At 47.9% G+C, this 70,892-nt stretch overlaps 2 protein-coding genes and 1 long non-coding RNA gene across 3 annotated transcripts in view; 1 reads left to right on the top strand and 2 right to left on the bottom strand.

The window, feature by feature from the left end:
* Positions 1-15,473, bottom strand: part of LOC129047130 (uncharacterized) — a 16,921-nt gene extending 1,448 nt beyond the window's left edge. Inside the window, 11 exon segments of the mRNA XM_054518443.1 lie at positions 1-135; positions 3,062-3,258; positions 3,660-3,759; positions 4,437-4,554; positions 5,100-5,212; positions 9,095-9,427; positions 9,705-9,839; positions 13,269-13,400; positions 13,858-13,895; positions 14,820-15,041; positions 15,446-15,473. The exon segment at positions 1-135 is cut by the window's left edge and continues 3 nt beyond it. Of these exon segments, the coding sequence (XP_054374418.1) occupies positions 1-135; positions 3,062-3,258; positions 3,660-3,759; positions 4,437-4,554; positions 5,100-5,212; positions 9,095-9,427; positions 9,705-9,839; positions 13,269-13,400; positions 13,858-13,895; positions 14,820-15,041; positions 15,446-15,473 (1,551 nt within the window).
* A 13,629-nt stretch (positions 15,474-29,102) lies between these two features.
* LOC118701303 (uncharacterized) lies at positions 29,103-34,271 on the bottom strand. The gene is made up of 4 exons (XR_004982461.2): positions 33,862-34,271; positions 31,364-32,401; positions 31,170-31,249; positions 29,103-30,729 (listed from the first exon to the last, which is right to left on the bottom strand). It is a non-coding gene; the product is annotated as an uncharacterized LOC118701303 (long non-coding RNA).
* A 24,270-nt stretch (positions 34,272-58,541) lies between these two features.
* LOC118701300 (serine/threonine-protein kinase PAK 3-like) lies at positions 58,542-70,572 on the top strand (the record flags this gene model as incomplete). The annotated part of the gene is given in 9 exon segments (XM_054518442.1): positions 58,542-58,569; positions 58,974-59,195; positions 60,120-60,157; positions 60,615-60,746; positions 64,170-64,304; positions 64,583-64,918; positions 68,762-68,874; positions 69,538-69,655; positions 70,473-70,572. Coding segments are annotated over 9 exon segments (1,222 nt in total), but the record flags the coding sequence as incomplete, so codon positions are not given.
* Between the last annotated feature and the right edge of the window lie 320 nt (positions 70,573-70,892).

Raw genomic sequence — 70,892 nt, 5'->3', positions numbered from 1 at the left:
CAGGAGTTCCTTGGCAGACCAGCGCTGCTCCTCGTCTCTCTGCAGGCAGCAGCCCAGGAAGTGACGCAGGCAAGGCGAGAATCGGTTGGGCTGCCGCAGCCGTGGGGTTCTTTTTATGGCTATCATGAGTTTAGCCTGGGGAAAAAGGAAACACCAGGTTCCACCAGGTCCTTTCACATCTCTAAGTGCTCTCCCACATCCCTTTGTTTAACCTCTGTTCTTCAGTGGTAGTTTCTGCCCTGGCAGAGACCCAGAGATGATTTTCCTTTTCCAACCAAAAACCCAAACCCTGATGCAGCCACAGCTTTTCCACCATCCCGCAGCTCTTGCCTTGGCAGCTGATTTGATTGACTGACCTAGTTAGTGGGAGCTACATCAGCAAAGGCACATTTGCTTCTCTGAGGATTCACACCAGCTTGAGAGGCTTTTTGGAAGAGGGTCTTTGCTATACTAACCAATTCTAAGGATTAGTACATGAAAGGCATCTCTGCAGTGCTTGTTGGTCCCTTGAGCATAGGTGCCTGTGGCGGTTTCAGTTCAAAACTGGGCAGAAACACTAATTTTGTCTAGTGGTTTTGTTCCCCAATTTAAGATTTCCCCAGTTCTTAGTTTTTCCCTGCTAATGTATTCAAGAGTGTGGTGGGTTTGGTGTTGGTCAATTATTAATATACTTACTTCCTGTTGTGAGCTAGGAAGATAGGATTAGGAGAAAGTAAAACAGGCTTAAAACTTTCAAAGAGTAAAAAGAAAATGTTATTAATAGCAACTAAAAGAAAGAGTAATAAGGATGAGAATAAAGCCTTCAGAACATTTCTCCTCTTCCCAGAACCTTTTCTTTCTCACTGATAATGTAAAGAAACAAAACCTAAACTTTCCAGTCCATTGACTACTTTGAAAATAGTCTTTCTTCAGTTTACTTAGGGAGAGAAGTCCCTCTTGTTACCTCTTGTTAATCTTATGGGGACTTCTCTACAAGAGGAAAAAACAGTTTTCTTGTGGTTCTTAATTTCTTCATCAATAACAGCTGCCTGGGGAACCCTGTTATCATAAAGTTTCTCTCATTTTCTAAAAGCTTTCCCCCAACTTGTTTATGGGCCATGTTGATCTATGGGGTATTGTTTTAAAGATGAGTTGTTCAAAAGTAAAAGTTTTCATTATCTATTTTTAAAATCATCTTTATCCCTAGGAAGAGAAAATCTTCTCCCGGCAGTACAGGACGATTCTTCTCTCTTTCTCTTGTTTCAACTTCTCATACAATTATAGTTACTTTAATAGCTGCTTACTTTAACGTGGAGGCCTTTGTTCACTATCAATTTGAACTCTTCATCTCCCCATAGTTTCATGTGTTATAAGAAAAAAACCTTTTTCTTCATCGTTTCTAAGAGAATTTTAGCTCTAAAATTAAAATATTTCCTCATCCCTCCCATCTGGGACTTAACTTCTCGCTCACTGATGATAATGTTTTCATATTTATTCCTTCACATACTTATATCTTGTTCTTTTCTCTCATTCGAGGGAGGATAAAAGCACTAAAAGGATTCATATTTTACCTCGAGCCTATAAATGGTCAGCCTAACACCAGTCGGACTAGGGGTTGCAAACAGGAGAAACTGGGGCTAGGGGTGCAGCTCAGATCTAATCAACCAGCCCAGGACTCAACAGTGTCACCCAGGATAATAGAGAGGAAGTTCCTCCTTCCTTCTGCCCGATGGTTGTGAGTAACTTCTGCGGAGGTCAAATCCCAGCCTGGAGCCGGGGCTACTCCCGGGGCCGGCGAGCACAGCTGGGCCCCGGGCTGGGTGCAGTGTAACAAGTAACCAAATATTACCAAGGCCGGCTCCATCTGGCTGCGCAGCACCCCCCTCTCCCTGCCCAGAAATCGATGTTAGGGGGCCGGCAGGCAGCCTGGGAGAAGCGGGGGCCTAACCCCGCGACAAGACCCGCCGGCCTGGCCCCGTAGCAGGGGCCACCTGGCCGTGTTACCTCCCTCCCAGCCAGAAGGGAAAGAAAAAGTTTCTTTCCTCTTTTAACATCTGTTTTTCACAGAGGTGTGTCCAGCTTTCCAGTGGTTAAAAGCTTTATGTCACTTCCCTAAATGTCCCTCATGTAAAACTGTAACAATGCCATAGAACAAAACTCATTAAGCTTTTTGTGCTGTTCTTGAAAACAATGGCAATTGGAAGAAAAGAAAGGAAATCCATCAGTTAATCCCCAGGGAAGGAAACAAACATTTACAATCTCATCTTCAACACAGACACATTAAGATGCCTGCACAAATGTACTGGGATGAAAATGCCTGCTTGGCCACACAGGAGCCACCTGCAGCTCTGTCTCTCAGCAGTCTGAAAATTTCAGCTTCCCATTTTTCAGCAAAAGAAAATTGTCATGGTCAGAAGAAGGAGAGGTGGCATCCCTGTGGTCACCCTCTGCTCATTTGACTACTCAAGTCAATGCATGAATGGTAGGCCCCTCCCCAAAAGTGCCAGGTTTTGGCAGGCTCTCCACATCACCAGGCTCTGGCTTGGTGACGTGGACAACGTGGCTTGGGCTATGAAAGAAACACGGTCACTAAATGTTTCAGCAGCACTGCACAAGAAGCAGAAGAGACTCTGTGGCCCTTACACCCTCATGCCCAGGTTTCAGGAGTGTTTCCCAATGAGAAGAAACTGCACGGGGGATGCAGTTCCTCTCTAGAATCCACTGTTTTAGAAACTTTGTTGGATTTGGGTTTCTTTCCTTCATTTTTGGAAAGGTAACACCACTTCTTAGATACTTGTTTCCTGTTACTGGGGCCATCTCCACAGAGAAAAGAACTGGAACCACTTATAACCCAAAGGAAAGTGTTGCCTGAGAATGGAGTTTGTTTGCATGTGGTGAGGCTTGAGTTCCCCCACTGATGCAACCAGAACTAGAGCAGATGCTGATGTGTTGCAGGGACATTTTGAGGAGGGGACCTTGGTGGAAGTAGTTCCAGCAGATGGCAATGGGATTTTGTCCAATGGCATGCAGGACATGGGACAGGTGAGAAAGACAGTGGGATCAGTGAGTATTTGCTCCTTACCGTGCCAGAACTTTCGCTCCAGTAAGGAGGTTCTTGTTCTACCATTTCAATCCCCACAATTCCAAAAGACCATACATCCACTTTGGGGCCATATGGTTGATGCATCACCACTTCAGGTGCCATCCACCAAGTAGTCCCGACTACTGAGCACCGTCTGTTCTGCTCAGGGGTGAGCTGAGCAGAGAGGCCAAAATCAGCTGAGGAGAAAGCAAAATACTGGTTTTATTTCAATTCTGTGCAATTAGGAAAGCCAGCAAAAGAATTCCCCAGTAGAAGTTGGAAAATGTGCTGTTGAATCTCCTGGCATTGGCAACTTAAAAAATCCCCCCATTTTTTACACTGCCTCCAGCAGTGGCTTTTGTTCCTTGGAAACTTTAGACTTGTAACTCCCTCCCTCTACAAGGCACACACACAGAACAAGGCCACCCTTGACTGCTTGTTCCTTGTCCTACCTCTGTGCACGTTGCAACTGTGCCCTCAGCTCACAGCGGGTGTCCCTGCGCTGCCAGCAGCACCATTTTTGGGGAGCTGGCAGTCACTCAAAGCAGCCCCACAGCCACCTCCCTGGAATGCTGCACCTGACCAAGAATATACTGACCCAGCTTGACAGAACCGTCGGTTCTGAGAAGGATGTTTCTGCTCTTCACATCTCGATGGATCACATCGTTTGAATGAAGAAAATAAAGTCCTTGCAGGCACTGAGAAAGAAAACAGAAACAGGAGGGCAAAAATGAGTGATGGGATTTCATCACACAAGAAAGGAAACAAAGAATCTAAAAGATTCCCTCTCCAGGGGAATGGGGAGTAATGGCAGAACACAGTGCCACTGAGAGGAAGAGCTTGCTGCTCCAACACTTGCAGAGCAGGTCCTTTCTGAGGAAAGGCACGTCAGCTTTTGAAAGAGCAACAGCACCTGCTGTTGTAGGCTGTCCCCTGCAAACCAGCCAGAATGACTGCTGCTGCAGTGCATGTGCTCAGAAGCAAAGAGCATTTGGGCTGCACTCCTGTCCTTTTTAGCTGAGGACTGAGAGAAATGAGTCTCTCTTTTTTCTTTGCTGCTTGTTTCAAATCCTGCCACCAGCACCTTTGCTCTCACAGGCAAGGAATGCAGTGAAGACAGGCAAAAGTTTAGCGAGGCAAGATGGAGAACAGCAAATACAAGAGGCAGAGCGAGAGTACAACAGCAGGAGATAAGAGTACTGGCACTGAGTACAGGGAGTGCAGGGGCACTGGCAGGCCTTTCACTTGAGGTCCTTTTACTTGCCCATAGCATAGCAGCCACACAGAAACAAAGCCTGGCACAGGAAATCCCTCCTGATCTGAACCCCCGTTTCCCAGACAATCTTGCCCAAGCCCTCGGAAGCACATCTCTGACCTCCCGACTGATGGCTGCAATGTGGCCTTCAAAGATGTTAGACTCATTGATGACATCTCTCAGAGTGCCTCCGTCCATGTACTCCATAACCAGCCAGAGTTCCTCGCCCAGAAGGTAGCTGAAAGAAGGAAACAAGGGCATGGAGATAAACATGCATGGCTACCTTGATTTTTTGCTTCCAGGTTTCTTGTTTCAGGTCCCTTTGTGACAAGGGCAGAATAAAAGGAATAGAGATCCCCTCTTGGCTGTGCATTGTGCATTTGCAATCTGTGCAGTCCCAAGGAGAAAGGCACAGCTGTGAAAAAGAAGATGTCTTAGATGGCCAGCAAGTGAAAAGTGCAGTTTAGTAACAGCCCAGATAAAAAACCTGTCAGGCATGGTGTTTCTGGAAATAAGCACCTCGTCTTCCTGGCATGTACAGCAATGGCAAAGGGGCGACCATCCAAGGGAAATCATCTTTGGAATAATATTCAAATTTGGTGTGCCAGAGAAGACTCATGCAGAAAAAATGCAATCTCTTCTCATCCATTGGAGATGAGTAGAGAAATATGAATAAATAATAATTTACAGCTCTACTTTCTGCCAGTGACCAAGTGGGTTTTTAACCTCTCACGTTTGCTGTATATAAATGCACATTCATGGGATAAAACCATGACCACTCACCTGTCTAAATAATTCACAACATTGGGACTCCTGTAGCACTTCATGGCCTTGATTTCATTGACAGTTACTTGCTTCCTCTTCAGTCCTTGAAGATTTATTTTCTTTATGGCCACCTAAAATGACATTGAAAATCAGTAACTCGAGAAGTTGGTGGCACGAGACCACAACGCACATGGAGCGAGTGATTTTGCAATGACACAGCTGAGCTGTGCCAAACTGCCTTGTGATGAGGCACTGCAGTAATGAGGAACTGACATTCCAACAGCCCATTTCTCTGCTCCCTTGGGAGCCAGTTACAGGACACGTGGGGCCACTGACATTTTGCCTTGACCACTTGGTAACAGTGGTGTCTCACCTATCACCGGCAAACCTCTGACCACACTCTCTGCTGCTTTGGATGGGATTCAGAAGAAGTAATCCATGCCTTAATACTCTGTGGGTACATCTTGGCCTATGGGCAGGGCTTTTAGGGACACCTTGCAGATCTCTCCCTACGTGCAGTTCCCAAGGGCAGTACTGCAGGTGGCTAAGGAACTACCAGGAACTTTCAGATGTATTTGCTGGCAGCCAGAAATGAGAATTCAGGACTCTGAAGCTGTAGCCCCAAAGAGCAGTGAGGTGCTCGAAGGCACCACCTTTGTTTTAGCAATGGAGAGCGAGTGAGCGCGTCCTTCTCGGAAAGGAACCGCTGCGCTCCGTGCCTTCCTTCCGAGGAAGGCTGAGGAGGACAAAGTCCCAAATGTATTTTGCAGGCTGGCACCAGTCTGTGCTTCTTGTGCCTTTTCAGCACAGCTCTGCCCAAAGCTCCAGCCCCAGCTCACACCAGAGGGGAAAGCCCCTCAAGAGCAGCAGAGTTTGCAGGGCCTGTTGACATCTACCTCTCTCCCTGTGGCATTGTTGAGTGCTCGGCAAACATCTCCAAAACTCCTAGAAACAAAACAGAAGCAGAGAAAGGAGAAGCCATTTAGATCTTGCAGTGAAAGCCAGCCCACACAGGAGATCTGTGCTGTAAATGTCTAAAACCTGCAGGATGCAGGAGGGCTCTGCCAGAAGGCAGATGATGCATTTTCCTCCCAAGTGCATGGGCACTGGGCCTGTCCCTGAAGTGTTGGGCTTTACTGTCTCAGCTCCTAAAGACAGCTTCTTCTTTCCTCTTGGGTTTCAGTTTCTAAACTGTGCAGTTTCTATCCTGACCACAGAGTATTTCCTTCAGCAAATTCTTGGAAAGAAATGTTCCTGAGAACTGTTAGCTCACAGCTTTGATAGGGGGTATGCTGCTCTTTCAGGCAAGCAAGACTACTTTTTCATTAGTGGGCCAGTATGATTTTGAGACATCCAAAAATGATAAATTGACACAGAACTGTTCCATACTTGTGTGACAAGGAGACCTTCAAGGTCCTGTTCCTTGATGCAGGCAAGACCTTGGCAGCATGGAGATGTCACTGACAATGCCTTCTGAGCCTACTCACAAATTCTGAGCAGCACTGAGAGATGGGACAATCTATCCCCAGTGTGTGAACATCTTTGCAGCTGGCCTGACTTCACGCTGGATAGACATTCCACCAGAAAAACACCTGGCCCATGGTTGTGCAGGAGTAACTGCGGTTGGACTCACCCGCTGCCAATATATTCCAGCTCAGTGTATTTCTTCACAGGATTTTCAATGGGGTTCACCATTCTCCCTGAGGGAAACAAAATGCGGGATGCTGACTTGAAAGCACAGATCCCAGCTTCCAGGAGGTACAAAAGGCAGCCCCACTCTCTGGAGCTCTGAGCCCTTTGGAGTTTGCTGGGTAACAACAACAATCACAACAGCAACAGGACAGGCAGCCCTGCAGTACAGATGGCTGGCACAGAGACTGATTTTGTACAGTCCTTTGAAGAGTTCTCTTTGACAAGAAACAAAGCACAGGGAGATGCATTTCCAGGAGAGGAGGACATCTTCTCCACCTTTCAGCAATTTGCCAAAAGAATGCCTTCCCATTTGTAAACCAGAGCAGCTCATGCTAGAGCTAATCCCAACGGGCCTTTCAGCATCAGGACCCTCACCTGTTTATGAGCAGGCTGAGCTCAAAGATGCCCCTCTCCCAGCTAAGGAAGGCTCCAGCCTCTGCAGTCCCAGCAACCCTCAGGGACAGGGCAGCTAGCACAACAAGGCTGGCAAAGCCCAAGCATGAGCACTGACAGGCACTGATGGGAAGAAGCCAGAGTGAGCCTGAGCCCCTTACAAGCTGTTGCTCCCATTCAGAACACAACAGGATGGGCTTTGAGATCAGCCCCACCGAGGCACAGATCAATGCCCTTTTTGTCCCAGCAGGTGATGGTAGACACAGAATCCACCGGGCTCTGGTCTCAGCCCCACCAGGTCTTATCTGAGAGCACAGCACTGTCAGATGTTCCAGGCAAGATGCAGATTCATTGGGTGGTGCTGCAGAATCACGAAGGACTTGATGTGTTTTCCTAGGGACTGATCTGAGCAGGGCTTGGGCCAATGGCTAGGATTCTAACAGTCATGGGAAAGAGTGGGAATTGGGTATGGAAAAGTGCCATTGATCTTGATCTGAGGAATAGACCATAGCTGGGCTGGAGGCTTCTCCTGAGAAATGCCTGCATTACACTTTTATCTGATCACACCACTTGGATGTGTCTCTTGGACACATCTTAATAAGCGTAAAACTAGAAGATTAAATAAAAGTTGTTCTAAAAGTATTGCTTTTTTCTTTGGGGGCACATGGAAAACACCTTGTGCTCTCTATTTGTCCTGTAACCTGATGTTCTTTCAAAGTAGTTCTCTTTGACAAAAAGATAGCATTCTCATGAAAATAAACTGCAGATGTAGTAATAGTAACATTAACAGTCATAAAAATGACATCAGCAGGACATGTGAGGCAGATGGGCTCCTTCAGGATAGAGAAAAACAAAGTCCACCAAAAAAACCCCACAAACAAAATAAACAAATAAAACCCCACAAAAAAAAAAAACAAAACCCACAAATAAAAAAAAAAGCAACAAGAAAACTGAAAACAAACACCCACAAAAACAAAACCAAACCAAAACAAAAAAAAGCCCAATAAAAAATCCCCAGCCAAAAAGATAATACTCCAAAGCCAGTCCAATTCACCCAGAGCGCTCTCCCGCTGCCTCAGAGCCAGCACTTCCTCTGGGGAGTCCTAAATGGCCCTGTGACACCAAACGCAGGAGGAGCATTTGGTACAGCTCTGCTGACACCTGCACACAACACACTGTCCCTCAGACAAGAAACACCCCAGACGTACCCAGCATCTCCAGGTACTTCTCCTCAGTCTCCTGGTTTGGAGCAGCCATGCTGCTCTCAGCACTGGAGATGAACAAACTGCCCGAGATCGAGATCCCAGGTTTGACAACAGAGGTTCCTCGAGGTGATGCTGCTGCGGCAGCAGCTTTAGTGCCAGAGCCCGTGTAGATGTGCTCAACCTCGTGCACTTCTGGTGGGCATTGTTCCTGTGCCTCATGCCGACCTTGGGGCTCTTCATTGCCAGACATTCGCTGTAAGTCTTCGCAGGCTGCCCGGTGAGATGTCAACACTTGCACCTCAAGTCAAACAGAACAAAGCAGTCAGACACTACAGCTTGTCCCTGTCAGCCAGGAGTCATCCACTGTGAGAAAAGGGAAAGAACAGATTGACAGAGGATACAGACAGCTTGTTCCAATCCTCCATCTGGGTCACCACATTCCACTGTAAAAACACCTCAAGAAACAAGGAGAGCAGGAACAGGCCAGCAGGAATCAATTTGGATGACTACTGGCCAAAAGGCCAAAGGACGAGTTTCACTGTCAAGGGCAGCAGTGGAGATTCAGCACACCAGGAAATGTCCTTCAGAGTGACTGTGATACATACTACAGCAGGACAGCACTCAGAGGCATGGCCCCACTCCCTGCTGCTCTGAGTGGAAAGGCAAGAAGGGCAGAAACCACCAGCTTGGTGACTGCAGTGACTGCATCCCTCTTTCACTCACTTGCTTTTGCAGAGCCTGAGGGAGGGGATTAGCTTTCTCTCTGATGATTTTCATGTCTTCCTCAAGCCTCTTCTCCAATGCCCTGATCCTAGCATCAGTTTTCTGCAGCTCTGCCTGCAGGTATTCCTTGATGTTCTGTAAACAAGGAGGGAGAGGACGCCTTATGACTGGAGTGGCTGCCACTCTTTCACTCACCTGGTTTTGTTGATCGCCCCTCTGTTGATGGAGATTCTCCTCTTGAATTCTTCCTATGTCTTCCTTGTTCCTCCTCTTCACTGCCATGATGGCACTCTGAGCTTCGGGCAGCTCTGCTTGTGGCTCTGCCTTCATCTTCTGTACACACAAATGCAGAGCAAGTGACTGGGAGCTGCCATCAGGCTCAGCTTTTTCCTCTTGCAGCCTTAAAATCACATCTATTCAGCCACTTCTTTCTGCTTCCCTCCCCACATCTGCTTCCAGTGTAAGCCTCCTGTCCCAGGGCTGATCTCTGCAGATTCCAAGGCTCTGTGCTTCCAGTGCCTGTGGGACTCCTGGCCTCCTCAGTCCCAAGAGCTCTGGTTTATGCCCCTCTTCCTGCCCTTCCCTCTGTCCCCTGGCCAGTCAGGCTTACCTGGCCATTCTCCTGTGGCTCTTCCACCTGCTGCCTGAGCTGCTCTTCCTGCTCTCGCGCTGGGAACAGCTCTCCCTGAGTCTGCCATGGCATCTCTGATGAAGCAATCTGCTCCTGCTCTCTCTCTAGAAGCACCTGCACAGAAAGCAAGAGAAGATGGGTTTCAACTTCCCACAGGACCTTTGTGGGCCAAGACTCAAAGACTGCTGGGCTCACACGTTCCCAAAGCACTGTGCTGCTGCTCTGCTGGGTCATTCTCTGTTCGAGGGGAGGCACAGATTCCAAAGTGACCCTGGCCCTACAGTCAGGGGCCATCTGGGTCTGAAGCTCCAACAGCCTCTCAGGCAGCTGACAGGGAAGGTGTGGCATTTCTCAAGGGTCTGCTGAGGGCCTCCCTCTGCTTCTGCCATGTCCTGTTTGTCTTTCAGTAGTGACTGACACCCCACCCTGTCCCACAGCTCCATCCTGGCTCTGCAGGTGGCTTCCTGGGTGAGCTTACTCCTTTGTGAGAGACACTTCTGGAGTTCATGTTCTCTTCAGGCCTGCACCAGCATTCCTCCTTCCTGACATCTACACTCTTGTTAGAAAACCTGGTCATTCAAGAGATGAGGATGCATGCAAAGATCTCTGATGGAAGTCAGAGAACCTCTGTGGCCATCTCAGTATATGGAGGAGGACCAAGAATTCTCAGTCTCTGTCAACTGAGAATTCTGACCAGCCCTAACATAGTTTCTCCTAAGGCCCCATCAACGAATGCACTTACACAGCCCTGGGGATGCCAGTGAAGGAAACCATGTGTCATGTATGGCACGTATGAGCAAAGTTGCTAGACCCCAACTACAGCATGGGATACTTCCACTCCCTTAGGACATGCAAAATTTTAAAGGATAAAAAGAAGGCTTCAGGTCAGAAAAGGCTGGAGTAGGAAAACATGAGGGGAAAAAATAACCATCTCTGGAGGGGGAAACATCTCTGCCTGCTCAGAATCAGTCAATGGAACTTGTCTCTACTCCTCTCCTGAAGGGATGCCTTTAGCTGAGCTTTGCATCTTCCACTGCTTTGGACAGAACCAGGAAGATTCAAATAGATGGACAGATTGACAGATCTCACTTTCATAATCTCTCTTTACTGTACTGTGGTATTTACATTTTCTTAACAGAGAGAGATATAATTCTCTCTCCTAGGTTTTTTTAAGGGAAGGTAGTGAGAAACTTAGAGAAAACAATTATTATCTCTACTTGCTGTTCTTGTTGTTTAGTACATGTAGAATGTGTTATAGTGATTTTTTACTGAAAGCAATTTGTTAAGTGGATTTTAGTGATAGTTGTTTAGCTTGATTAGCTAATTAGATAAAAGCTGTGTCGTGACTGTCTCCAGACAGTCACGAGTTTTTCTTTAGTATCTTTTTAGTATAGTATCTCTTTAGTATAGTTTTAATATAGTACTAGTGTAATATAGCTAAAGAAAGCATTTGTTTAACCTTTAAATCACAGAGTCAAAGCACATTATTCGCCACGTGGGGGTAACCCTGAATCAATACTGTCCTTTCTGTCGCTACACATATCAACATTCGGTAGCACTGCCCCGATCAGCAGCCATCCTGAACTTGATCTCCTGTTGCTTCAGTAACCCACACTCTTGGGGAATTTGAAGCATGGGGTCCATAAGTGAGTCCTTATGGAATGCAATCAGACCCAGAGCATTGCACTGGGAACTGCACTCTTTGTGCATGTGTGCTCGGGCAAGTTCTTCTCTTGGACTCGACCACACTCATGGTGCTAAAGTGGCTGGAATCAGAAATGTAGCCCAGCCCCTCCCAGCTCCTCTAAACTCTGAGGACCAGCTGGAAGGCAAGGGCATTGATTTCCTGCTCAATTCCCAAACACAACACACACTGATTCCCTCAACTGCCAAAAGACACGGGAGCTGTTAACCTGAAAGTGATGTGCAATCCCTACTGGCTGGTCTGGCACCAGAACAGCTCCTTCTGCACCAACATCCCTGCCCCAAACTATGTGTTCTTGTGCAAAAATACTGGATCTTCCAGAACTGCCTCCTTGCAAACTAAAATTCTAGCAGAATTTCTGCCAGTGCTGGAAAAGGGCAGGAAAGATTGAGAAAAAGCTCCCTTGCTCCCTGGAGAAGGAGAAATTACACAAGGCTTCTCCTTCTAGCAAGCAAACAAACAAATAAACAAAAAAAAAAAAAAAAAATGAAAGCGTTACCTACTCCAGTGTCTAAAGCACTTGAATGCAGTGAAGGGATGTTTGGCAGGGAAACAGCCCTTGTGTGGAGCATTGGATCTATGGATCTAAGGCAGGGATTGATGGAAGTCTGCCTGAAGGTCCCTCAAGAGCCTCCCATTGTCCAGGCTAAAGCTCCCTCAGCACCTCCTCACTGGCCTTGTGCTGCACCCCCTTGCCCAGCTCCCCTGTCCTTCTGTGCACGCGCTGCAGCCCCTCAAGGACTTTCTGCTGCCCAGGGGCCCACAAGTGCACCCAGCACTGCAGCTGTGGCCGCAGCGCTGCCCAGCACAGGGCCACGCTCACTGCCCTGCTCCTGCTGCCCCACTGCTGCTGACACAGGCCACCATGCCCTGGGCCTTCTTGGCCACCTGGCCACACGCTGCCTCATCTTCAGCTGCTCAAGGCCGCCAGCACCTCTGGCTCCTTTTGGCCCACGCAGCTCCCCTGCCACTATGGTGCCCATTTCACTTCAGATACAGCAGGCACCATTGCAAGATGTACATCCTGGTTTTAGCATCACAGGACAGCAGTCAAGGACTTGCAGCTTTGCTCCCATTCTAAGCTCCAATGCAGTTTTCAAAGCAAACTACACAATTGAAAGTACCAACAGACACATGCAGCATCTGGTTTTTGCCTCAGAAGAAGGGTTCAGAGTTACTCACTTTGTTTCTTTTGCTACACTAGACAAGAATGGCCCCCCCAGCTTCATGGACAACACAGTCATCTCCTTGCAGCTTATCAAAGACCAAGAAACAGGCAGACTCAGAGCACCTATCTGCTCTGCTACTGGCTGCTCTGCCTGAAGAGGCAACAGAGCAACCTGGCAACAAAGGCACCCAAATCCCTGACTTCAAGCAGCAACTCTCCATCCCCAGTGTGTCTCTGAAATAGTCCCAAGTAAGCACACCCAAGAAGTTTGTGGGGACAAAGCACCACAAAGAGTTTGTGTGGTCAGATCAACTTTTTTTATGCCTGCAGCTACTTGGCCAGTCTGGGCAGGGGGACAGGTCACTCAATGCCACAGTGTCCCCTGTGTATCTGACAAGGCTGAGCACAGTGTCTTTGACATGCTCCCTGCTCTGGGAACAGGGAGCCTTCATGCTTCAGGCTGGCCCCTATCAAAATGCCGGGAAGCTGGTGCCTAAACATGACAGACCAAAGCCCATTGTCCAGCTGTCACAGGCTGGGGGCAATCACTAGGTTCTGGCAGGACTCCAGCACCCAGCATCCTCAGCCAGCAACAGCAAAGTGCTGGCTGGTCAGAAACTTGCAGCTCTGCCTTGCACTAAAGACAGCACTGCACACAACTGGCACTTACTGGCTCAGAATGTTCAGGCTGTGGTGTGACCACAGCTGGAGGCTGGCGCTCATCCACCTCATTTGCCTCCTCTTTGGCCTCCTCTCCGTGAGCAGAGGGAGCCAGAGGAGAGACTGCTGTTGATTCTGTGATCTGTGGACAGACATCAGTGTGAGGGACATTGGTTACCTATAATTTATAACCTTATTTCTATTCAGCACTTTATTCTATTCAGCTCTATTTCTACAACCAGCTGTACTAAGGACAAATCAGAAACTTTGATAACAATGGGATTCTAAGTCACTGCGACTAAATTTAAATGGGCAAATTCAACAGAATTGCTAATCGTTCTGAATTAGACATTATGCCCTGGCTATAGCAAGAAGCAACATTCTCTCTGCAAAATGAGCTTTTCATTCCTTGAAAGTTCTGAAATGGAAAATTAGGAAATAGCCAGCGATGCCTTTGTTATTGCTGCTGCAGACATGGAAATGGATTTTCTTTCAGCCTACTCAGCTGGCCCTCTACACTCTACTGCCACAGGCCAAGCTCACAGCTTGCTCTACAATTCTTAAGCACCAGGAACATGAAATGTTCCTATCTCACTCACCTCAGGATCAGCACCTCTGAATACACGGATCATGTGATCTGGAGTGGGCAAGGGAAAATAAACAAGTGCTGTGAGAAAACTGCCTGGGCTGCTGAATCCCACAGAAGAGAAGTCAACCCAAAGAGAGAGTATTTTTCTTTATCAACATCCCTCCACGTGACATAGTTCTTTCACACAGCCAGCAAGAGATCAGGACAATAATCTTGGATGTGCCTACACTTCGGCCTGTTTAACCAGTAAATGAATACAAACATGATCAAGAAAATGCAAATTGTTCTTCAACACTCACTGCTTCTGTTCTGTCCAACAGATAAAGCAACTTTTGCTCTCTTGTCTTTCATGTACTTTAAAAAAAAAAAGAAGTTGCATGCACTAATTCCCATTAAGTTGCTGAAAACAGTCACCCAGAAAAGCTTCCCCCAAATCCCCCTGAGCTGTGGCAGTTCTATTGTGAAACAGCACAGCAGCATCTCCAGGGCTCAGGACTCACTGCTTTAGAGTTTGCACTTCGCTGCAAAGGGAATCACTATTTTAGCACTCAGTCAAGGGTCAAAATAGACAGTCAAACCCTTTCATTACAAAATTTAGAATAAAAGAAGCTTTCCCTGAGTTCTGGGGAGAACTACAAAGTCTTTAGAAGGCCTTCTGAGAAGGCCTCCCAGTCTGCATTTTGGAAGTTGTCCTGCTTGATCCAACAAACTGAGGAAATGACAGACTCTGCTGCCACAGACTCTCCCGTGGAGGGAACAGAAGCCCTGCAGGTTCCTTTGCAAATGCTGTCCCTGTGGCTACTGACACCCCCTTTTTAGCTGAACACCTTGACAGGAGCTTTACCAAAGCAGTGGCATCCTAATGCTCTTTCTCTTTCAAAATCAATTTAGTCACTAAGAAAGAGCAGGAAGACATGCAAAAGCCAGGTTAGGTTACATCCTAACCTAAATAGAGTTGAAACCTCTACTTACTTGCCAGGCTAGTTGTGAAATAGGCAAAATAAACAGTGCCATACATGGTGCAAACTGCAGCAGCGAGTTGTTCAATCATTGTAGCACTGTTGTTCAAGTTTACACTAACACTAGAAAAACGAAGACTCCTGTCAGTGTGCAGCTACACACTGACAAAGGCCACAATCAGGAGGATGCTCCTGATCTCAGCAAGCCCTAGGGTTGCTCTGGCACTGAGGCCTTCTGTGCAACAAGGCAACCTTCAGATGTCACTACGACGATGTGGCAACCATGCCCTGACATCACAAAGCAAAGTATGACAAAGCAAAGCATCACAAAGCATGTTAGTCTGTGAATTTATGCCAAGCACTAACCAACCTTCCCTACAGCAAACACAAAATGGCCTTGGAAGTTCTCCTCTGTCACAAAGCAGCACAAATTCCCCTCATGGGCCAAAGCCTGTTGTTCAAGGGATCCAAGAGGAACTTCAAGTGTGCCCCAAGCACCTACAGCCTGTACCCCAACCGAGCCCTCAGATGGGACACAAGCAAAGGAAATCAGACCAAGAAAATGGCCCAAAGCATTATACAGAACCAGGAGAGAAAGCACTATTGGCATAGCGGCTAAAGTAATTCCTAACAAATTACCCCATATATCTGCATGTTTATTGGACATCCCCAGGGCTGCCCTGTATGTACATCTCTTCCTCTGCTCTGCCTTTCTTCCCCTTTGGAAGCAGTCAAATTGGCAGCATCTGCCCAGCAGCAGCAGCTGCTCCAAGCTGGGAACGCGACTGGCGGTGCTGATTTCCAGAGGCTCCTGTGTCCCAGGGGAAGCCAAGGCAGGAGCAGTTGAACGGTGCTGGCGCTGCTGCTGCTCTGTGCCAGAGAGCCCCGGCTGGGCAGGGCACGGTGCCCACTGCGCTGCGGGCTCCTTCTCCTGCCACAGCTGGGCACACCTGGGAACAAGGCATGACAACTTGTGGGCAAACCAAGGGGTTTCTGGGGCTGCACTGCTCTGCACACACCCAGGACACCTGCAGCACAGAACCTTGGTCCCCTGAAAGGTAAACAAGATGGAAACAGCTGGAAAATATTTCATTTCAACCATTCTTTACGCTTCAATAGAAATGACCAAAATGAAAGTTACCGAGCAGGGAGTGATCCACACTGCCAGCTCAGTGTGAGAACAGAGGCATTATTTTATTTCAGTGCTGGGTGCGTGAGGAATCGCTTCCCTGAAACATGCACACCCACGTGTTAGTATCCATGGAACTAGGACATTACTTTCATTACTTTTATTCATTACTTTGCTCAAACTCACAGACTAAACATTCTCACAAAGTATTTGACATGCTTAAATCACTTCCACCAAATTACTGACATTTAGAGTAGGGGTCTCTTGAGGGTCTCTGGTGGACATGTGGTGAACATCCCATTCCTCAAATTCTCCTTCCATGGTTAAGAGCTTTCTTCTCCTTGAATGCATTTTTTGGCTGGAAATGCAATTGCACTTTCTGCCTCATGTAGAAATACCAGGGCTGCACAAACAATGGCCAGCAGGCCATATCCCGAAGGCACTGCAGCATGGAGTTGAGAAGGAAAAAGACCCTTCCCCAATTCCTAACCATACCAAAACCACCATAATTGGGACTTTTCATCTTCTGAATGTAGAGTTGATTCACAGGGTGACAAGGGAATCTTCCAATGGAGTTGAAATTTGGTAGAGTTTTTATTCTGAGTCCTACTCAGACTGTTGATTTGAAAATTTATTTTAGAACATTTTTTAAAAGGCTGTGCAGTCATACGGTTTTGTTCTAATACCAAAATGGCTCTATGGAATGTACTGGCATTTTAATTACATCCAAACTGATTAGTCTGTAAAAGCTTTTCTGCAGAACAGCCACTAAAGAAGAAATGAAAATCTGTGGACTGTTGACTTTGCAAATTTCTACTAAATTTATCAGACAATGGGGCATTTTTAGTTAGATTATAGAGCAAATTAATTCCTATGGATAACTTGATTTGGATAAACCTGTTGATTTCAAATTAAAACTGCCAGCATGTACTAAGTGGAAATCTGAATGCTCACTTCTATGAGGTCTGAATTATGAGATAGTCATTGTTCGCCATATTAACAAAAATTAACATTCTGGCTATTTTTTTTACTTACAGTCAGCTCTTTGATACTCTCTGTAACAGCAGAAAGAGAGTTTGTAGCAATGTGAACCATGGGTTGGTGGAGCATTGCAGAAGGCTCCTACGCCAGCACTAAATGTTCCCATTTACCATGGCATCACTTCTTGCCTTTAATTCCGAGCTACAGCTCATTTCCTGCAGTATAGATTCACACTTGTAGTCTGTATTTGCAGCTGGTTCTTATTTCCCTGTCCAGAAAAAAGTCAGGCTTGGATCTCAAAAATAAAACGAAGAGAGAGTCAGGTTCTGGATAGGTATAGCAAGAACTAAGAGATTTTTTTTGCAAATATGTTGAAAAGTTTTTTTTACATGCTGCAAAAACAGCAGATTAAAGACTTGCACTCTAACTTGCAAGCTGAGGTTTGCCTGTTCTTTCTGGACTGATTTCTTGAGACCAGACACTGAACCTAATCACTAAGAAAATCAAAACCACAGGAGTAGTGCAGCTGTCCGGCCAACGAAAGATGTCCCAGCTAGCTCACCAGCACAGCTAGCAGCACAGGGGGCACTTCACCCGATAGCGCCTCAGGCAAACGCCCAATGTTATAGCTGCAGGCGCTGGCAGGTGCAGGACAAGGCCGATGTGTGGCTGCAGTCAGCAGGGAAAGAAGAGAGCGCTCTCTGGTCGGGGCAAAGTCCAGGTTATTCCAGATCCCAGGGAGGCCAGCAACTGAAGAGAAAGGGGGAGAGATTACATAAGGTTATAAAGGGGGTGGGCGGCAGGGGTGGAACCAGGTTGGGAGCAAATAGGAATCCAGGGGGGAGTGGGTAACATGGAATTGACACACCGGAAAGACAAATAAAAATAACTTGCAGGAGGGTCCCTGCCCCCTGATCCAATCACTCTGAGCCCTGGATAGAAGTTTCTGGAGAAAAAGGTGGAGGCAGGGAGTGACTGGCAGGGCACTGGGGTGGGGTTAAGAGAAGGATACATTCGGTAACCAGGGAAACTGGGGTGGAGTGTAAAAAGATACAACGGTTGCTATAACAACTGGGGTGATAACTGAGTAACTGGGAGGGGAGAGAGAACCAGGGCAGGACCATTTTAACTTAGAGAGGGAATGGAACAAATCAACACAATACAACAGAGTAGTTTGGAGAATATTGTAAATTATTCTGTCATGATGCTTTTTGCCTAAAAGTTCTGGCCATCATCCGATTGGAGTAATTAGAGGAGACAGAAGCCATCATACTGTGCCTGTGCACACAATTCCTCCCCAGGAGTAATCCATGAAGAAACGCTGACAAATCCACACCAGCAGCTGTTGCCACACAGTCATGAAGCAGAGAATATGTATTTCTGCTACACTTGGACAGCCGAAGATGCCTCTGCTGAGCTAATTTTAGTGACTGCTCACCACAGATGAGACCTTGTGGTCAGTCTCCAACAAGTCAGGGCGGTTAATATTCTCTCTAAATGAAGTAAGTCTAGCAATACATAATCCATGGAACCTGAGGAAAGCCAGCAGCTGTGGGAGATTTAATTTGTTTCCGTATCTTTCTTTTTACTAATTTATTGCAGTCTACTATTTAAAGAATGGAAACTTTTGGCATACCATTGGCTGGAGGGCTGGTCAATCTTCCATTCATGACTCCTCTGAAAGCATCACCCCAGTGTTTTTATCAGTAACTCTTCCATCATCATGGCTCACACAGAATTTCCTACAGCCCTGGAGCTCCTGGTCAGTGCTAGGATGTGGGGTCAGGGAAAGGCACCAGGAGAAGGGGGAGAAAGCTGTGTGCAGAGACTGTGTCAGCTAAAGAGACATTTGTTTCCTCTTATTTGACTGAATGCCTGCCTTGTGGAGAGCTTTGTGGACAGTTGGCTAGCTGAGAAAGGTCATGTAGACATGATACCGCTGGTTAAGATAGAAGAAAGCAAGTCTAGGAGTCAGCAGTCAGTGTCCAATCACTGATGTGACCTTGCTGCAACATTAGGATGGGGGAGAGGATCTTTTGCCAGAAATATGGAGATAGTTTCAGCAGAATAACCACAAGAATGTAGAATTAATAACAAAATAACTATAAGAAAATAGAAGTAGGCGTGGTTGCCCGATGAGTAATTAACCAATAATGAGCTCAGCTTTGCAATATGTATAAGCTTCATTAACACCAGTATAAATATGTGTGAACTATCAATAAACTTTGAGATTTGCTGGTCACTCATATTGAGTGCTGCATTTCTTCCGCCTATCCGACAAATGGTGACCCCGAGACGTGATATCGACAATGGCAACCACAGTGGATCGGTGTAGGAGTTCGGGTCCTGTCACAGCAAGGACGGCGAATAGGCACCGCTGAAAGCACCATCGCCCTGGGTGACCTCAACAGAGAGCCCGGCCGATACGTGCTGCCGAGACCTTGTGGGGCTGCAATAGCGCGCTGACGTTTTTAAAATGGATAGAGAAAGGCAAGCAGCATATGATTTATTTACTAGCTTTTTACAAAAGCGTCAGGTTAAGGGCACAGATTTGCAGAAAGAGCTTCCTGGGTTGTTAGCTTATGGGTATGAACAGGGACTTTTTCAAAATCCTCACACAGTACATGAATTAACAGAGTGGCGTAAATTTGGGGACAAAATGTGGCAAGCAGTTAATAGATGAGGATAAAACTGCAAAAAAGTTGGGTAAGTTGTGGCGAGTTGTGCATGATGAGTTATTACAATATCAGGCAGAAGGAAAGGCTGCTAAACAAGCTACCGTGGCACATGAAAAGAATAAAGGTTATGGAGACTGGTTTAACTGTCCTTTACCTCCTGCCACGTCCACAATCATTTTGCCACCAACATCGGCTCCTGCTTCAAGCAGCAGCTCACCCCCCGCCTGTGCTACAACAGCACCGTCTGCGCTGCCTGTGTCAAATTCTCCTCCTCCTAGTAATGAGCCGGTCCCTGGGTCAGAGAATGACCTAGCGGGGGCCATTGCACGGGAGCTAAGGAAGGCATGGGCTGCAGCAGCAAAAGATATCATGGATACGGGGGATGAGGAGGCTATAAAAGCAGCCATGGATGTTGCTTGTCCGGTGATATATTCTCCCGTGGCAGGGGGCGGGTTTCAAGCAACAATAACTGCCCTAGACTGGAAATTGTTGTCACAGTTTACGGTCTACAGTTAGTCAATTTGGGGTAACCGGTGAGCCCACAAAAGAAACGCTTGATTATATCTGGGGGACTCAGGTTTTGCTGCCAGCTGATTGCAGAGGAATAGTGAAGCTTATCTTCACTCAGCATCAGCAGCTTTTGTTTAATGCACACTGGCAATCACTCTGTCAGGAATGTGTAGCAGTAATACAGCAGCCAGGCAATCTGTTACATGGGGTAGCCCCGGAGGAATTAATGGGGCTCGGGCCTTTTCTTCGGACAGAAGCACAAGCGTTAATCGGTCCTGATAAGTGTCGGGAGGCTATGCGTCTGGTGCGGTTGGCTATAGATAGGATAAAAGAGCCAGGGGGAATTCCTTCTTATATGGGAATAAAGCAAGGAAGAGATGAGTCATTTGGAGCTTTTATAGATAAGGTAGCCAATGCTATTGAGCAGGCAGGAGTCCCTGATTTCATGAAAGGGACATTGTTGAAACAATGTGCGCTCCAAAATAGTAATCAGACTACAAAGAACATAATAAATACCCTAGGAGCTAATTGGTCTATAGAAGAAGCTTTAGAACGATTGGCAAATGTGCCCGTAGGGACTCAAGCAATGTTAGTAGAAGCTATTAAGGAGTTAGGAGCAGGATTACAAAAACAGGCAGAAGCTTCACAAAAACAGGCAGAAGCATCGCCAGTGTCAGGTATTAGCCGCTCTTGCTCCCTTACAAACAGTGGCAGCAATTACTCCACGGGCTTCATCTGCTGGGGGATTCAAATGCTACCGGTGTGGAGGTATAGGACATACGCGATGAGTCTGTCAGGCAGTCAGCGTCTGGTGCCAGAATTGTCGGTTGGATACCCACAACACTGGAGCCTGCAGACGCCGCTTGGGAAATGGGAAAGCCAGCGCGCCCACCAGCCGCCGCGCCCAGACACAAGTAGCTGCTGTCAACACCTCAGCTCAACTTCCCTTCAACCAGCCACCGCCGGGAGCCTCGGATTGGATGTGGCAGCTGCAGCAGCAGTAACCTTGATGACCACCCACCGGAAAAGGTTCCGACTGGAATAAAGGGACCAATCATCATTGATGGATTACCTATGGGAGCTTTACTTCTGGGTCGTTCCTCGGCTACCATGATGGGATTATTTGTTTTACCTGGAGTAATAGATGCTGATTATATGGGGGAGATTTGTGTTATGGTGCATACTCTTTTTCCACCTATACAAATTGAGAAAGGACAAAGGATAGCTCAATTGATTCCTTTGGAACAAATGGCTAAAACTTTACCTCCTCGTCAAACACAGTCGAGAGGGGAGCGAGGATTTGGTTCCACTGGAGGACTTACTTTATTAACAATGAACCTGAATGATCGACCAAAGTGCACTGTAATACTGGATTATCGGGGTGAAAGGCAAACCTTGGAAGGATTATTGGATAGTGGAGCTGACTCCAGCATTGTGAGTCCAGATTTTTGGCCCCACAACTGGCCATTGCAGTCAACCACAGTGCCAGTAACCAGAGTTGGAGGCCTGACACTTGCAAGAAAATCACCCATGTTATCTGTAACTATTGATGGAAAAAATTTGTGGAGTGTTTTATCAATTGTACCTTTGCCCCCTACTGTGCAGTGCCTTATTGGTCAAGACATTTTGGCTCAGATGGGAGTAGCACTGACAAATGAGCACCCGTTGGGCTAATGGCCATTGCGTGGACTTTCCCAATCCCATTAACCTGGACCACGGACGTTCCAGTGTGAGTGAAGCAATGGCCACTAAAAAGGGAAAGTCTGGAACAAGTTCATATACTAGTACATGAACAATATACACAAGGTCATTTACAGTTGTCAACAAGCCCATGGAATACCCCTATCTTTGTTATTAAAAAGAAGTCGGGGAAGTATCACTTGCTGCATGATTTGCGGGCTGTAAATGAACAAATGGAGCCTATGGGAGCTTTACAACCAGGATTACCTAATCCGGCTATGTTGCCAAGAGACTGGCCACTTTTGATTGTTGATCTTAAGGACTGTTTTTTCACTATTGCTCTTCATCCTCGAGACACTCGGGGTTTGCTTTCACTGTGCCGGCTTTAAACAGGGAAGAGCCGGACAAAAGATTTGAATGGGTTTCTCTTCCCTGGGGCATGCGCAACAGTGCCACCTCGTGTCAACTGTATGTTGACAATGCTTTACAACCTTCGCGGCATGCCTGGCCTGAAACAATCATCTATCATTATATGGATGATATTTTATTTGCGCAGCCAAAACCTTTTACAGGCCAACAAATTCAAAAGATACATGATGCCTTTAAGCTACATGGATTGGCTGTAGCTCCTGAAAAAATTCAATTATCTGCGCCTTGGAAATATTTAGGATGGATTTACTGATCAAATTGTTACCCCCCAGAAATTGCAATTAAATATTAAAATACCTACATTGCATGATGCTTAAAAGTTACTTGGTGATCTGCAATGGCTGCGCCCTATTGTAGGCATCCCTAATGAACTATTAGATGAACTTCGACCTTTGCTGAAGGGAACTGATCCGGCACAGCCTGTTCATGTAACTGCTGAGCAGGTTAAGACACGGCAACAGATATTGGACTGTGTCACACAAGGCAGTGTTCGGAGACGCGATCTTAACCTCCCCATACAGCTGACAGTTTGGTGTGGAACTAAATTTTTACTGGGTGCACTTAATCAGCAAGACAGAAAAACGGGGGAGGTATGGGCTTTGGAATGGATATCTCCTCCACCTCAACAGCATAAAACCCTTCTTCAAAAAATTGAAATTTTAGCTGATTTGCTCAAAAAGGGTCGTGAACGGGCGTTACAGATTACGGGAAAGGAACCTGATCAGATACGGATACCAATGAAGAAGGATACATTGACCTGGTACCTGACAAACAGTATGGAATTACAAGAGGCTCTGTTGGGAGCCGGTAGTGTGATTGCCACTGATGATATTCCCAATGTACCATTGAATTGGATAGGACAGTGGGGTTGGATTCAATGTCCAAAAGGATCACGAAAGCCCTTATTGGATGCTATAACTGTTTATACGGATGCAGGAAGAAAATCCAAAACTGCTGCAGTGACCTGGCAAGAAGAGGGACAAGGGCACCATCATATACTCCAAGCTACCGAGTTGGACACTTTGCAAACGATGGAGCTATTGGCTGTTGTATGGGCTATGATGCATTTCTCTGGGCCTCTCAACATAGTGACAGATTCTTTGTATGTTGCAGGAGTGTGTGAACAAACAGAAGATGCCTCTATAAAAGAGGTTCAAAACAGGAGGTTGCATGAGCTGTTTATACAGTTGCAGAGGGCAATTAAACTGAGGAAACATTCTTTTTCTGTTATCCATATCAGAAGTCACAAATGGGAGGTTGGTCTAGGAGAGGGTAATGCACGAGCAGATAAGCTAGTCTCAATCACACAAGCAACTCCAATTCCCAGGCAGACTATAGCCAGAGAGGCACATTCCATGTTCCACCAAAATGCAAAAGGCCTTCATAGAGAATTTCAGATATCTATGGAGGAGGCACGGGCAATAGTCAAAGCCTGTCCCATATGTAGTCATCACAATGGAGGCTGCAGGTTAGGTCTGGGAGTTAACCCAAGAGGGTTGAAAACAAATGAGACCTGGCAAATGGATGTCACACATGTCGCTGAGTTTGGAAGGATGAAGTAGGTGCATGTTACCATAGACACTTACAGTCATTTTATATGGGCCACAGCACAAGTTGGTGAGACAGCAGAGCAGGTAGAGAGACATCTCAGCAGTTGTTTTGCAGTAATGGGAGTGCCACAGTGCATCAAAACAGATAATGGGCCTGCTTACTGTAGCAAAAAAATAAAGCAATTCATGCAAATGTGGGGAATAGAACACGTGACAGGCATCCCTAATTCTCCTACAGGGCAAGCGATTGTAGAGAGAGCAAATGGTACCTTGAAAAGATATTTAAGTAAATACACAGATATCAGAGAGCCACAAGAAAGATTGTTAAAGTGTTTGTTTGTTTTGAATCACTTGTGTGTTTTTGGGGAAAGTAAAGTTCCTGCTGTGATCCGTCACTATGTACAAGAAAAAGATGGTGTGAAACAAGATGTATGGGTAAGATACAGGGATCCTAAAACAGGACAATGGCAAGGTCCTGCTAAAGTGTTATATTGGGACCGTAGATATCTTTGTGTTTCTACCCCTACAGGATCTCTGTGGGTACCTGCTAAATGGACCCGAGCAGCTGTGTTTGATGGAAGACCTCGATCAGCTGAGCGAAGAGGATTGTCAGCGAGTGGAGACGAGGCTGTTGATCATCCTTCGATCAATACTTCTTAAACTGACAGGACAGTGTGATTTTGCCATCGATCGAGCAGGTGATCGGTGCAAATCTGTTGATAATATATTAAGCTTGCTTTCGTTGCTTTCTATATTTGAATCTGAAGGGCCTAAGATTTTAGCTTGTATTAAGTGTCAAGATAGACATTGTGCTGCATGGGTACTGCTTTTTTGCGGGGGTTGTCAGGAAACTAAGTGGGAGCATCAATCCCAATTACCTGAATTGTAGTGTAGAAGCTGTGATTTCCGTTGGCGGTTAAACTCCTGGCAAAGAGAACGCAAACCGTGTACAGGGTTACCTGGCCTCCAAGGGTTACAGTTGTATGAATCCCCAGAACAGAAGATCCTTGCGTGGTTTAGGTGGGAAACACAACACTTAGTTGAACGTGCTTTAGGGCAATCTCAGTGGTGTATTTTGCAGTCTAAGTGTGGTAAAAATATTCCTCTGTCACAGTCAAGCGTGATAGGTCCTATTTCAGGAGGTCAGGATCCCAACCAAGTGTGGGATGATTGTGTGAGAGAACTAAAGGGGTTAAGTCTGGGCAAGTCAAAGGGAAAGAAGAGAAGAGGAAAAAAGAGATATTCTTAAAGGTTTGTGACAGACATGCTTTGTTCCAAAATGTCTGGGTGGTTCATATTAGTGCCTGGAAAGATCAGGGTGATATGGAGACCTTATGCTATTGCTTTATTAATTTTCACTTCTTTTGTGGACAGTGTAGACCATCAGGCATGGGCCCCACTTCAGCCCAAGACTAACATATGGGTCACCCTGGCAAACTTAACTAAACAGGAGGCTATTTGCCTGTCATTATCTTCTCCTGGCAATTCATTTACAACCTGCTTGGTTGGGTTACCAGCAGATACCTGGCCATGCCCCTCACATGTACCCACCTCTAGAGTCAACAATTAGAGCAAGTGTGGATAATTGGGATCAATGGGTTTCTCATTTTCCTATAGCACCATAGGAACCCCAAGAATTAGAGCTGTTAGGGTCAGTGATGGCAGATGCATGTATTAATTTTAACCATAGAAGCCAGCTGCCAGCCAAGAACCATTCCAATATTGTAACTTCCAGCATGGCTGTCTACCGAAATGCATCGGCCTGGTGCAATTATACCGCAAAGAAAGTGTCAATCTCATCAAATGACCCTATTCAATTGCCAGCAGGATACTTCCTGATATGTGGGGACTGTGCTTGGCCCGGTATCCCATCAATGCTGCACGGGGGACCATGTACACTTGGACAGCTGTCTCTACTTACACCTAACATGTCCATGATACTTAACATGAGCCGCCACCATCATCGAAATAAACAAATGGCTCATGCATTTGCTGCAGACTGCAGGGACAACATAAAATTCTGGTCCCCAGTGGCCATAGTTGCAGCATCTTTCTTGACTCCAGGGGTATCAGCAGCAGGTGTTCATGCTCTTTTAAACAGGCTGGGATGTTGGCTGGCTAAGCAAACTAATGCTACCTCTTTAGCAATTTCTAGCCTTTTGCTTGATGTTGATTCTATTCGCCATGCGACACTTCAAAATAGGGCTGCAATCGATTTTCTTTTACTTGCACAAGGCCATGGTTGTGAAGAATTTGAGGGCATGCATTGCATGAATCTTTCTGATCATGCACAGTCTGTTCATTCTCAACTCTCTGAGTTGCTGAGGTAAACTGGGAACCTACAGGTAGAATTGGGCTTTGGTATTGATGGATGGCTCAAATCATTAGGCCTGGGATCATGGTTACGCTCTATTAATAAGGCCAGCATTATAGTGGGAATTATAGCTTTTTTAGTAGTATTAATTTTGCTGTGCTTTTGCATATGCCTGCAGAACATGGTGCAAAAGATGATATCTGCTGCATTCAATCAGACCATGCTTGTTCAACAGAAAAACGGGGGAAATGTGGAGAGCTTTGTGGACAGTTGGCTAGCTGAGAAAGGTCATGTAGACATGATACCGCTGGTTAAGATAGAAGAAAGCAAGTCTAGGAGTCAGCAGTCAGTGTCCAATCACTGATGTGACCTTGCATCAACATTAGGATGGGGGAGAGGATCTTTTGCCAGAAATATGGAGATAGTTTCAGCAGAATAACCACAAGAATGTAGAAGTAGTAACAAAATAACCATAAGAATATAGAAGAAGGTGTGGTTGCCTGATAAGTAATTAACCAATAATGAGCTCAGCTTTGCAATATGTATAAGCTTCATTAATATAAATATGTGTGAACTATCAATAAACTTTGAGACTTGCTGATCACTCATATCGAGTGCTGCATTTCTTCCACCGATCCAACACAGGTCTCATGCTAAATTGGCTGCGTGGGGTTTTTTTGGTGGTGGGGAGGGTCAGAGATGCAGACACAGACACCAGCTGAAGGAACAGTGTAATTTACTGTAATGCAAAAGTGCAAAAAAGAGTCAGGAAAGGATAAGCTAAGCAATGCACCTCAGCATTATTCCAAAAGGGTGCCTCTGGTGATTAAGGAAGGTACATCACCAGGTACCCCAATGCTTTCCCCTTCATCCAGAGCTGCACATCAGCTGGGGGAAGCTGTCCCAACCAAGCCCTGCAGAGCCACGGCGGGAACCGGGAAATCCTGCGGTGCCTCCACCTTTGCTGGCCACGAGGCTTCCGAGTGCGCTGTGAGAGTAGCCCGGCTCTGATAGTGCTGGACGAGCAATGTGCCAGAGCTTCTGCTGGGGGGACAGCTGGTTTCATTCTCCTCTTGGCTTTCTCCCTGAGCCTGCCTAGGAACCAAGGGAGCTGGCTTGGAGCCAGCACCCCCAGGCAGGGCCAGATGTGGCCTTGTCCAGATTCTAAATGCTGAAAGGTTTCCCCAAGGAGCGGATACCTCGATCCTACTGCTAACAACACTTTGTTAATGGGTGGATACATAGATCCAATTGCTGTCTGTGTCCTTACAAAGTGCACCAGTAGGGTTGAGTTGCTGAGCACATGCACAGTTCCATGCAATGCCTTGTGTTCCTGGAAGCTGTACATCCCAGTCTCCTCTGCAGAAGACACAGGCTATGAAAACAAGGCCCAGTTGTTACCTACTTTTTTCCCCTCAGGACTTGTTAGACACAATATTTTTTCAAAGGATTGCATTTGCCTCTCCTCAGCTTTCTAATTTAAAGAAGAGAGCTGAAGGAGTTTCAGGCATGCGAGTGCCTGATCTCTCTTTCCCTCTAAAGGCTCTGCCTCTCAGAGCCCCAGTTACCTGTCGGTGCGTTGGCATGGGAGTCATTCATTCCCTAAACTCCACTGCCTAAACACAAGTGGACTTCAGCTGCAAAGCCTCTCTTTGCAGTGGGATTGCTTTTGCCCTACAGCCTCCATGGGCAAGGGCTTTGTGGGAGCAGGGGTCATCAGTGCCTGTGTCCTGAAACAGAGCCAGGAAAAGGAGCAGATCCTGCTGCCTTCTGCTACTGCTGATCCCAGCAGCAAGTCCCCTGGCAGTTCCTTCAGGGAGCTTCACACAAAGGGCTTCCATCATATTAGTGCTTGTGAGACCTTCTTGATTCCCAGTTGTCCTGGATTTTGGAGCATCTCAGCCCTTGTGTCCATGGCCTTTCCTTCATGCCCAGCCTGCAGCAGTCACAGTCACTGCTGCCTCCCCCTTGCTGCAGCTCATTTGCCACAGTGCTGCCAAAGGCAGCGGAGCTGGCTCAGGATCCCTGCTGGCTTCTGGTCTCTGGGATGAGCTTCAGGGGGACACTTGGAGCACTTCCTAAAGAGCTGCCCGTGGGATGGGGGGTGGATTTGTCCTCCCCGCTGTCAGAGGCTGAAATACAATAGCTTATGGTTTAAACATTTTCATGAAAGACTTTTGCCTACTACAGCAGAGCTGTGTTACAAAAGCTGCAGAGATGACCACCACACCCTGAATGGGGCTCTGGGAGGCCCTACAGGGTTCTCTGATGAAGAGGAGATAAAGGAACAGCTCAGGGGCATTCAGGAAGCACAAGCCAATGCCTTCAGGGTGGAGATGACGGCCCCAGGGCTATCAGCTGCCAGGTTCACACAGAGCTTGGCACCAAAGCTGGGGGCCAGAGGGGCTTTGGGTGAGTGTTGGAAAGCCTCTGGTGAGAGGCAGTGGCCGCCCATCCTCTGCTGGGCAGGGCAGCCCAGCTGTGGGGCCCTTCACCAGGGGAAAGCTTGTCCACAACAGAGGGGGTGATGTGCCCCATCAAAGGGCCCCCAAAGGGGTGCCCAGACCCTGCACCAGAGCACTGCAGCACGATGCCACAGACGCTCAGTGCAGCAAGGGACAGTGTCCAACTGGCCCCCTGCAAGGGAGGCACCTGGGCATTCCCACCTCCCAAAGCGTGTATTAATCCAGGGAATCCCTCACTCGTCAGGACGTGTGGCAGTGTGGTGTGGGACCCTCACCACCAAGGAGACCAGATGGAGGAGAGCAGCGAGACATGGTGGGACCCTTGGATGGGTGATAAAGCTGTCACACATAACCCCTGCCACCCTCTCCCTGTCCCCCCACCGCCCATGCACACTTCTTTCTCCTCCTTTCTTTTCTCTTTATTTCTCTTTGCCTCTTTTACTATTCAATAAAATACACTAATTTAGCACAAATCACAGAACACCCATCGCAGCTGACAAATGGCATTTCTTGCAGATCGCTACACCAGCACTGCTGATCCACAAATACACAAGAACCAATTTCAGCTGAAAAATGTCATTTATTACAAATTGCTACACCCACGCTGACAATACAGAACTATACAAATCTCAATTTAGGTTAAAACCAGGAATTTATTAGATTATTACAACCAGTCTGTGTAAAAATATACAAATACTAACTTCAGTTAACAAAACTAAATTTATTGCCAACCTCCACAACAACTCACTATACACAAAGATCAATTAAGGCATTTAACAACTTAATTTATTACATATAACTACAAACGAATGAATAGCAACACAACTATATATAGCAAACAGAACTAAACACAGATATAACAACGTCCATGTATACTTAGATAGAAATATACACAGAGATGTAATTACAAACAAGTATGTATACATACATGTACATATATACAGAGCGTACATCCCTAAACACCACACATACAGAAATAGTCCTATACAAGTAGCAACCCAAAACGTGCATATCCAAATGATAATCCATCTCTAGACATTTCTACGTAACAGACATGTCTAGAGATGGATAGACATATCTATCCAAATGGATAATCCAATTCTAGACATGTCTACACGGAACTCAAAGCAGAGGGGGATCCCAGCTGCCCCATCTTCAAAGTCTCTCGCTCGGTCTCCTCCTGCCGTGCAGAGCAACTCTCCCAGACAGCGACAGCAGATGGGACATCTGGCAAGCAAAGGGAACACTGAGTGAGTATGGGCAGGTTTCCCTTGGCAGCAGCTGCACTTCCATCAGGGAAGAGGAAATGTCAGAGCCTCCCCAGGGGGGTCGGAAAGAGAAAGCAGCCGAGCGGGCCAGGCTGTGGTGAGCGCAGCCGCGGCGGGACTGTCCCGCAGCCCCGGCAGCCCGGCAGAGCCGGCACAGCTCCCGGGCCCTGCCGGCACAGCTGCCTGGCCCAAGGACAGCCCCTGTGCCAGCCGGGGCAGCTGCGCTGAGCAGCCCCAGCACGGGCAGGGCCCGCTCCTGCCCCGCCGGGCAGTGCCCACGGCCACAGCCCACGCCAGCCTCAGCCCCAGCCTGCCTCCCCGGGCCTGTGGCCTCAGCCGGGCTCTCTCCAGGCTGGCAGCAGCCGGTTCCCGTTCACTGCTCTTGCTGCCGGCCTTCAGCTCCTCCCTGCTGGCTCCCGTCAATCTCCGGCTGTCCTCAAGGTCTTCCTTGCAGCTGTGGCCAAAGTGGAGGCTCTGGAATTGCTTGCAAGGCCTGGCACAGCTGCAGTCCCGGAGCCCTCTGTGCTCCCTGCTGGCCCCCTCCGTCCCCTCAGCCCCGCCATGCTCTCGGTGAAGCCCCAGCCCCCTTCAGTTTCTTCAGCCCCTCACAGTGCTCTCACCCACCTCAGTCCCTTCTGAGCCATCCCGTCCCCTGAGACCCGCCAGCCCCTCAGCCTGTGCCACTTCCCTGTCACCTCAGTGCCACCATGGCCCTCGGCTGCCCCACAGCCCTCAGCCCCAGCAGCAGCTCAGGGTCACCGTCCCTTCGGCGCCACCGCCCCCTCAGTCCCCTCAGCCCCCTCTGTCTCACCGTCCTTCAGCAGCTCCTCAGGGGACAGTGCCTGGGGCCAGCGGCAGCTCCCACCGCTCCAGGGACAGCCGGGGCTGGAAGTGCTGCTCCGCCCGGCCCGGCCGCCAGCTGGGACCCAGCACAGGGACAGGGGACACAGGGGGCACCGGGGGAAAAGCAAGAGGTGAAAAAGGCAGCCGAGGGGGGAAAGAGCTAAAAATGCAGTCTAGGCCTACACAAACAGCAATCTATCCATCAATCTCTCCATCTAAACATTCCTATTCCTCTTACTCTATAACTATACACATTCATAAATGTAACGTCATACATATCTATATTTTTTACTCTACACATATAAAAATCTAACTCTGAAAATCTATAAATGTAAATTTATAATAAAATATAATCATATCACATCTATAACTATATACATATCCACATTTAACTATACAGATCTATCAATATATGCCCATATAAATACAACACTATCATCTATAAATGGAACTATAACCACTAATAAATAGAACCACAGAAATCTATAAACATATCTACAAACAGAGGAATTCTACCTGCCCGATGGCCACAGGCTCTCCCCTGTCTCTTCCTGCCATGCAGGGCAGCCCTCCTGGAGATGTTGGTCAGATGGCATCTGGGAAGCAAAGGGAACGCTCAGTCAATATTGGGCCTTGTGCACCTTTCCCTTGGGCAGCAACTGTCCTTCTACCAGGGGCTGTCAAAGATGGCCTGAAAGGCAGACTCTCACCTGGCAATTTGAAGCAATCTGCCCCTTAAAGAACAGGGACCATTCCAAGTGTTCAAAAGTGTGTTTCAAAGCATTGAAGTATCTTGATAAAGTCTCAGCCCCCGCAGTGCAAAGGGCACCCAGGAGAGCTTGAAACACAGCCAGTCCCAGCTGCCACAAGGAAGCCCAGCCTTGTTCTTTCTCTGAGCTGACAGAGAGACCTCAGTCCTCGCTGAAATGGCTGAAGCCGAAGGTGCTGGGAGCTGAGACATGAACCAGCTCCATTACCTGGCATCTACAAACTGCCCTCTGCAGTGAGCAGCAGCTGCTCCACCTCGACCATCAGCTCTGGCAGAAGGGCTGGGAGGGACAGAGCTCCCTACGAGGCCTGCAGGCTGCACCAGCTCTGCTAAGGAATGGATCCAAAGTGCTCCTTCTCTCCTCTTAGGTCTCACTAATCAGGGGTCATTCAAGCTTTTCCTTTTGTTACTGGAGTTACTGTGATTTTTCAATTGGTTGACCTCTGCTGTTGTGCTCCTTGTTTTTCTTGTGGGTCAGGACCAATACCAGCAGACTGGTATTACATTTAGTCAGTGATTTGGACTTCTACCCTGACTTTTTGCACTTTTTTTCCCCCTGCTCCTTCAAGAGTCGCTCAGCCTGGCCTCTCCTGGCACCCTGCAGCAAATTTATCCACCAACTTCAGCACAAAACTGGGACACCCGAGTTGGTGACACAACTCCCACAAGGTCAGGTTTACTCCCTGCTCTCTTGCCCCAGCAGAGGACTCAGTGTCAGAGCCTCTGGAGAAGCGTGGAGGGCAGGGCTCAGGCAGGTTGTGCCCATGCAGGATTTGAACTCAAGGCACCAGGAAGCACCAAGCCTGCTCAGAGCAGCCATCTCACAGCTCTCTGAACCAGTGGGGGCTCTGTCCTTATCAGGCTCCTCGGACTCCTGGGAACTGTTCCTGCAGCTCTCCGTGCCAGATGAAGCTTCCTCTGCTGCAGCTCTGTTCACAGGCTCCCCTCCTGAAGAATCAGGGGCAACACCAACATTGCCCTGAGCAGAAAAACAGAAAGAAAGGAACCCAAAGATCACTCACTAATTTGCTGGAATCATATCAGGGATACAATAACTCTCCTTCTCCACTCCCAAAGGACACGGAGCACAGAGGAGGGAACACTGCCCCCACGGTTCACATGACAAGCCTTTTTTAAACTCAGGATTCAGGGGGCCAAGGTGAAACTGAAGCTCTTACAAAATGACCTTTGAGACAAAACATGATCGCAGAAAACCAGAAGACTCCAAGTGGGGGGACGTGCCCCCACGCTCTGACCCTGCCTTACCCCAGAGCTGGGAGAAATCAGCCAGCGCAAAGCCAGGGGCTCTCCTTGCTGCCAGCACGGCTGCCAGCAAGGGCAGAGCTCGCTCCCAGCCCTGCCCAGGGCTGTGTGCTGCAAACCCACAGGCAAAGCGCACATTTCTGCCTGGGAGTCTCAGCACCCCCAGCCAACTGCTCACACAACCCATCACAAGGTGCTGCTTCTCGGAGCCCTCTGCTGCTGCCCCACGTGTGTGATCCAGGCAAACATTTATGCACCCAGGGTATTTCCAGGATCACATTTGTGATCACTGGCAAAAATCTGTAAATCGGGAGGGTAGGGAAAAAAAACAACCCAAAAGACAGGAAAAGCCAGACAACCAAGTAGTGTTTCTATTCCACTGAGGAAGTAAATGTCCACAACAAAGCAAATTACCTTTGGACACAAAGATATTCTCACTATGACCAGTTTCAGAATATTCATCTCTTCTGCCATAGCCCGTTCATCAGAACCCTAAAGATTCTAAAGATGGTTCCAAGCCTGCATTTTTTTTTTTTTTATTATGGAATAAAAAGCTTCTCTAAACTGCTACGTGTGACTTTACAGAAGACAAAAGTCATGCCACTTGAGAATAAGGTATTGGTAAATCCAAAAAATCCCACTCTCCCCCTTGAGTCATAATCACAAATGTACTGCAGGCAATGGGTCAGCACATCAACAGAAAGAGAGACAGACATTCTTTGGCCAACACGTGTAATAATCTGCAAAAGGACAGAGAGCTGCAGCTCCAGCCCAGCCCCAGCCACGGCTCTGGGAGCGCCTACACGCACGGCAGGGCTCACACAGCAGCAGCAGCTGCAGCCCAGCCCTTGCTTTGCCTTGGCCTTCCCACCCAAAAGAGGCACAGCCCACATCTGCAGCTGGAACAGAGGCACCTCTGGCACGCCCCTCCCTGCACGGGACACTTGGCCTTCAGTGCCACTTCTCCAAACATTCTTCTCTTCTTTCCCAGCAAGTAAAACCTCTTCTTCATTTCTTCTTCATCCCCTCTTTCAGAAACCTTTCTTTACCAAGAATAATTCAATAACTAAATAATGATGAAATAAGTTCGATTAAAGAAGCCTTTGCTTCTCAACCGTGTAACAAGGTTCAAAAGCTCTCAGTCCAGCCCCTTTTATCCCCATCCAATGGAATTACCTGAGCAGTGGAAGATCTTTCAGACAGGGACCTCCTGATCTCCCGAATCATTTTCTCTACGGCAAGGCCCAGATCTGCTGGTGGCCATTCCTCTTCCCCAGCTGTGTTCTGTGCTGAGCTGGAGGCTGTCCATGCTGCACAGGCTGCACTGACGGCAGGAGCGCTGGGCCCTGAAGTGCCCGGGGTGGCTGCAAGAATCCAAACGCACTGGTCAGGCTCCCCAACGTGGCTGTGGGACACAGCTCTAGAGCTGCTGTGGGTCAAACATCACGGGAAGCACACAGGGAAATCAGGCAGAGAATCTTTTGGCCTCCTAGGTGCCCTTTCCTAGTAGGCTTGACAACTTCTGGCCGAGAATGACAGAGCCTTGCGGCAAAATACTTCAAACGGTCACTTTTCACGACCTTTTGGAAAAACAAGGCTCCAACTCTTTTTGTACCTCGTGCCTCGTAGGCTGGGGGCTGCTGCGGCTCCAGGGTTACTCCATGTAACGGGTCGCCTGGCTGCCGTATTATTGCCCCGCATTCCTGACAGAGTGTCTGCCAGTGAGCGTTTAACAAAAGCTGCTGATGCTGAGTGAATATAAGCTTCGCTAATCCTCTGCAATCAGCCGGCAGCAGAACCTGTGTCCCCCAGAAATAATCCAACATTTGTTTTGTGGGCTCACCGGTTACCCCAAATTGACTAACCGTGGATCGTAACTGTGACAACAATTTCCAATCCAAAGCAGTTATTGTAGCTTGGAACCCTCCCCCCGCCAGGGGAGAATAAATCACTGGACAGGCAACCTCCATAGCAGCTTTTATAGCTTCGTCATCCCCCGTCTCCATGATATCTTTTGCTACCGCCGCCCATGCCTTCCTTCACTCCTGTGCAATGGCCCCCGCTAGGTCATTTTCTGACCCAGGGATCGGCGCATTACCAGGAGGAGGAGATGTAGGGTTTGACACAGGCGGAGGCGGTGTGGACGGTGCTTTTAGAGCACACGCGGGGGGGAAGCTGCTGCTTAAAGCAGAAGCCGATGCTGGCGGGGAGCTGCTGCTTGAAGCAGAAGCCGATGCTGGTGGTAGATTGACTGTGGACATGACGGGGTAACGGGGAACTAAACCAGTCCCCATAACTCTTGTTCTTTTCATGCACCATGCTAGCTTGCTGAGCAGCCTTTTCCTCTGCCTGATATTTCAACAATTCATCATGCACGACTCGCCACAACTTTCGCAACTTTTTTGCAGTTTTATCATCATCTATGACTGCCTGCCACAACTTATCCCCAAATTTACACCACTCTGTTAACTCATGTACTGTGTGAGGATTTTGAAAAAGTCCCTGTTCATACCCATAAGCTAACAACCCAGGAAGCTCTTTCTGCAAATCTATGCCCTTAACCTGACGCTTTTGTAAAAAGCCAGTAAATAAATCATATGCTGCTTGCCTTTCTTTATCCATGTTGAAAAAATAACAGTGCGCTTCTTGCAGCCCTTCAAGGTCTTGGCAGCACGTATCGGCCGGGGCTCTCCATTGAGGTCACCCAGGGCGACGGCACTTTCCCTTTTTCAGCAGTGTCCTTGCTGTCCTTGCTGCGGTAGGACCCGAACTCCTTACACCGATCCACCGTGGCTACCGGCAAACACGTCTCGGGTCACCATTTGTCGGGACGGCGGAAGAATTGCAGCACACAGTATGCGTGAACAACAAATCTCAAAGTTTATTGATGGCTCACAGATATTTATATTGGTGTTAATGAAGCTTATACATATTGCAAAGCTGAGCTCATTATTGGTTAAAACACACATGAATCAACCACACCTACTTCTATGCTCTACTGATTATTTTGTTTCTATGTTTACATTCCTGTGGCTATTCTACCTAGGCTATCTTCATTTTTCTGGCAAAAGATTTTCTCCCCCATCTTCATGTTGCAGCAAAGGTCACCATGACCCTTGTCAGTGATTGGACACTGACTACTTAATCCCCTGCTTGTTTCCCCGAACCTTATCCAACGGTATCACATCGAAGTGGCCTTTCTCAGATAGCCAATTATCCACAAAGCTCTCCACACAGTGGTCCCCTGGATGAAGTCAGGAATGTCTTCATCAGGTCTCTGTGACCCTCTGGCATGATCCAAGGTCCCCTGCTTCGTGATGGATTGACACAGAGTCCAGGTGCTGGGCATTGTTTTACTGGTTTCAGTATGTTCCTAGAATGGTTCGCTTGCTCCACTTCCTTCTACAAATGAGCTCATAATAAAACAATTAGCTTTAGCTTAAGCATCTAATAATCATTAACCTATTGTTGGTGTATCTAACTTCAATACGAATTGGTTCCAAGCCTCAGCTAAAATCTTAACCCTTTTAAAATCATGATTCAGTATAGTGTAGAAATAAACAGGAAAGGATGGATTCAGGACCAGCTCCCAGAAGATCAGGAAGTGTTTGGGTGCTGCATGCCCACCACACCTATATCACCTTAAGGGATACTGCTGTCACAGGAGGAAAATTTGTCAAAGCATGTGAGATGAAAAGGTGAAGGCAGTGACATAGCTGTGTACAAATCAGAAAGTGAAAATTGTGTCTTCCTGCAGTGCAAGGAGATCTTAAATGCTAGCAGTAGAGCCCAGAGGAGAGTTTCAGCTGAAACACACACTAATGTATGGCAGATATACTGAAAATATTAATAATTTCTAACAGCTTCTCAAAAAGAAGTACGTATAGACTGTTTCAATGTTGCCCCTGTTGCATGTAATACCAGGAGACTAGTGAAAAAAATACTTACATAAAACATATTTCACTTTCAGAACTCTCTGTTCTTTAACTTGGAACTGGTAAATATTCACCAGTAGGAAAAACACTAAAATTGCATTTTCAAAGTGGTAAAAACTGATTCAAAAGTTACAGTGTCATATAGGGAAAAAGGAAAGATATGGAAAAATAATACTTGAAATGATCAGGCCTGTACATTAGTTATGTTCTTTACAAATTATTTTTAAAGGGGAAAGAAGTCATTTTTAGAAAAAAATCTTAATCTAAAACCATATACCACAGTTTTAAGGACTTTTCTTTCCTGAAAATTAACAACCTTTTCTGTTGTTAATTTTTAAACCAATTTTTGGCCCAAACACTGAAATGTGACGTCCATCATTTACCTTGTGAAGTTTGTAACTGACATTAAATTCTAACAGTACCACAGAAAAGAGTCATGGGGAAGAATCATGCTGCCAGACACAAGATAAGCACACTTCTTTTTAAGTTTCAGTATCCTTAAAACACAGCTAAGGGTTACTTCTCATTCTTAGCCACAGAGTACTGTGGAGAAGTCAATGTAACCGTAAGTATACTACATGTGTGACTCGAGATTCCAATGGACAATCCACTTTTCAGCCACGTGTTTCCTCATCCCTAGTAGGGCACAGGGCTAGTATTCATGTGCTTCTCAAGAGCCACAGAGATTACAAAGGAGGTCTTCAAAATGAGGCTTTTCTTGATGAAGCACCACATAGACGGACACATGGGAAATAAGGGCCATGAAACATGAAGAAAGATATCCCTTCTTTTCTGAACTCCTGTCTTCTCCTTTTTGCCTATTCATTAGAAATTGTGCAGTAATTCAGTTGCTGGGATAATTTTTGTGAAGGTTGTTACCCTGTGTTTAAAGACAGACAAACCACATCCCACTGAGGTGGATCATTCGAAATTCAGGGTCTGTTTTAAGCTATTTAAGATGAATTGGGAAGACATTTTCTGGTAGTGGGTTTTAATTTTTCTGAGAAAGCCAGCACACAGAGATGACAGAGCATCTTTAAAACAATCAGTGTAAAAAACCACTCCAGAATGTGATGAGACCAACAATCCCTGTGTCAGCATGTCACCCTCAGGGCAGCAACTGAAGTGACAGGGCTGAGCCCTCAAGGTTAAATGATGTAAAGACATTTTAAAAAGCCCCAGTGCCCCCCCACTGCCCCTTAAAAAAGGGCATAAACTAAATTAGATGAAAAGTCTATTTTTTTCCTGCTATGAAAACTGTTTCTAGTTCAAGAGAGGATTTAAAATAAAAATAACAAGTGACACTAAGCACAGATCATTGCAAGACCACCTTTGTTAGGTTACATTGAAAAGACTTGGCTGCAGAAGGGATTTTGCGTTGTAAGTCTCCTCTGATTGGGAAAAAAAAAAAAAAGAAATTTTTACTGAGGAAAGAAAAATGTAAAACCTCTTGGTGAAAACACCAGCATGAGTACACTTTAACTGCAGGCAATTAACCTCTTGCGTAAAGCAACATCCTTCCAGGAGCAGGATTTTAGCTTTGATGAAAATGTTGACAAATTTGCTGCCCCTTCCTGTTGCTTCTTCTATCTTCAAAGAATCAAAAATGTGCCAAATCTGCTGAAGACAGGTGGGGACCGCGAGAAAGAACCAGTTGGTGGAAAAAGGGGCAAAAAGAATGTCAATTCTCTTCACCATTTCCCCTTCTCCGATTTAACGTTTCTACTTTAAAGTGGGGAACTCTGTGTGCAACCCCAACTAAAATACTGAAGTTGCTCTTTCTAACATCTTTTCCGTCCCTTCAGGCACGCGGAAATGAGTGATTTTGCCTTTACTGGACAAAGGGCAAGACTTTCCGATGGGATTCTTCAATTTAGACCTTTCTGAAAGTTCCAGCGCTTGTCTTGCTGGTTCGGGGTTGTGCTGCAAAGCCAATGCAGAAGGATGACTGCAGCCAGAGAAAGAGGGGGCTCGCACCTGGCCCTGCCGAGCCGCCCCGCCCGCGCTGTGCCCGCAGCCCCGGCTCTGCCGCGCTCGTCCCCGCCAAGTCCGGCCCGCGCCGGGGCCGCGCTGGGCGCGCGCGGGCCCGAGCGCAGCGCCCCCCTCAGGCCGCGCGCCGCTGGTGCAGCCGCGGCCGTTGCGCTGCGGGCGTTGTGGGCACAGTCGGCGATCGACGCCATGGCGGAGCTGCCGCTGCCCGCCGGGCTCAGCGCCAGCACCTTCCCCGCCAAGCTCTGGCGCCTGGTGAACAGCCCCCGCGTCCGCTCCGTGCGCTGGGACAGCCGCGCCCAGGGGCTGCTCGTCGACCGCTCCCTCTTGGAGCGAGAGCTGCTCAGCTCGGGCCACGCCCACAGGGGCCGTGGCGATGGGCCGGCCCCGGTGCCGCACAGCTTCAGGGCCACGCAGTTCCGCAGCTTCGTGCGGCAGCTCTACCGCTACGGCTTCCGCAAGGTGCCGGGCTGGCTCGGCTCGCCTGCGCCGGGCGATGCCGCGGCCTGGCTCCACTACAGCAACCCCTGCTTTCGTCGCGACCGCCCCGACCTCCTGCTCCGCATCAAGCGCCTGACCAGGGCCAACAGGCAGCGGCCGGCGGCGGGCCGGGAGGGCCGTAGGCGCCCGCCCTGCGGCTCCCAGAAGCTCCCCCGGCGGCCGCTGCCGGACGGGCGGCACAGGCGCGGTCGCTTCAAGCCGCTGCCCAGGGAGCGGCCGCCGCTGCCGGCCGGGCGCCCGCCGAGCGGCTTACTCCTGCTGCACAGGGAGCGGGCGCTGCCGGACGGGCGGGAGCTGCGCAGGCCCCGGCCCGGCTGCCTCCAGGAGCCGGGGAGCGGCCGCTGCTCGCCCGGCGCCCGCCCTGCGGCTTCCACCTGCTGCACAGGGAGCGGCCGCTGCCGGCTGAGCGGGAGGGGCCGAGCAGCTTCCAGGAGCTCTGCGGGGAGCGGCCGCTGCCGCTCGGGCGGGAGGGGCCCCGCAGCCGCTCGCAGGAGCTCTGCGGAGAGCAGCTGCCTCCGGCCGAGCAGGAGGTGCTGGTGATCCAGCCCTGCAGCTTCCAGCAGCTCCACGGGGAGCAGCAGCCCCCAGCCTACGAGGCACGAGGTACAAAAAGAGTTGGAGCCTTGTTTTTCCAAAAGGTCGTGAAAAGTGACCGTTTGAAGTATTTTGCCGCAAGGCTCTGTCATTCTCGGCCAGAAGTTGTCAAGCCTACTAGGAAAGGGCACCTAGGAGGCCAAAAGATTCTCTGCCTGATTTCCCTGTGTGCTTCCCGTGATGTTTGATCCACAGCAGCTCTAGAGCTGTGTCCCACAGCCACGTTGGGGAGCCTGACCAGTGCGTTTGGATTCTTGCAGCCACCCCGGGCACTTCAGGGCCCAGCGCTCCTGCCGTCAGTGCAGCCTGTGCAGCATGGACAGCCTCCAGCTCAGCACAGAACACAGCTGGGGAAGAGGAATGGCCACCAGCAGATCTGGGCCTTGCCGTAGAGAAAATGATTCGGGAGATCAGGAGGTCCCTGTCTGAAAGATCTTCCACTGCTCAGGTAATTCCATTGGATGGGGATAAAAGGGGCTGGACTGAGAGCTTTTGAACCTTGTTACACGGTTGAGAAGCAAAGGCTTCTTTAATCGAACTTATTTCATCATTATTTAGTTATTGAATTATTCTTGGTAAAGAAAGGTTTCTGAAAGAGGGGATGAAGAAGAAATGAAGAAGAGGTTTTACTTGCTGGGAAAGAAGAGAAGAATGTTTGGAGAAGTGGCACTGAAGGCCAAGTGTCCCGTGCAGGGAGGGGCGTGCCAGAGGTGCCTCTGTTCCAGCTGCAGATGTGGGCTGTGCCTCTTTTGGGTGGGAAGGCCAAGGCAAAGCAAGGGCTGGGCTGCAGCTGCAGCTGCTGTGTGAGCCCTGCCGTGCGTGTAGGCGCTCCCAGAGCCGTGGCTGGGGCTGGGCTGGAGCTGCAGCTCTCTGTCCTTTTGCAGATTATTACACGTGTTGGCCAAAGAATGTCTGTCTCTCTTTCTGTTGATGTGCTGACCCATTGCCTGCAGTACATTTGTGATTATGACTCAAGGGGGAGAGTGGGATTTTTTGGATTTACCAATACCTTATTCTCAAGTGGCATGACTTTTGTCTTCTGTAAAGTCACACGTAGCAGTTTAGAGAAGCTTTTTATTCCATAATAAAAAAAAAAAAATTGCAGGCTTGGAACCATCTTTAGAATCTTTAGGGTTCTGATGAACGGGCTATGGCAGAAGAGATGAATATTCTGAAACTGGTCATAGTGAGAATATCTTTGTGTCCAAAGGTAATTTGCTTTGTTGTGGACATTTACTTCCTCAGTGGAATAGAAACACTACTTGGTTGTCTGGCTTTTCCTGTCTTTTGGGTTGTTTTTTTTCCCTACCCTCCCGATTTACAGATTTTTGCCAGTGATCACAAATGTGATCCTGGAAATACCCTGGGTGCATAAATGTTTGCCTGGATCACACACGTGGGGCAGCAGCAGAGGGCTCCGAGAAGCAGCACCTTGTGATGGGTTGTGTGAGCAGTTGGCTGGGGGTGCTGAGACTCCCAGGCAGAAATGTGCGCTTTGCCTGTGGGTTTGCAGCACACAGCCCTGGGCAGGGCTGGGAGCGAGCTCTGCCCTTGCTGGCAGCCGTGCTGGCAGCAAGGAGAGCCCCTGGCTTTGCGCTGGCTGATTTCTCCCAGCTCTGGGGTAAGGCAGGGTCAGAGCGTGGGGGCACGTCCCCCCACTTGGAGTCTTCTGGTTTTCTGCGATCATGTTTTGTCTCAAAGGTCATTTTGTAAGAGCTTCAGTTTCACCTTGGCCCCCTGAATCCTGAGTTTAAAAAAGGCTTGTCATGTGAACCGTGGGGGCAGTGTTCCCTCCTCTGTGCTCCGTGTCCTTTGGGAGTGGAGAAGGAGAGTTATTGTATCCCTGATATGATTCCAGCAAATTAGTGAGTGATCTTTGGGTTCCTTTCTTTCTGTTTTTCTGCTCAGGGCAATGTTGGTGTTGCCCCTGATTCTTCAGGAGGGGAGCCTGTGAACAGAGCTGCAGCAGAGGAAGCTTCATCTGGCACGGAGAGCTGCAGGAACAGTTCCCAGGAGTCCGAGGAGCCTGATAAGGACAGAGCCCCCACTGGTTCAGAGAGCTGTGAGATGGCTGCTCTGAGCAGGCTTGGTGCTTCCTGGTGCCTTGAGTTCAAATCCTGCATGGGCACAACCTGCCTGAGCCCTGCCCTCCACGCTTCTCCAGAGGCTCTGACACTGAGTCCTCTGCTGGGGCAAGAGAGCAGGGAGTAAACCTGACCTTGTGGGAGTTGTGTCACCAACTCGGGTGTCCCAGTTTTGTGCTGAAGTTGGTGGATAAATTTGCTGCAGGGTGCCAGGAGAGGCCAGGCTGAGCGACTCTTGAAGGAGCAGGGGGAAAAAAAGTGCAAAAAGTCAGGGTAGAAGTCCAAATCACTGACTAAATGTAATACCAGTCTGCTGGTATTGGTCCTGACCCACAAGAAAAACAAGGAGCACAACAGCAGAGGTCAACCAATTGAAAAATCACAGTAACTCCAGTAACAAAAGGAAAAGCTTGAATGACCCCTGATTAGTGAGACCTAAGAGGAGAGAAGGAGCACTTTGGATCCATTCCTTAGCAGAGCTGGTGCAGCCTGCAGGCCTCGTAGGGAGCTCTGTCCCTCCCAGCCCTTCTGCCAGAGCTGATGGTCGAGGTGGAGCAGCTGCTGCTCACTGCAGAGGGCAGTTTGTAGATGCCAGGTAATGGAGCTGGTTCATGTCTCAGCTCCCAGCACCTTCGGCTTCAGCCATTTCAGCGAGGACTGAGGTCTCTCTGTCAGCTCAGAGAAAGAACAAGGCTGGGCTTCCTTGTGGCAGCTGGGACTGTCTGTGTTTCAAGCTCTCCTGGGTGCCCTTTGCACTGCGGGGGCTGAGACTTTATCAAGATACTTCAATGCTTTGAAACACACTTTTGAACACTTGGAATGGTCCCTGTTCTTTAAGGGGCAGATTGCTTCAAATTGCCAGGTGAGAGTCTGCCTTTCAGGCCATCTTTGACAGCCCCTGGTAGAAGGACAGTTGCTGCCCAAGGGAAAGGTGCACAAGGCCCAATATTGACTGAGCGTTCCCTTTGCTTCCCAGATGCCATCTGACCAACATCTCCAGGAGGGCTGCCCTGCATGGCAGGAAGAGACAGGGGAGAGCCTGTGGCCATCGGGCAGGTAGAATTCCTCTGTTTGTAGATATGTTTATAGATTTCTGTGGTTCTATTTATTAGTGGTTATAGTTCCATTTATAGATGATAGTGTTGTATTTATATGGGCATATATTGATAGATCTGTATAGTTAAATGTGGATATGTATATAGTTATAGATGTGATATAATTATATTTTATTATAAATTTACATTTATAGATTTTCAGAGTTAGATTTTTATATGTGTAGAGTAAAAAATATAGATATGTATGACGTTACATTTATGAATGTGTATAGTTATAGAGTAAGAGGAATAGGAATGTTTAGATGGAGAGATTGATGGATAGATTGCTGTTTGTGTAGGCCTAGGCTGCATTTTTAGCTCTTTCCCCCCTCGGCTGCCTTTTTCACCTCTTGCTTTTCCCCCGGTGCCCCCTGTGTCCCCTGTCCCTGTGCTGGGTCCCAGCTGGCGGCCGGGCCGGGCGGAGCAGCACTTCCAGCCCCGGCTGTCCCTGGAGCGGTGGGAGCTGCCGCTGGCCCCAGGCACTGTCCCCTGAGGAGCTGCTGAAGGACGGTGAGACAGAGGGGGCTGAGGGGACTGAGGGGGCGGTGGCGCCGAAGGGACGGTGACCCTGAGCTGCTGCTGGGGCTGAGGGCTGTGGGGCAGCCGAGGGCCATGGTGGCACTGAGGTGACAGGGAAGTGGCACAGGCTGAGGGGCTGGCGGGTCTCAGGGGACGGGATGGCTCAGAAGGGACTGAGGTGGGTGAGAGCACTGTGAGGGGCTGAAGAAACTGAAGGGGGCTGGGGCTTCACTGAGAGCATGGCGGGGCTGAGGGGACGGAGGGGACCAGCAGGGAGCACAGAGGGCTCCGGGACTGCAGCTGTGCCAGGCCTTGCAAGCAATTCCAGAGCCTCCACTTTGGCCACAGCTGCAAGGAAGACCTTGAGGACAGCCGGAGATTGACGGGAGCCAGCAGGGAGGAGCTGAAGGCCGGCAGCAAGAGCAGTGAACGGGAACCGGCTGCTGCCAGCCTGGAGAGAGCCCGGCTGAGGCCACAGGCCCGGGGAGGCAGGCTGGGGCTGAGGCTGGCGTGGGCTGTGGCCGTGGGCACTGCCCGGCGGGGCAGGAGCGGGCCCTGCCCGTGCTGGGGCTGCTCAGCGCAGCTGCCCCGGCTGGCACAGGGGCTGTCCTTGGGCCAGGCAGCTGTGCCGGCAGGGCCCGGGAGCTGTGCCGGCTCTGCCGGGCTGCCGGGGCTGCGGGACAGTCCCGCCGCGGCTGCGCTCACCACAGCCTGGCCCGCTCGGCTGCTTTCTCTTTCCGACCCCCCTGGGGAGGCTCTGACATTTCCTCTTCCCTGATGGAAGTGCAGCTGCTGCCAAGGGAAACCTGCCCATACTCACTCAGTGTTCCCTTTGCTTGCCAGATGTCCCATCTGCTGTCGCTGTCTGGGAGAGTTGCTCTGCACGGCAGGAGGAGACCGAGCGAGAGACTTTGAAGATGGGGCAGCTGGGATCCCCCTCTGCTTTGAGTTCCGTGTAGACATGTCTAGAATTGGATTATCCATTTGGATAGATATGTCTATCCATCTCTAGACATGTCTGTTACGTAGAAATGTCTAGAGATGGATTATCATTTGGATATGCACGTTTTTGGGTTGCTACTTGTATAGGACTATTTCTGTATGTGTGGTGTTTAGGGATGTACGCTCTGTATATATGTACATGTATGTATACATACTTGTTTGTAATTACATCTCTGTGTATATTTCTATCTAAGTATACATGGACGTTGTTATATCTGTGTTTAGTTCTGTTTGCTATATATAGTTGTGTTGCTATTCATTCGTTTGTAGTTATATGTAATAAATTAAGTTGTTAAATGCCTTAATTGATCTTTGTGTATAGTGAGTTGTTGTGGAGGTTGGCAATAAATTTAGTTTTGTTAACTGAAGTTAGTATTTGTATATTTTTACACAGACTGGTTGTAATAATCTAATAAATTCCTGGTTTTAACCTAAATTGAGATTTGTATAGTTCTGTATTGTCAGCGTGGGTGTAGCAATTTGTAATAAATGACATTTTTCAGCTGAAATTGGTTCTTGTGTATTTGTGGATCAGCAGTGCTGGTGTAGCGATCTGCAAGAAATGCCATTTGTCAGCTGCGATGGGTGTTCTGTGATTTGTGCTAAATTAGTGTATTTTATTGAATAGTAAAAGAGGCAAAGAGAAATAAAGAGAAAAGAGAGGAGGAGAAAGAAGTGTGCATGGGCGGTGGGGGGACAGGGAGAGGGTGGCAGGGGTTATGTGTGACAGCTTTATCACCCATCCAAGGGTCCCACCATGTCTCGCTGCTCTCCTCCATCTGGTCTCCTTGGTGGTGAGGGTCCCACACCACACTGCCACACGTCCTGACGAGTGAGGGATTCCCTGGATTAATACACGCTTTGGGAGGTGGGAATGCCCAGGTGCCTCCCTTGCAGGGGGCCAGTTGGACACTGTCCCTTGCTGCACTGAGCGTCTGTGGCATCGTGCTGCAGTGCTCTGGTGCAGGGTCTGGGCACCCCTTTGGGGGCCCTTTGATGGGGCACATCACCCCCTCTGTTGTGGACAAGCTTTCCCCTGGTGAAGGGCCCCACAGCTGGGCTGCCCTGCCCAGCAGAGGATGGGCGGCCACTGCCTCTCACCAGAGGCTTTCCAACACTCACCCAAAGCCCCTCTGGCCCCCAGCTTTGGTGCCAAGCTCTGTGTGAACCTGGCAGCTGATAGCCCTGGGGCCGTCATCTCCACCCTGAAGGCATTGGCTTGTGCTTCCTGAATGCCCCTGAGCTGTTCCTTTATCTCCTCTTCATCAGAGAACCCTGTAGGGCCTCCCAGAGCCCCATTCAGGGTGTGGTGGTCATCTCTGCAGCTTTTGTAACACAGCTCTGCTGTAGTAGGCAAAAGTCTTTCATGAAAATGTTTAAACCATAAGCTATTGTATTTCAGCCTCTGACAGCGGGGAGGACAAATCCACCCCCCATCCCACGGGCAGCTCTTTAGGAAGTGCTCCAAGTGTCCCCCTGAAGCTCATCCCAGAGACCAGAAGCCAGCAGGGATCCTGAGCCAGCTCCGCTGCCTTTGGCAGCACTGTGGCAAATGAGCAGCAGCAAGGGGGAGGCAGCAGTGACTGTGACTGCTGCAGGCTGGGCATGAAGGAAAGGCCATGGACACAAGGGCTGAGATGCTCCAAAATCCAGGACAACTGGGAATCAAGAAGGTCTCACAAGCACTAATATGATGGAAGCCCTTTGTGTGAAGCTCCCTGAAGGAACTGCCAGGGGACTTGCTGCTGGGATCAGCAGTAGCAGAAGGCAGCAGGATCTGCTCCTTTTCCTGGCTCTGTTTCAGGACACAGGCACTGATGACCCCTGCTCCCACAAAGCCCTTGCCCATGGAGGCTGTAGGGCAAAAGCAATCCCACTGCAAAGAGAGGCTTTGCAGCTGAAGTCCACTTGTGTTTAGGCAGTGGAGTTTAGGGAATGAATGACTCCCATGCCAACGCACCGACAGGTAACTGGGGCTCTGAGAGGCAGAGCCTTTAGAGGGAAAGAGAGATCAGGCACTCGCATGCCTGAAACTCCTTCAGCTCTCTTCTTTAAATTAGAAAGCTGAGGAGAGGCAAATGCAATCCTTTGAAAAAATATTGTGTCTAACAAGTCCTGAGGGGAAAAAAGTAGGTAACAACTGGGCCTTGTTTTCATAGCCTGTGTCTTCTGCAGAGGAGACTGGGATGTACAGCTTCCAGGAACACAAGGCATTGCATGGAACTGTGCATGTGCTCAGCAACTCAACCCTACTGGTGCACTTTGTAAGGACACAGACAGCAATTGGATCTATGTATCCACCCATTAACAAAGTGTTGTTAGCAGTAGGATCGAGGTATCCGCTCCTTGGGGAAACCTTTCAGCATTTAGAATCTGGACAAGGCCACATCTGGCCCTGCCTGGGGGTGCTGGCTCCAAGCCAGCTCCCTTGGTTCCTAGGCAGGCTCAGGGAGAAAGCCAAGAGGAGAATGAAACCAGCTGTCCCCCCAGCAGAAGCTCTGGCACATTGCTCGTCCAGCACTATCAGAGCCGGGCTACTCTCACAGCGCACTCGGAAGCCTCGTGGCCAGCAAAGGTGGAGGCACCGCAGGATTTCCCGGTTCCCGCCGTGGCTCTGCAGGGCTTGGCTGGGACAGCTTCCCCCAGCTGATGTGCAGCTCTGGATGAAGGGGAAAGCATTGGGGTACCTGGTGATGTACCTTCCTTAATCACCAGAGGCACCCTTTTGGAATAATGCTGAGGTGCATTGCTTAGCTTATCCTTTCCTGACTCTTTTTTGCACTTTTGCATTACAGTAAATTACACTGTTCCTTCAGCTGGTGTCTGTGTCTGCATCTCTGACCCTCCCCACCACCAAAAAAACCCCACGCAGCCAATTTAGCATGAGACCTGTGTTGGATCGGTGGAAGAAATGCAGCACTCGATATGAGTGATCAGCAAGTCTCAAAGTTTATTGATAGTTCACACATATTTATATTAATGAAGCTTATACATATTGCAAAGCTGAGCTCATTATTGGTTAATTACTTATCAGGCAACCACACCTTCTTCTATAATCTTATGGTTATTTTGTTACTACTTCTACATTCTTGTGGTTATTCTGCTGAAACTATCTCCATATTTCTGGCAAAAGATCCTCTCCCCCATCCTAATGTTGATGCAAGGTCACATCAGTGATTGGACACTGACTGCTGACTCCTAGACTTGCTTTCTTCTATCTTAACCAGCGGTATCATGTCTACATGACCTTTCTCAGCTAGCCAACTGTCCACAAAGCTCTCCACATTTCCCCCGTTTTTCTGTTGAACAAGCATGGTCTGATTGAATGCGGCAGATATCATCTTTTGCACCATGTTCTGCAGGCATATGCAAAAGCACAGCAAAATTAATACTACTAAAAAAGCTATAATTCCCACTATAATGCTGGCCTTATTAATAGAGCGTAACCATGATCCCAGGCCTAATGATTTGAGCCATCCATCAATACCAAAGCCCAATTCTACCTGTAGGTTCCCAGTTTACCTCAGCAACTCAGAGAGTTGAGAATGAACAGACTGTGCATGATCAGAAAGATTCATGCAATGCATGCCCTCAAATTCTTCACAACCATGGCCTTGTGCAAGTAAAAGAAAATCGATTGCAGCCCTATTTTGAAGTGTCGCATGGCGAATAGAATCAACATCAAGCAAAAGGCTAGAAATTGCTAAAGAGGTAGCATTAGTTTGCTTAGCCAGCCAACATCCCAGCCTGTTTAAAATAGCATGAACACCTGCTGCTGATACCCCTGGAGTCAAGAAAGATGCTGCAACTATGGCCACTGGGGACCAGAATTTTATGTTGTCCCTGCAGTCTGCAGCAAATGCATGAGCCATTTGTTTATTTCGATGATGGTGGCGGCTCATGTTAAGTATCATGGACATGTTAGGTGTAAGTAGAGACAGCTGTCCAAGTGTACATGGTCCCCCGTGCAGCATTGATGGGATACCGGGCCAAGCACAGTCCCCACATATCAGGAAGTATCCTGCTGGCAATTGAATAGGGTCATTTGATGAGATTGACACTTTCTTTGCGGTATAATTGCACCAGGCCGATGCATTTCGGTAGACAGCCATGCTGGAAGTTACAATATTGGAATGGTTCTTGGCTGGCAGCTGGCTTCTATGGTTAAAATTAATACATGCATCTGCCATCACTGACCCTAACAGCTCTAATTCTTGGGGTTCCTATGGTGCTATAGGAAAATGAGAAACCCATTGATCCCAATTATCCACACTTGCTCTAATTGTTGACTCTAGAGGTGGGTACATGTGAGGGGCATGGCCAGGTATCTGCTGGTAACCCAACCAAGCAGGTTGTAAATGAATTGCCAGGAGAAGATAATGACAGGCAAATAGCCTCCTGTTTAGTTAAGTTTGCCAGGGTGACCCATATGTTAGTCTTGGGCTGAAGTGGGGCCCATGCCTGATGGTCTACACTGTCCACAAAAGAAGTGAAAATTAATAAAGCAATAGCATAAGGTCTCCATATCACCCTGATCTTTCCAGGCACTAATATGAACCACCCAGACATTTTGGAACAAAGCATGTCTGTCACAAACCTTTAAGAATATCTCTTTTTTCCTCTTCTCTTCTTTCCCTTTGACTTGCCCAGACTTAACCCCTTTAGTTCTCTCACACAATCATCCCACACTTGGTTGGGATCCTGACCTCCTGAAATAGGACCTATCACGCTTGACTGTGACAGAGGAATATTTTTACCACACTTAGACTGCAAAATACACCACTGAGATTGCCCTAAAGCACGTTCAACTAAGTGTTGTGTTTCCCACCTAAACCACGCAAGGATCTTCTGTTCTGGGGATTCATACAACTGTAACCCTTGGAGGCCAGGTAACCCTGTACACGGTTTGCGTTCTCTTTGCCAGGAGTTTAACCGCCAACGGAAATCACAGCTTCTACACTACAATTCAGGTAATTGGGATTGATGCTCCCACTTAGTTTCCTGACAACCCCCGCAAAAAAGCAGTACCCATGCAGCACAATGTCTATCTTGACACTTAATACAAGCTAAAATCTTAGGCCCTTCAGATTCAAATATAGAAAGCAACGAAAGCAAGCTTAATATATTATCAACAGATTTGCACCGATCACCTGCTCGATCGATGGCAAAATCACACTGTCCTGTCAGTTTAAGAAGTATTGATCGAAGGATGATCAACAGCCTCGTCTCCACTCGCTGACAATCCTCTTCGCTCAGCTGATCGAGGTCTTCCATCAAACACAGCTGCTCGGGTCCATTTAGCAGGTACCCACAGAGATCCTGTAGGGGTAGAAACACAAAGATATCTACGGTCCCAATATAACACTTTAGCAGGACCTTGCCATTGTCCTGTTTTAGGATCCCTGTATCTTACCCATACATCTTGTTTCACACCATCTTTTTCCTGTACATAGTGACGGATCACAGCAGGAACTTTACTTTCCCCAAAAACACACAAGTGATTCAAAACAAACAAACACTTTAACAATCTTTCTTGTGGCTCTCTGATATCTGTGTATTTACTTAAATATCTTTTCAAGGTACCATTTGCTCTCTCTACAATCGCTTGCCCTGTAGGAGAATTAGGGATGCCTGTCACGTGTTCTATTCCCCACATTTGCATGAATTGCTTTATTTTTTTGCTACAGTAAGCAGGCCCATTATCTGTTTTGATGCACTGTGGCACTCCCATTACTGCAAAACAACTGCTGAGATGTCTCTCTACCTGCTCTGCTGTCTCACCAACTTGTGCTGTGGCCCATATAAAATGACTGTAAGTGTCTATGGTAACATGCACCTACTTCATCCTTCCAAACTCAGCGACATGTGTGACATCCATTTGCCAGGTCTCATTTGTTTTCAACCCTCTTGGGTTAACTCCCAGACCTAACCTGCAGCCTCCATTGTGATGACTACATATGGGACAGGCTTTGACTATTGCCCGTGCCTCCTCCATAGATATCTGAAATTCTCTATGAAGGCCTTTTGCATATTGGTGGAACATGGAATGTGCCTCTCTGGCTATAGTCTGCCTGGGAATTGGAGTTGCTTGTGTGATTGAGACTAGCTTATCTGCTCGTGCATTACCCTCTCCTAGACCAACCTCCCATTTGTGACTTCTGATATGGATAACAGAAAAAGAATGTTTCCTCAGTTTAATTGCCCTCTGCAACTGTATAAACAGCTCATGCAACCTCCTGTTTTGAACCTCTTTTATAGAGGCATCTTCTGTTTGTTCACACACTCCTGCAACATACAAAGAATCTGTCACTATGTTGAGAGGCCCAGAGAAATGCATCATAGCCCATACAACAGCCAATAGCTCCATCGTTTGCAAAGTGTCCAACTCGGTAGCTTGGAGTATATGATGGTGCCCTTGTCCCTCTTCTTGCCAGGTCACTGCAGCAGTTTTGGATTTTCTTCCTGCATCCGTATAAACAGTTATAGCATCCAATAAGGGCTTTCGTGATCCTTTTGGACATTGAATCCAACCCCACTGTCCTATCCAATTCAATGGTACATTGGGAATATCATCAGTGGCAATCACACTACCGGCTCCCAACAGAGCCTCTTGTAATTCCATACTGTTTGTCAGGTACCAGGTCAATGTATCCTTCTTCATTGGTATCCGTATCTGATCAGGTTCCTTTCCCGTAATCTGTAACGCCCGTTCACGACCCTTTTTGAGCAAATCAGCTAAAATTTCAATTTTTTGAAGAAGGGTTTTATGCTGTTGAGGTGGAGGAGATATCCATTCCAAAGCCCATACCTCCCCCGTTTTTCTGTCTTGCTGATTAAGTGCACCCAGTAAAAATTTAGTTCCACACCAAACTGTCAGCTGTATGGGGAGGTTAAGATCGCGTCTCCGAACACTGCCTTGTGTGACACAGTCCAATATCTGTTGCCGTGTCTTAACCTGCTCAGCAGTTACATGAACAGGCTGTGCCGGATCAGTTCCCTTCAGCAAAGGTCGAAGTTCATCTAATAGTTCATTAGGGATGCCTACAATAGGGCGCAGCCATTGCAGATCACCAAGTAACTTTTAAGCATCATGCAATGTAGGTATTTTAATATTTAATTGCAATTTCTGGGGGGTAACAATTTGATCAGTAAATCCATCCTAAATATTTCCAAGGCGCAGATAATTGAATTTTTTCAGGAGCTACAGCCAATCCATGTAGCTTAAAGGCATCATGTATCTTTTGAATTTGTTGGCCTGTAAAAGGTTTTGGCTGCGCAAATAAAATATCATCCATATAATGATAGATGATTGTTTCAGGCCAGGCATGCCGCGAAGGTTGTAAAGCATTGTCAACATACAGTTGACACGAGGTGGCACTGTTGCGCATGCCCCAGGGAAGAGAAACCCATTCAAATCTTTTGTCCGGCTCTTCCCTGTTTAAAGCCGGCACAGTGAAAGCAAACCCCGAGTGTCTCGAGGATGAAGAGCAATAGTGAAAAAACAGTCCTTAAGATCAACAATCAAAAGTGGCCAGTCTCTTGGCAACATAGCCGGATTAGGTAATCCTGGTTGTAAAGCTCCCATAGGCTCCATTTGTTCATTTACAGCCCGCAAATCATGCAGTAAGTGATACTTCCCCGACTTCTTTTTAATAACAAAGATAGGGGTATTCCATGGGCTTGTTGACAACTGTAAATGACCTTGTGTATATTGTTCATGTACTAGTATATGAACTTGTTCCAGACTTTCCCTTTTTAGTGGCCATTGCTTCACTCACACTGGAACGTCCGCGGTCCAGGTTAATGGGATTGGGAAAGTCCACGCAATGGCCATTAGCCCAACGGGTGCTCATTTGTCAGTGCTACTCCCATCTGAGCCAAAATGTCTTGACCAATAAGGCACTGCACAGTAGGGGGCAAAGGTACAATTGATAAAACACTCCACAAATTTTTTCCATCAATAGTTACAGATAACATGGGTGATTTTCTTGCAAGTGTCAGGCCTCCAACTCTGGTTACTGGCACTGTGGTTGACTGCAATGGCCAGTTGTGGGGCCAAAAATCTGGACTCACAATGCTGGAGTCAGCTCCAGTATCCAATAATCCTTCCAAGGTTTGCCTTTCACCCCGATAATCCAGTATTACAGTGCACTTTGGTCGATCATTCAGGTTCATTGTTAATAAAGTAAGTCCTCCAGTGGAACCAAATCCTCGCTCCCCTCTCGACTGTGTTTGACGAGGAGGTAAAGTTTTAGCCATTTGTTCCAAAGGAATCAATTGAGCTATCCTTTGTCCTTTCTCAATTTGTATAGGTGGAAAAAGAGTATGCACCATAACACAAATCTCCCCCATATAATCAGCATCTATTACTCCAGGTAAAACAAATAATCCCATCATGGTAGCCGAGGAACGACCCAGAAGTAAAGCTCCCATAGGTAATCCATCAATGATGATTGGTCCCTTTATTCCAGTCGGAACCTTTTCCGGTGGGTGGTCATCAAGGTTACTGCTGCTGCAGCTGCCACATCCAATCCGAGGCTCCCGGCGGTGGCTGGTTGAAGGGAAGTTGAGCTGAGGTGTTGACAGCAGCTACTTGTGTCTGGGCGCGGCGGCTGGTGGGCGCGCTGGCTTTCCCATTTCCCAAGCGGCGTCTGCAGGCTCCAGTGTTGTGGGTATCCAACCGACAATTCTGGCACCAGACGCTGACTGCCTGACAGACTCATCGCGTATGTCCTATACCTCCACACCGGTAGCATTTGAATCCCCCAGCAGATGAAGCCCGTGGAGTAATTGCTGCCACTGTTTGTAAGGGAGCAAGAGCGGCTAATACCTGACACTGGCGATGCTTCTGCCTGTTTTTGTGAAGCTTCTGCCTGTTTTTGTAATCCTGCTCCTAACTCCTTAATAGCTTCTACTAACATTGCTTGAGTCCCTACGGGCACATTTGCCAATCGTTCTAAAGCTTCTTCTATAGACCAATTAGCTCCTAGGGTATTTATTATGTTCTTTGTAGTCTGATTACTATTTTGGAGCGCACATTGTTTCAACAATGTCCCTTTCATGAAATCAGGGACTCCTGCCTGCTCAATAGCATTGGCTACCTTATCTATAAAAGCTCCAAATGACTCATCTCTTCCTTGCTTTATTCCCATATAAGAAGGAATTCCCCCTGGCTCTTTTATCCTATCTATAGCCAACCGCACCAGACGCATAGCCTCCCGACACTTATCAGGACCGATTAACGCTTGTGCTTCTGTCCGAAGAAAAGGCCCGAGCCCCATTAATTCCTCCGGGGCTACCCCATGTAACGGATCGCCTGGCTGCTGTATTACTGCTACACATTCCTGACAGAGTGATTGCCAGTGTGCATTAAACAAAAGCTGCTGATGCTGAGTGAAGATAAGCTTCGCTATTCCTCTGCAATCAGCTGGCAGCAAAACCTGAGTCCCCCAGATATAATCAAGCGTTTCTTTTGTGGGCTCACCGGTTACCCCAAATTGACTAACTGTAGACCGTAAACTGTGACAACAATTTCCAGTCTAGGGCAGTTATTGTTGCTTGAAACCCGCCCCCTGCCACGGGAGAATATATCACCGGACAAGCAACATCCATGGCTGCTTTTATAGCCTCCTCATCCCCCGTATCCATGATATCTTTTGCTGCTGCAGCCCATGCCTTCCTTAGCTCCCGTGCAATGGCCCCCGCTAGGTCACTCTCTGACCCAGGGACCGGCTCATTACTAGGAGGAGGAGAATTTGACACAGGCAGCGCAGACGGTGCTGTTGTAGCACAGGCGGGGGGTGAGCTGCTGCTTGAAGCAGGAGCCGATGCTGGTGGCAAAATGATTGTGGACGTGGCAGGAGGTAAAGGACAGTTAAACCAGTCTCCATAACCTTTATTCTTTTCATGTGCCACGGTAGCTTGTTTAGCAGCCTTTCCTTCTGCCTGATATTGTAATAACTCATCATGCACAACTCGCCACAACTTACCCAACTTTTTTGCAGTTTTATCCTCATCTATTAACTGCTTGCCACATTTTGTCCCCAAATTTACGCCACTCTGTTAATTCATGTACTGTGTGAGGATTTTGAAAAAGTCCCTGTTCATACCCATAAGCTAACAACCCAGGAAGCTCTTTCTGCAAATCTGTGCCCTTAACCTGACGCTTTTGTAAAAAGCTAGTAAATAAATCATATGCTGCTTGCCTTTCTCTATCCATTTTAAAAACGTCAGCGCGCTATTGCAGCCCCACAAGGTCTCGGCAGCACGTATCGGCCGGGCTCTCTGTTGAGGTCACCCAGGGCGATGGTGCTTTCAGCGGTGCCTATTCGCCGTCCTTGCTGTGACAGGACCCGAACTCCTACACCGATCCACTGTGGTTGCCATTGTCGATATCACGTCTCGGGGTCACCATTTGTCGGATAGGCGGAAGAAATGCAGCACTCAATATGAGTGACCAGCAAATCTCAAAGTTTATTGATAGTTCACACATATTTATACTGGTGTTAATGAAGCTTATACATATTGCAAAGCTGAGCTCATTATTGGTTAATTACTCATCGGGCAACCACGCCTACTTCTATTTTCTTATAGTTATTTTGTTATTAATTCTACATTCTTGTGGTTATTCTGCTGAAACTATCTCCATATTTCTGGCAAAAGATCCTCTCCCCCATCCTAATGTTGCAGCAAGGTCACATCAGTGATTGGACACTGACTGCTGACTCCTAGACTTGCTTTCTTCTATCTTAACCAGCGGTATCATGTCTACATGACCTTTCTCAGCTAGCCAACTGTCCACAAAGCTCTCCACAAGGCAGGCATTCAGTCAAATAAGAGGAAACAAATGTCTCTTTAGCTGACACAGTCTCTGCACACAGCTTTCTCCCCCTTCTCCTGGTGCCTTTCCCTGACCCCACATCCTAGCACTGACCAGGAGCTCCAGGGCTGTAGGAAATTCTGTGTGAGCCATGATGATGGAAGAGTTACTGATAAAAACACTGGGGTGATGCTTTCAGAGGAGTCATGAATGGAAGATTGACCAGCCCTCCAGCCAATGGTATGCCAAAAGTTTCCATTCTTTAAATAGTAGACTGCAATAAATTAGTAAAAAGAAAGATACGGAAACAAATTAAATCTCCCACAGCTGCTGGCTTTCCTCAGGTTCCATGGTCTATGTATTGCTAGACTTACTTCATTTAGAGAGAATATTAACCGCCCTGACTTGTTGGAGACTGACCACAAGGTCTCATCTGTGGTGAGCAGTCACTAAAATTAGCTCAGCAGAGGCATCTTCGGCTGTCCAAGTGTAGCAGAAATACATATTCTCTGCTTCATGACTGTGTGGCAACAGCTGCTGGTGTGGATTTGTCAGCGTTTCTTCATGGATTACTCCTGGGGAGGAATTGTGTGCACAGGCACAGTATGATGGCTTCTGTCTCCTCTAATTACTCCAATCGGATGATGGCCAGAACTTTTAGGCAAAAAGCATCATGACAGAATAATTTACAATATTCTCCAAACTACTCTGTTGTATTGTGTTGATTTGTTCCATTCCCTCTCTAAGTTAAAATGGTCCTGCCCTGGTTCTCTCTCCCCTCCCAGTTACTCAGTTATCACCCCAGTTGTTATAGCAACCGTTGTATCTTTTTACACTCCACCCCAGTTTCCCTGGTTACCGAATGTATCCTTCTCTTAACCCCACCCCAGTGCCCTGCCAGTCACTCCCTGCCTCCACCTTTTTCTCCAGAAACTTCTATCCAGGGCTCAGAGTGATTGGATCAGGGGGCAGGGACCCTCCTGCAAGTTATTTTTATTTGTCTTTCCGGTGTGTCAATTCCATGTTACCCACTCCCCCCTGGATTCCTATTTGCTCCCAACCTGGTTCCACCCCTGCCGCCCACCCCCTTTATAACCTTATGTAATCTCTCCCCCTTTCTCTTCAGTTGCTGGCCTCCCTGGGATCTGGAATAACCTGGACTTTGCCCCGACCAGAGAGCGCTCTCTTCTTTCCCTGCTGACTGCAGCCACACATCGGCCTTGTCCTGCACCTGCCAGCGCCTGCAGCTATAACATTGGGCGTTTGCCTGAGGCGCTATCGGGTGAAGTGCCCCCTGTGCTGCTAGCTGTGCTGGTGAGCTAGCTGGGACATCTTTCGTTGGCCGGACAGCTGCACTACTCCTGTGGTTTTGATTTTCTTAGTGATTAGGTTCAGTGTCTGGTCTCAAGAAATCAGTCCAGAAAGAACAGGCAAACCTCAGCTTGCAAGTTAGAGTGCAAGTCTTTAATCTGCTGTTTTTGCAGCATGTAAAAAAAACTTTTCAACATATTTGCAAAAAAATCTCTTAGTTCTTGCTATACCTATCCAGAACCTGACTCTCTCTTCGTTTTATTTTTGAGATCCAAGCCTGACTTTTTTCTGGACAGGGAAATAAGAACCAGCTGCAAATACAGACTACAAGTGTGAATCTATACTGCAGGAAATGAGCTGTAGCTCGGAATTAAAGGCAAGAAGTGATGCCATGGTAAATGGGAACATTTAGTGCTGGCGTAGGAGCCTTCTGCAATGCTCCACCAACCCATGGTTCACATTGCTACAAACTCTCTTTCTGCTGTTACAGAGAGTATCAAAGAGCTGACTGTAAGTAAAAAAAAATAGCCAGAATGTTAATTTTTGTTAATATGGCGAACAATGACTATCTCATAATTCAGACCTCATAGAAGTGAGCATTCAGATTTCCACTTAGTACATGCTGGCAGTTTTAATTTGAAATCAACAGGTTTATCCAAATCAAGTTATCCATAGGAATTAATTTGCTCTATAATCTAACTAAAAATGCCCCATTGTCTGATAAATTTAGTAGAAATTTGCAAAGTCAACAGTCCACAGATTTTCATTTCTTCTTTAGTGGCTGTTCTGCAGAAAAGCTTTTACAGACTAATCAGTTTGGATGTAATTAAAATGCCAGTACATTCCATAGAGCCATTTTGGTATTAGAACAAAACCGTATGACTGCACAGCCTTTTAAAAAATGTTCTAAAATAAATTTTCAAATCAACAGTCTGAGTAGGACTCAGAATAAAAACTCTACCAAATTTCAACTCCATTGGAAGATTCCCTTGTCACCCTGTGAATCAACTCTACATTCAGAAGATGAAAAGTCCCAATTATGGTGGTTTTGGTATGGTTAGGAATTGGGGAAGGGTCTTTTTCCTTCTCAACTCCATGCTGCAGTGCCTTCGGGATATGGCCTGCTGGCCATTGTTTGTGCAGCCCTGGTATTTCTACATGAGGCAGAAAGTGCAATTGCATTTCCAGCCAAAAAATGCATTCAAGGAGAAGAAAGCTCTTAACCATGGAAGGAGAATTTGAGGAATGGGATGTTCACCACATGTCCACCAGAGACCCTCAAGAGACCCCTACTCTAAATGTCAGTAATTTGGTGGAAGTGATTTAAGCATGTCAAATACTTTGTGAGAATGTTTAGTCTGTGAGTTTGAGCAAAGTAATGAATAAAAGTAATGAAAGTAATGTCCTAGTTCCATGGATACTAACACGTGGGTGTGCATGTTTCAGGGAAGCGATTCCTCACGCACCCAGCACTGAAATAAAATAATGCCTCTGTTCTCACACTGAGCTGGCAGTGTGGATCACTCCCTGCTCGGTAACTTTCATTTTGGTCATTTCTATTGAAGCGTAAAGAATGGTTGAAATGAAATATTTTCCAGCTGTTTCCATCTTGTTTACCTTTCAGGGGACCAAGGTTCTGTGCTGCAGGTGTCCTGGGTGTGTGCAGAGCAGTGCAGCCCCAGAAACCCCTTGGTTTGCCCACAAGTTGTCATGCCTTGTTCCCAGGTGTGCCCAGCTGTGGCAGGAGAAGGAGCCCGCAGCGCAGTGGGCACCGTGCCCTGCCCAGCCGGGGCTCTCTGGCACAGAGCAGCAGCAGCGCCAGCACCGTTCAACTGCTCCTGCCTTGGCTTCCCCTGGGACACAGGAGCCTCTGGAAATCAGCACCGCCAGTCGCGTTCCCAGCTTGGAGCAGCTGCTGCTGCTGGGCAGATGCTGCCAATTTGACTGCTTCCAAAGGGGAAGAAAGGCAGAGCAGAGGAAGAGATGTACATACAGGGCAGCCCTGGGGATGTCCAATAAACATGCAGATATATGGGGTAATTTGTTAGGAATTACTTTAGCCGCTATGCCAATAGTGCTTTCTCTCCTGGTTCTGTATAATGCTTTGGGCCATTTTCTTGGTCTGATTTCCTTTGCTTGTGTCCCATCTGAGGGCTCGGTTGGGGTACAGGCTGTAGGTGCTTGGGGCACACTTGAAGTTCCTCTTGGATCCCTTGAACAACAGGCTTTGGCCCATGAGGGGAATTTGTGCTGCTTTGTGACAGAGGAGAACTTCCAAGGCCATTTTGTGTTTGCTGTAGGGAAGGTTGGTTAGTGCTTGGCATAAATTCACAGACTAACATGCTTTGTGATGCTTTGCTTTGTCATACTTTGCTTTGTGATGTCAGGGCATGGTTGCCACATCGTCGTAGTGACATCTGAAGGTTGCCTTGTTGCACAGAAGGCCTCAGTGCCAGAGCAACCCTAGGGCTTGCTGAGATCAGGAGCATCCTCCTGATTGTGGCCTTTGTCAGTGTGTAGCTGCACACTGACAGGAGTCTTCGTTTTTCTAGTGTTAGTGTAAACTTGAACAACAGTGCTACAATGATTGAACAACTCGCTGCTGCAGTTTGCACCATGTATGGCACTGTTTATTTTGCCTATTTCACAACTAGCCTGGCAAGTAAGTAGAGGTTTCAACTCTATTTAGGTTAGGATGTAACCTAACCTGGCTTTTGCATGTCTTCCTGCTCTTTCTTAGTGACTAAATTGATTTTGAAAGAGAAAGAGCATTAGGATGCCACTGCTTTGGTAAAGCTCCTGTCAAGGTGTTCAGCTAAAAAGGGGGTGTCAGTAGCCACAGGGACAGCATTTGCAAAGGAACCTGCAGGGCTTCTGTTCCCTCCACGGGAGAGTCTGTGGCAGCAGAGTCTGTCATTTCCTCAGTTTGTTGGATCAAGCAGGACAACTTCCAAAATGCAGACTGGGAGGCCTTCTCAGAAGGCCTTCTAAAGACTTTGTAGTTCTCCCCAGAACTCAGGGAAAGCTTCTTTTATTCTAAATTTTGTAATGAAAGGGTTTGACTGTCTATTTTGACCCTTGACTGAGTGCTAAAATAGTGATTCCCTTTGCAGCGAAGTGCAAACTCTAAAGCAGTGAGTCCTGAGCCCTGGAGATGCTGCTGTGCTGTTTCACAATAGAACTGCCACAGCTCAGGGGGATTTGGGGGAAGCTTTTCTGGGTGACTGTTTTCAGCAACTTAATGGGAATTAGTGCATGCAACTTCTTTTTTTTTTTAAAGTACATGAAAGACAAGAGAGCAAAAGTTGCTTTATCTGTTGGACAGAACAGAAGCAGTGAGTGTTGAAGAACAATTTGCATTTTCTTGATCATGTTTGTATTCATTTACTGGTTAAACAGGCCGAAGTGTAGGCACATCCAAGATTATTGTCCTGATCTCTTGCTGGCTGTGTGAAAGAACTATGTCACGTGGAGGGATGTTGATAAAGAAAAATACTCTCTCTTTGGGTTGACTTCTCTTCTGTGGGATTCAGCAGCCCAGGCAGTTTTCTCACAGCACTTGTTTATTTTCCCTTGCCCACTCCAGATCACATGATCCGTGTATTCAGAGGTGCTGATCCTGAGGTGAGTGAGATAGGAACATTTCATGTTCCTGGTGCTTAAGAATTGTAGAGCAAGCTGTGAGCTTGGCCTGTGGCAGTAGAGTGTAGAGGGCCAGCTGAGTAGGCTGAAAGAAAATCCATTTCCATGTCTGCAGCAGCAATAACAAAGGCATCGCTGGCTATTTCCTAATTTTCCATTTCAGAACTTTCAAGGAATGAAAAGCTCATTTTGCAGAGAGAATGTTGCTTCTTGCTATAGCCAGGGCATAATGTCTAATTCAGAACGATTAGCAATTCTGTTGAATTTGCCCATTTAAATTTAGTCGCAGTGACTTAGAATCCCATTGTTATCAAAGTTTCTGATTTGTCCTTAGTACAGCTGGTTGTAGAAATAGAGCTGAATAGAATAAAGTGCTGAATAGAAATAAGGTTATAAATTATAGGTAACCAATGTCCCTCACACTGATGTCTGTCCACAGATCACAGAATCAACAGCAGTCTCTCCTCTGGCTCCTTCTGCTCACGGAGAGGAGGCCAAAGAGGAGGCAAATGAGGTGGATGAGCGCCAGCCTCCAGCTGTGGTCACACCACAGCCTGAACATTCTGAGCCAGTAAGTGCCAGTTGTGTGCAGTGCTGTCTTTAGTGCAAGGCAGAGCTGCAAGTTTCTGACCAGCCAGCACTTTGCTGTTGCTGGCTGAGGATGCTGGGTGCTGGAGTCCTGCCAGAACCTAGTGATTGCCCCCAGCCTGTGACAGCTGGACAATGGGCTTTGGTCTGTCATGTTTAGGCACCAGCTTCCCGGCATTTTGATAGGGGCCAGCCTGAAGCATGAAGGCTCCCTGTTCCCAGAGCAGGGAGCATGTCAAAGACACTGTGCTCAGCCTTGTCAGATACACAGGGGACACTGTGGCATTGAGTGACCTGTCCCCCTGCCCAGACTGGCCAAGTAGCTGCAGGCATAAAAAAAGTTGATCTGACCACACAAACTCTTTGTGGTGCTTTGTCCCCACAAACTTCTTGGGTGTGCTTACTTGGGACTATTTCAGAGACACACTGGGGATGGAGAGTTGCTGCTTGAAGTCAGGGATTTGGGTGCCTTTGTTGCCAGGTTGCTCTGTTGCCTCTTCAGGCAGAGCAGCCAGTAGCAGAGCAGATAGGTGCTCTGAGTCTGCCTGTTTCTTGGTCTTTGATAAGCTGCAAGGAGATGACTGTGTTGTCCATGAAGCTGGGGGGGCCATTCTTGTCTAGTGTAGCAAAAGAAACAAAGTGAGTAACTCTGAACCCTTCTTCTGAGGCAAAAACCAGATGCTGCATGTGTCTGTTGGTACTTTCAATTGTGTAGTTTGCTTTGAAAACTGCATTGGAGCTTAGAATGGGAGCAAAGCTGCAAGTCCTTGACTGCTGTCCTGTGATGCTAAAACCAGGATGTACATCTTGCAATGGTGCCTGCTGTATCTGAAGTGAAATGGGCACCATAGTGGCAGGGGAGCTGCGTGGGCCAAAAGGAGCCAGAGGTGCTGGCGGCCTTGAGCAGCTGAAGATGAGGCAGCGTGTGGCCAGGTGGCCAAGAAGGCCCAGGGCATGGTGGCCTGTGTCAGCAGCAGTGGGGCAGCAGGAGCAGGGCAGTGAGCGTGGCCCTGTGCTGGGCAGCGCTGCGGCCACAGCTGCAGTGCTGGGTGCACTTGTGGGCCCCTGGGCAGCAGAAAGTCCTTGAGGGGCTGCAGCGCGTGCACAGAAGGACAGGGGAGCTGGGCAAGGGGGTGCAGCACAAGGCCAGTGAGGAGGTGCTGAGGGAGCTTTAGCCTGGACAGTGAGAGGCTCTTGAGGGACCTTCAGGCAGACTTCCATCAATCCCTGCCTTAGATCCATAGATCCAATGCTCCACACAAGGGCTGTTTCCCTGCCAAACATCACTGCATTCAAGTGCTTTAGACACTGGAGTAGGTAACGCTTTCATTTTTTTTTTTTTTTTTGTTTATTTGTTTGTTTGCTTGCTAGAAGGAGAAGCCTTGTGTAATTTCTCCTTCTCCAGGGAGCAAGGGAGCTTTTTCTCAATCTTTCCTGCCCTTTTCCAGCACTGGCAGAAATTCTGCTAGAATTTTAGTTTGCAAGGAGGCAGTTCTGGAAGATCCAGTATTTTTGCACAAGAACACATAGTTTGGGGCAGGGATGTTGGTGCAGAAGGAGCTGTTCTGGTGCCAGACCAGCCAGTAGGGATTGCACATCACTTTCAGGTTAACAGCTCCCGTGTCTTTTGGCAGCTGAGGGAATCAGTGTGTGTTGTGTTTGGGAATTGAGCAGGAAATCAATGCCCTTGCCTTCCAGCTGGTCCTCAGAGATTAGAGGAGCTGGGAGGGGCTGGGCTGCATTTCTGATTCCAGCCACTTTAGCACCATGAGTGTGGTCGAGTCCAAGAGAAGAACTTGCCCGAGCACACATGCACAAAGAGTGCAGTTCCCAGTGCAATGCTCTGGGTCTGATTGCATTCCATAAGGACTCACTTATGGACCCCATGCTTCAAATTCCCCAAGAGTGTGGGTTACTGAAGCAACAGGAGATCAAGTTCAGGATGGCTGCTGATCGGGGCAGTGCTACCGAATGTTGATATGTGTAGCGACAGAAAGGACAGTATTGATTCAGGGTTACCCCCACGTGGCAAATAATGTGCTTTGACTCTGTGATTTAAAGGTTAAACAAATGCTTTCTTTAGCTATATTACACTAGTACTATATTAAAACTATACTAAAGAGATACTATACTAAAAAGATACTAAAGAAAAACTCGTGACTGTCTGGAGACAGTCACGACACAGCTTTTATCTAATTAGCTAATCAAGCTAAACAACTATCACTAAAATCCACTTAACAAATTGCTTTCAGTAAAAAATCACTATAACACATTCTACATGTACTAAACAACAAGAACAGCAAGTAGAGATAATAATTGTTTTCTCTAAGTTTCTCACTACCTTCCCTTAAAAAAACCTAGGAGAGAGAATTATATCTCTCTCTGTTAAGAAAATGTAAATACCACAGTACAGTAAAGAGAGATTATGAAAGTGAGATCTGTCAATCTGTCCATCTATTTGAATCTTCCTGGTTCTGTCCAAAGCAGTGGAAGATGCAAAGCTCAGCTAAAGGCATCCCTTCAGGAGAGGAGTAGAGACAAGTTCCATTGACTGATTCTGAGCAGGCAGAGATGTTTCCCCCTCCAGAGATGGTTATTTTTTCCCCTCATGTTTTCCTACTCCAGCCTTTTCTGACCTGAAGCCTTCTTTTTATCCTTTAAAATTTTGCATGTCCTAAGGGAGTGGAAGTATCCCATGCTGTAGTTGGGGTCTAGCAACTTTGCTCATACGTGCCATACATGACACATGGTTTCCTTCACTGGCGTCCCCAGGGCTGTGTAAGTGCATTCGTTGATGGGGCCTTAGGAGAAACTATGTTAGGGCTGGTCAGAATTCTCAGTTGACAGAGACTGAGAATTCTTGGTCCTCCTCCATATACTGAGATGGCCACAGAGGTTCTCTGACTTCCATCAGAGATCTTTGCATGCATCCTCATCTCTTGAATGACCAGGATTTCTTACAAGAGTATAGATGTCAGGTATGCAGGAATGCTGGTGCAGGCCTGAAATGAACTAGAACTCCAGAAGTGTCTCTCACAAGGGCTGAGCTCACCCAGGAAGCCACCTGCAGAGCCAGGATGGAGCTGTGGGACAGGGTGGGGTGTCAGTCACTACTGAAAGACAAACAGGACATGGCAGAAGCAGAGGGAGGCCCTCAGCAGACCCTTGAGAAATGCCACACCTTCCCTGTCAGCTGCCTGAGAGGCTGTTGGAGCTTCAGTCCCAGATGGCCCCTGACTGTAGGGCCAGGGTCACTTTGGAATCTGTGCCTCTCCTCGAACAGAGAATGACCCAGCAGAGCAGCAGCACAGTGCTTTGGGAACGTGTGAGCCCAGCAGTCTTTGAGTCTTGGCCCACAAAGCTCATATGGGAAGTTGAAACCCATCTTCTCTTGCTTTCTGTGCAGGTGCTTCTAGAGAAAGAGGAGGAGCAGATTGCTTCATCAGAGATGCCATGGCAGACTCAGGGAGAGCTGTTCCCAGCGCGAGAGCAGGAAGAGCAGCTTAGGCAGCAGGTGGAAGAGCCACAGGAGAATGGCCAGGTAAGCCTGACTGGCCAGGGGACAGAGGGAAGGGCAGGAAGAGGGGCATAAACCAGAGCTCTTGGGTCTGAGGAGGCCAGGAAGTCCCACAGGCGCTGGAAGGACAGAGCCTTGGAATCTGCAGAGAGATCAGCACGGGACAGGATGGTTACAGTGGAAGCAGAGCTGGGTAGGGAAGCAGAAAGAAGGGCTGAATAAATGTGATTTTGAGGCTAAAAGAGGGAAAAGCTGAGCTTGATGGCAGCTCTCAGTCACTTGCTGTGCTTTTGTGTGTACAGAACATCAAGGCAGAGCCACAAGCAGAGCTGCCTGAAGCTCAGAGTGACATCATGGCAGTGAAGAGGAGGAGTGAAGACATCCAAGAGGAGAAGAATCTCCCTATGCAGAGGGGCAATCAACAAAAACAGGTGAATGAAAGAATGGCAGCCACTCCACTCATGAAAGAGAGTCCTTTCTGTTGTTCTTTACAGAAAATTGACGAACAGATGCAGGCACAGCTGCAGGAAACTGAGGCTAGGATCAAGGCAAGGAAGAAGAGGCTAGACGAAAAAATTAAAATCATCAAAGAGAAAATTAATCGCCTCCTTCAGGAACAAAAGGCTCTAGAAAAGCAAGTGAGTGAAATAGCAATAGCCACTGCAGTCACCCAAGGGGTGGTTTCTGCCCTCCTTGCCTTTGCAGTGCAGAGCAGCAGGGGGGTGGGGTGATGCCTCTGAGTGCCATCCTGATGAGGCCTCTATCAGAGCTGCTCTGAAGGACACTTCCTGGTCTGCTGAATCTCAGCTGATGCTCTAGACAGAGGCACTACTCCTTTGGCCATTTAGCCAGCAGTCATCCAAATGAACTCCTGCTGGCTTCTTCAGGTGACCTTGTTTCTTGAGGTGTTTTTGCAGGTGAACATGGTCGCTCACATAGATCTGGAATATGAGCTACAAGCTGTCTGTATCCCTCGTGAATCTGCTCCTGTCCTTTTCTTTACTTTCTTCCCAGTGATGACCCTGGCTGACGGGGACAAGCTGTAGTCTCTGACTGCTTTGTTCTGTTTGACTTGAGGTGGAAGTGTCACCATCCTACCTAGCAGCCTGCAGAGAGTTCCAGCAAATGACAAGCAACCAAGATCCTCGAGGCTGGCATGAGGCCCAGGAACTGAACCATCCAGAGATGCTGCAGGATAAGCACGTCCCGAGGAAGGTGCAGAAAAAGAAAATTTCATGGCAGGAGGTAGAACATTAGAATGAGGAGCTGCAAATGTATCTGCAGACCTAGGAGGAGGAAAGGAGTCTTTGGGAGGAAGTGGAGCAGTCATCCTTTAGAACAAGAAACTGGCTATGAATTTGAGTAAAACCAGCCCTTTGGTTTGACCATTTGGTTTCACAAGTGGACATCCAAAGCAATCCAGTTGAAGAGCTCTGCATGTGGCTGACAGCAGCTTCCTAAGGGCTTGCATTTCAAATGGCAATCTCTCTTGCATTTCAGGGCAATCTCTGCCACACCTTCCTGACATAAACTCATTTCTTGTCTCAGATCTACACCGACTCTGACACTGAAGCTGCTGCAGCAGCAGCAGCGCCGTCCCAAGGAGCCTTTGCTCCCCAGCTGAAGAAGTGGAGCCTGAGCACTTGGTTCACCTCCCGTGCTGACCCAACTGCTGCTCAGCAACAGGAGATGGCAGGTGACTCCCTGGAGCAACAGAGTATGTCTGGTATCTTTCTTATCTGAGGGACAGTGTATTGTGTGCATGTGTCAGCATAGCTGTACCAAGGGGTTTCCTCAGTTTAGTGTCACAGAAGTGCTGGTATTGCTCCGAGGCAGCAAGAGAGAGCTCTGGGAGTTCCTGCTGCCTCTGAGGGCAGCTTAGACTGGCTGGAGTTTGCCTGGGTTTCCCTCTCTGCCGAAGGCAGAAGCAGGGATTGTTACTGGATCAGCAGAAGGCTGTGACTGCTTGAGTCCTAGCCACTGGCAGAAGCCCTGCTGAGATCACATCACAGGAGAACACATCAAGCCCTTTGTGATTCTGCAGCACCACCCAATGAATCTGCTTCTTGCCTGGAACATCTGCCAGTGCTGTGCTCTCAGATAAGACCTGGTGGGGCTGAAACCAGAGCCCAGGGGATTCTGTGTCTACCATCACCTGTTGGGACCAAAAGGGCACTGATCTGCACCTCGGTGTGGCTGATCTCAAAGCCCATCCTGTTGTGTCCTGTATGGAGGCAGCAGCTTGTACAGGGCTCAGGCTCACTCTGGCTTCTTCCCATCAGTGCCTGTCAGTGCTCATGCTTGGGCTTTGCCAGCCTTGTTGTGCTGGCTGCCCTGCCCCTGAGGGCTGGGCTGGAGGGACTGCAGAGGCTGGAGCCTTCCTTGGCTGGGAGGGTCCCGCTGCTGCCCGGCTGCTGCAGCGCGGAGCTGCCTGAGGCAGCAGCCCCTTCTCTGGGCCGGCTTCTGCGTCACACGGCCTGGACTCACAAGAGGGTCAGCATCTCCTCTGGGCAGCTCTCTGTGTCATAGGGGCGCCTGAGGAGCACTGCTGTCCTCTCTGCCTGTGCCCGCCGTGCTGAGATGGGAAGATGGGGACGTGTACGGTGCCGAGAGGGCGAGTGCAATGGGAGCGACTGATCCGCGCTGTCAGGGTGAAGAGAAGCGGCGTGGTTCTTCACGCGGGGCACGGGCAAGGGCATCTTTGAGCTCAGCCTGCTCATAAAGGGTGAGGGTCCTAATGCTGAAAGCCCCATCGGGATTGGTTCTAGCATGAGCTGCTCTGGTTTACAAAACACAGAGGCATTCTTCTGGCAAACTGCTGCAAGGTGGAAAAGATGGGAACACTTGGCAATATTCCTTCTGTTCTGAACTTGACATCTGTTTAGAGGAATTGATTCTGGATGTCCAGGTGCATTTAATCTTAGCAAGTAGGAAACCTTTTGTAAATCTCACAGTGTTTATTTCCAAGAAAACAAAGGCACTGCTAGTTCCAGCTCTCCTTAATGTTTCTAGATGACAAACTTACTTGCCTTGGTAGGTATTCCCTTCTGGTCTCAGTCTCCTCTGAATGTATCTCCCTGTGCTTCCCTGTGTGTCGGCTGTCAAGAGGTCTCTCACTTCAAAGGATGCTAGAAATCAGTCTCTGTGCCAGCCACTTGTGCTGTGGACCTGCTGTTCTTTTCTTGTTGTTCCAGTTCCTGTTCCTGTTGTTGTTAGCCAGCTGTCCACAAAGGGAGGCCTCAGAGCCCCAGACAGTGGGGCTGCCTTTTGTATCTCCTAGAAGGTGGGATCTCTGCTTTAAAGTGAACATCTTGCATTTTGTTTCCCTCAGGGAGAATGGTGAAGATGGAAAATCCTATTATAAAATACATTGAGCTGGAAAATATTGGCAGTGGGTGAGTCCAAGCAATGTTAATTTTACAAAACTATGCATCAGGTGTTTTGCTGGTGGAATAGGTATCAAGTGTGAAGTCAGACAAGCTGCAAGTGTGTTCAGGCACTGGTCTTAGATTGTCAGTGCGGATCAGAATTTCTAAGTGTGCTCAGAAGGCATTGTCAAAGACATCTCCATTCTTCCAGTGTTCTGCAGGTCTTAGGCATTTACAGCACAGATCTCCTGTGTGGGCTGGCTTTCACTGCAAGATCTAAATGGCTTCTCCTTTCTCTGCTTCTGTTTTGTTTCTAGGACTTTTGGAGATGTTTGTAAAGCACTTGACACTGCCACAGGAGGAGAGGTAAATGTCAACAGCACCTGCAGACTTTGCTGCACTCGAGGGCTTTCCCCTCTGGTGTGAGCTGTGGCTGGAGCTTTGGGCAGAGCTGTGCTGAAAAGGCACAAGAAGCACAGACTGGTGCCAGCCTGCAAAATACATTTGGGACTTTGTCCTCCTCAGCTGCGGAAGGAAGGCACGGAGGGCAGCGGTTCCTTTCAGAGAAGGACGCGCTCGCTCGCTCTCCATTGCTAAAACAAAGGTGGTGCCTTCGAGCACCTCACTGCTCTTTGGGGCTTCAGCTTCAGAGTCCTGAATTCTCATTTCTGGCTGCCAGCAAATACATCTGAAAGTTCCTGGTAGTTCCTTAGCCACCTGCAGTGCTGCCCTTGGGAACTGCACGTAGGGAGAGATCTGCAAGGTGTCCCTAGAAGCCCTGCCCATAGGCCAAGATGTACCCACAGAGTATTAAGGCATGGATTACTTCTTCTGAGTGCCAAACAAAGTAGCAGAGAGTGTGGTCAGAGTGATAGTTGAGACATAATTGTTACCAAATGGTCAAGGCAAAACGTCACTGGCCCCACATGTCCTGTAACTGGCTCCCAAGGGAGCAGAGAAATGGGCTGTTGGAACATCTGTTCCCATTCTGATGTCTAATCACAAGAGAGTTGGCACAGTTTGGCTGTGTCATTCCAAAATCACTCGCTCCATGTGAGAAATTGTTCTCATGCCACCAGCTTTTAATGTTACTGATTTTCAACATCATTTTAGGTGGCCATAAAGAAAATAAATCTTCAAGGACTGGTCAGAAAGGAAGGAACCTTTAATGAACTCATGGTCATGAAAATCAATAAGCACCGAAACATTGTGAATTATTTAAAGAGGTGAGTGGTTGTTATTTTATCCCAGCAATGTTTGTTTACATGCTGCAAGCATGCAGTTAAAAATCCACTTTGCTCACTGTCAGAAAATAGAGCTGATAATTATTGGTTAATTATTATTTCTCTACTTATCACCAATGGATGGGAAGAGAGTGCATTTTGTCTGCATTAATCCACCCTGACAAATGCAGTTCGAAATTTTTCAAAAACTGGATCAGCCCTATTTTACTGATTCAATACCCTCAAAGTTCACTGCCTCCACATTGTTTTGAGGCTTGATTTTTTCAAATTTTTCTCAGCACCTTTTAAGTTCGGATAAACCATCCTACAGAGGATTTCCCTTGGATGGTTGTGCCTTTTCCATTACTGTGTATGCCAGGACGAATAGGTGTTTATTTCCAGAAACACCATGTGTAACAGGTTTTTTTCTGGGGCTGTTGCTAAAGTGCAGATTTTGCTTGCTGCCCATCTAAGACATCTCCTTTTCCACAGCTGTGCCTTTCTCCTTGAAACTGCACAGATTGCAAGCAATGCACAGCCAAGAGAGAATGTCTATTTCTTTTATTCTGTCCTCATCACAAAGGCATCCAGAAACAAGCGTTGCTGTTTCCAAACTGCAACCTAGCCATGCATGTTCATCTCCACACCCTTGTTTCCTTCTTTCAGCTACCTTGTGGATAGGCAGCTCTGGCTGATTATGGAGTACATGGACGGAGGCACTCTGAGCGATGTCATCAACGAGACTCACGTGTCTGAAGGAGAGATTGCAACCATCAGTCGGGAGGTCAGGGATCCTACCTGTGCTTCACAGGGCTTGGGCAGGATTGTCTGGGAAACAGAGGCTCAGAGCTGGAGTGATTTCCTGTGCCAAGCTTTGTTTCTGTGTGGCTGGTATGCAAAAGCATCTCAAGTGAAAGGCCTGCCAGTGCCCCTGCACTCACTGTACTCTGTTCCCATACTCTTACCTTCTTCTGTTGTATTCTCACTCTTTCTCTTGTATTTGTATTTGCTGTTCTCCACCTTGCCTCTCTAAACATTTATCTCAAGGCTTTCTGCACTGCATTTCTTGCCTGTAAAAGCAAAGGTGCTGGTGGCAGGATTTGAAACGATCAGCAAAGAAAGAGACTCATTTCTCACAGTCCTTAACTGAAAAGGACAGTACTCAGACAAAACAGTGTTTGCTTCAGGAAGGTGACTGATGTGATACTTCCAAGTCTGTGCTGATGCCAGCAAGAAAACCTTTGTCATGCAGCCTCCCACCAAAAGTGATCTGCTTCATACCACAGGGAGGGACTTTTTCTTTCTTGGCAAACCCTTGTTTGGAGAGAGCACGTCCACTGCAGCAGCAGTCATTCTGGCTGGTTTGCAGGGGACAGCCTACAACAGCAGGTGCTGTTGCTCTTTCAAAAGCTGACATGCCTTTCCTCAGAAAGGTCCTGCTCTGCAAGTGTTGGAGCAGCAAGCTCTTCCTCTCAGTGGCACTGTGTTCTGCCATTACTGCCCATTCCCCTGGAGAGGGAATCCTTTGGAGCTGTTTCCTTTCTTGTGTGATGAAATCCCATCACTCATTTTTGGCTTCCTCTTTCTGTTTTCTCTCTCAGTGCCTGCAAGGACTTGATTTTCTTCACTTGAACGACGTGATCCACCAAGATGTGAAGAGCAGCAACATCCTTCTCAAAACCGATGGCTCTGTCAAGCTGGGTCAGTATATTCTTGGTCAGGTGCAGCGTTCCAGGCATGTGGGTGTGGGGCTGCTTGGAGTGACAGCCAGCTCCCCAAAAATGGTGCTGGTGGCAGTGCAGGGACACCCACTGTGAGCTGATGACATGGTTGCAACATGCACAGAGGTATAAGGAACCACAAGCAGTCAAGAGTGGTGTTGGTCTGTGTGTGTCCCCCTTCCAGAGGAAGGGAGTTACAAGCCTAAAGCTTCAATAGAAGACCACTGCTGGAGTTAGGTAAAAACATAGGGGTTTTTTTGAAGTTGGGCCAATTCCATATTTTCTTGGCTAAAGCCTGAG

Source organism: Molothrus ater, unplaced genomic scaffold (assembly GCF_012460135.2).
Source record: "Molothrus ater isolate BHLD 08-10-18 breed brown headed cowbird unplaced genomic scaffold, BPBGC_Mater_1.1 matUn_MA566, whole genome shotgun sequence".
Taxonomy (NCBI): Eukaryota; Metazoa; Chordata; class Aves; order Passeriformes; family Icteridae; genus Molothrus; species Molothrus ater.
This window is presented reverse-complemented; position numbering and strand designations above follow the sequence as displayed.